This window comes from Lolium rigidum, chromosome 7 (assembly GCF_022539505.1).
Source record: "Lolium rigidum isolate FL_2022 chromosome 7, APGP_CSIRO_Lrig_0.1, whole genome shotgun sequence".
NCBI classification, from domain to species: domain Eukaryota; kingdom Viridiplantae; phylum Streptophyta; class Magnoliopsida; order Poales; family Poaceae; genus Lolium; species Lolium rigidum.
The window spans coordinates 318,198,402-318,270,490 of NC_061514.1; the positions used below are offsets into that span (position 1 = coordinate 318,198,402).

Consider the following 72,089-nt stretch of genomic DNA (forward strand, 5'->3'; position numbering starts at 1 on the left):
CAAAGTAAGAGGATGATGATAGATCTTGAGGCTTTCTGGAGATGGGGGGCAGCTCTCATGATAACAGATTCGAACCAAGAGTCGAATTCCTCATCAGGCCCTGGGATACATGCTTGGAGGCCAAGCTTGGAGAGGGTATCAAACCAGATTTGTTTGGCAAAGGGGCATTGCAGCAGAAGATGGGTGATGCTCTCACTGCCTTGGTCACAAACATCACAAGGGTCGTCATCAGCAAGACCATGTCGCATGCGTCGATCAGCAGTCCAACAGCGATCAGCAGCTGCTAGCGATGCAAAAACCTTGCATTTGAGAGGAGCCCAGCAGTCCCAGATAGCCTTGCAATGCGTAGAAAAAGTCATACCCTCAAACAAGGCACTATATGCAGATTTACTTGAGTAGGAACCCGAGCTGGTGAGGTTCCAGGAAAGCTCATCCGCATTGTCAGGGGAAAGTTCTTGGGCGTCAATAATTTCGACCAGGTGCAAAAACTGCATCATGCCATCGACCGAAAGGGGGCCAGAGATATCTTTATTCCAAGAATTTTCATGAACACCAGCAGCGACAGTGCGGCATTGGCGAAACGTGCACTGACCGCGGCGAACACAGCCGGCGCAAGGCTAGAAATACTCTGACCAGCAAGCCACCTATCAGTCCAGAAGTAAATCCTGGAGCCATCTCCTAGCTTGACACTAGTGGTTGCATGGATCAGGGCGTTGATGTGGCGGTTAACCTTAATGGGGAACATTGCCCAAGGTTTTCCAGGATCGATACGTTGAAGCCAGGACCAACGCGCACGGAGAGCCCAGCTCATGCGTTTGAGATCAAGCACACCCAGGCTACCCATCTCAATGGGACGACAGACATCACGCCAGGCAATGGCACAACTTCCACCTCCATCATGACGACCAGATGACCAGAAGAAACTTTGTTAGCATTTAATTATTGCCTCGCTGATAGGCTTGGGGATTTCAGTTGCAAGCTTGGAGACCATTACATTATACTTGTAGACAAGTATCTGGAGTACACTAGGATATTAAGTGAAAGAGTACAGGATGTTAGCTTTTTTTTTTTTTTTTTTGAACAATACAGGATGTTAGCTGAAGCTAAACCTTTTGGACAGCATGCATGCAGGGAGAAGAAGGGCATACAGCATCTGATACACGAGGGGCGCTCGATCTCAACTAAACTTATATTGATAGAAGCAACTTGTCCCGGGTTTAAGGACACGCTGAAGAACATGTCCCTTAAAGCAGAAACAACATGCCTGATATGTTTAGCACTGATGAACTACGTGGCCGGGGCGTTACCTAGTTCATACATTCTCATCACGCTCGTGTGTGGAATAACAGATAAACTAAAGTTGCTTTCCTCCTTTTCCCTCCATACCCTCCCTTTCTTATCCTGTCTCGTTCTCGATCGATCATGACTTGTTTGAGTGAAAGTAAAGAAGACCTTTAATTAACAGTGATATATCTATATTTGTTTATGATGATGCCCCCATCGATCGCTGAAGTGAAAGGAACGAGCAAAAAACATGACACTTGTAGGGCGCTCACAAGAGCACCTAGTGTTTGGAACCGAAGAGAATAAGAATTTGGTGCTTGGCCTTTCCTGCATGTCCTTAAATAATTAACTCAGCTAGCTCATGATGGTAGCTTTAGTTACAAAGCTGAAGTTAAGCTTTGCAAGCAACTTCTCTGTTCCTCCTTTTCAACACAAGTGTTCACTTCTAGTTCCCATGCTAAAGCAAAGTTTTACAACATGTGACTGAAATGTTGATCCATATATACAAAGTTCCTGTAAAATAATGGTATTCATTTATATATACTTTGGATCAAAGCATCCCACTGGTAACTCTTGTTGCAAGGAATGAAGGGACGCACATGATTGAGGTTCTGCAGTAATCTGATTAAACCAAAAGTAAGCTAATCTTCTTTTCTCAGGGAGCTAGTTAGTTTTTAGCATTCCTTGGCAGACATCAACCTGGGCGGCCAATTGTTAATTCCAGTGTCTGAAAAGGGCCATTCTAATTGCGGCGCAACTTAATTAACGGATACTATAGCCGGCTTGGCCAGTTGTGTAATCCTGCTCACCGAAAAACCATTAAAGAAAGCTAACACATGTACTGGTGCTGTTAAGTTTTATTGGCATAATACATTCCTAACCCACTCACAAATCATTGGATTTTAGTGGCTGCCACGGCATCCATGGTAATTACAGATAGTGACTCCCTACAGAACTGTCCGTCTTCTTCTGCCCAGATTGGCCACGGAGCAAAATGACAGTGTCACTGAAGTTGCATACTTGCATCCATAAACGCAACATGAAAAATGATGGGTGCCCTAAGTAGGTTTTTTCTTGCCTAAGCTAAGTCCAAGCTTTTGTCTTGCCTAAGATAAGTAAGTCCAAGTTTTTTCCTAAGTTAAGTGAGTCAACCATCTTAATTTGACTATAACGGCTATAAAATCTTTAGACCCTTGACTGTTCAAAAGCATATAGATAAAACCATAACAACAGTATATATATCTATTAAATTAAACGAGCACTAATCCGGTGCGTCGCTGGTGAGAAGTGACCAGGCTGACGACTAGCTATTACTAGCTTTTGACATCTGATTTCAGAAAGGAAACAACAGGCAATTCAGGGAAAGGTCTTGACTTACGTGGAGTGCTGAGTCGTTACTCGTTAGTGCGAGCCGTGGTATAAAAATAGAATAAAAACGACACCGAGTTGTTCAGGATTTGATTATTTTTATGTGGATAAATGAGCTGTTTGTTCGTCAAAAGGAGATATAAAAGAGTCATTGCTGGTGTGCAAGTTTCAATGCAAGGTCCTTGAAGAAAACGACGTGCTTGCTGGGATAAATTAGCATCATCTTCTTCTAGAAGGAAACACATGGAGTTTGACTGTTATGTTTGTAGATTTTTGATTATTGATCAGCATAAGTAATCAGTGGCGTAGCAGTTTGTAGTGGCAATGAGAGTGTGCGACCATATGCATTGAGCAAGTCTTAGTTCAGGAGGAAATTTACACTGTGAACAATTCTTCAGCTACCCCATTTACAGCCACAAGTAAATAAAATAACTCATGTTACTGCAAGACAAGACATCATTACGTCGTAAAACATTTGACAAATCCAGTCGTACTTTAAGTGGGTTGGAGAGGAACAAATTACAGTAGGGAGCACAACAATTTCCGAGCAGGGAGCATCGAGATGCTCTGACCAAACCCAAACGGGTCTCATGTCTTGATCAGAGATTCAGAGTTCAGTTTGTTGTGGTCAAGTCCGACAGGGTGTTGCGCACACGCAGTAACGAATTCCAAGGGCTGACACCAACGAAGGAATAGACCACTAACCATTTACATGAAGTTAATAAACATTCCGAGCGTAGTTAAGCAGGACTTTTTACGACAGAGAAGATTGTTCTTGGTTGCGCTTCGCGGACTCCCTGACAGCGCAAGGAAGCACTGTTTGGTAGTGGAGTTGCAAAGCAGAATGGGCAGTTCAATAGTGCTGCTGATTGATCTAGCACCTAGAAGAAGAAACTGCCCTAGAGTGCTAGAAACCTAGCTAGAGGAAGTCGGCAATGGGATCGGATTAGACAGGCATCTGCTAGCTCCTTGTGCTTGCTGCTGTCTCTGCTTCCGGCAGCAGCAAACAGCGAATCCTGGATGTTTACTGTTGCACCTTTTCTCCCTTTTTATTGTTCCTTTGCAATAATGTGAATATTCAACTATTTCTTTGCCTCTGAACGAATTTCTAACGTTTTGACGTGTTCTTCGTGTTAGAGTTCATGACCATATTGTACATATATATAGATGAGTTATGCTTCGGTGTTTCCACCTCCACCAAATTAAGTAGAAGAAGTATGTTAATCTAGGAAGGGTATCATGAAATCTAATCGTCAAAGAGGCCAAAATTTAGAGAGGAGAACAGTCAAATATATATATGATCTTCTATATGTGTCTACGATTTGTACCAAAAGAACGTACACTTGTAATAACCCTCATATATAGATCATTACCTATATAGTTCAGTACAAGTTACCACAACTTGTGGTTTTCCAAATCTTTCGGTTCGTTTTTCTTTTAAATCTATTGCCTTGGTATATCTATCTTCTAACATTAGAAGGCCTCAGAAACAACATTAGGCCTCCTTCGATTCACCTAAATTTTGTGTACAAAAAGTGTAGGAATCATGTTTCTATAGAAGTTTGCACTATTTTATTTTTAAAAGAAATACGGTAGGAGAAGCCCCTATTGTATTTTTTTCATAATAAGAATCTAAATATGCGTCCCTAAGACTTGAACCTGAGTTATGTTGTACATCCACTCTCAAAACTAAGTGAACTAGGCTCACTTCTTAAAAGTTTGCACTGTAGAGAAATACCCGGAAATAAATTAAAAAAACTTTTCTTTTGCAACCATATTCCTATGAAAAACATCCGAAAGAATTTTTTTTGCATGACCTCATTTTTTTGTTCATTTACACGAAGTTTTCCTTGTAGTTTTCCACTTGCATTCCTGCCTAATTTCTATTCTACATTTTGAGATCCTACACATCATAGAAGGCCTTAATCTTTAGCAGCGGGATTATATTTTACAAAGAGGACACCAAAGAAAGGGGAAATTACAACACAATACTCTGACATTGCATACAATACCTTGAAACAGAAAAGTAAAACTCGGCCAGGTCATTCCTCACTGGGTACTGCTCCCGGCCATGAACTGAAGCTTCGGATCAGGAGCATCGATGCCACCGCCGGGGACACAACCACTTGGGGTGGTGCAGTCGGATCTCACCGCGATGAAGCTGAAGAAGGGGCTCTCATAAGGCTCGCCGATAGATAGGTTGAGAGGGAGATGGGCAGGCAACATACAACACCAGAGCTCGTAGCAGCTGTCAATGAAAGTCAATGGCGGGCTGGCTCTTGGCCGACGAGGGGCCACTGAGGATGTGCTCCAGAAGACGGCCACAATCTCCACTTATTCCCGCTTCGTAGATCGGCAAATGGCACTCGTGCGTCATTGCTCCTCATCTTCTTCAACAATTCAATGACTTAGACAAGGAAGAACATCGGGCACGTCTCCTTAATCTATGGAGCCCACATAGAGCTTTATTAATGGGATTGTGGCAGCAGCGGTGTCGCCCACTTCTGGTGTTTGCCTCTGAAGCACAACGAGTAGCCCCACCACCATCACCCACCGCCGGAAGAAGCTCACATACTCCAACGATGAGATCCTGAACGACATGGCGCTAGTCTTCACTAGGGCCAACACTAGAACCTACTCTACGAACCCTAGCTACTGTTGTATAGAGGACGGTCCCTCATCCAATCTCAACGCCGACCGACACCGGAGAAGAGGGGGAGAGGTGCCTGTTGGCCCAGATCTAAGGAAACCAGATGAGGGAAGTGGGGAGGGCGAGAGCGAAGCGTTGTAGGAGGTTACACCGACGTTCAATACTCCCCCTATTTTTATATATAAGGCTGCGTCCACATGGACCAACCTCATCTCCTCCTTAGCGGCCCGGACCGGCTGCTTCCCACCTCCCGCGTAGTCCGGCCTCGTCCCATGCGCGCCTAGGCCGGTGCTGCCTCCCTAGGCCGTCCTTGCCTCCATCTCCCCTAGCCGGCTTGACCTCCGTCTCCCCTAGGCCGGCGTGCCACTCCCAGCTGGTCGTCGGCCAACATCCTCCAAGCATCATGGACAGCCGCCCCTAGCTCGATGGAAGCACTGATTGCTCCTCTCCAGGTCGGCTGCCACCTGCATGGTGGCTGGCTCCCCTCTTCTCCACGTGCCAATCACCAAAAGACAAGGATAAACTCAAGGACAAGCCACCATGCTACAAAAGTACAATGCACTATAGATGAATAGTGGCATTGTTGAGGAATAGTAGGACAGTACTGATAAGCATCATTTATATAGCCTTTTCCTACTACTTCTGCGGCATTTACTTGTATTTTGATAAAAAAATCTTGTCAATTCTTGATGCTATGATGATTAATATGCCCAATTGTGCAATTTTACATGCTCTCGAAATATTGTGCAGATCGGTGCGAAAAGGCACTTATTCTTCTCATTTTGGACGAATTGCACATGTACCGATCAAATGCACCGAAGGACTTGAACATGAAGAAGTGGAGAAAACCAGGGATACTATGAAAAAGAAAAGGAACATCTTGTGAAGAAAGAAAAGAAGATGAAGGGGCGAGCCGCAAATTGCCGGATCGGATCGAGAGAAAAGGGAGCCACGGGCTCCATCTCCGGCAGGCACTGGTTTCTATCCCTAATCCCCAAAGCTCCCTGCTCCACCTCCGGCCGCCGCCGCGGCCGGGCCGGTGTGGCGGTGCGCCATCGATCCGCCACCACACGCCGCACGAGCTCCGGTCCGCTATCTGCTGCTCATCACCGACGCCGGCATCGGCCGACGAAGACTTGGGCGACGTGAAGCTCTTATCCTCCCTCAAGACCCCCAAGCTGCTGCTCCGACCCGTCTCCCCTTTGCTATTGCTCCTCCGCAAGAACCGAGAATGACTCGAAGCTGATCTCCATCCTCTACGTCCTCTGCTGCTCGCTGCTATTTCTTGGTGACGAATTTCACTCTATCCCTGTCTTCATCTCTCGCTTATCTTCTCTCGCCAAGTGAGTTGTCTAGTTGTATTTCGGATTGTGTGGTCTCGTACCTTTCAAACCGTGTGTGAAATTGATACACATGCAACTTCGTTTGGTGATATGCCCCTGTGATGTACTCGTTACGTATACTACTGATTGTTCATCTCATGAGATTGTGCAATTGTTAGTCACTTTCAGTACTACTGTTTGTAAACGTGATTAATATATGTGAACTGCGTTTGGTGTGTACCTTGTGAAATATTCTATCCTTGTCCCTTAAAATTGCTTCTATCCCAGTCTTAATTGTTTGCTAGTGAAAACAACTTCATTTACCACTGTTGTGTATGTGTGTTGTGTATGTGTCGTGAGAACTATCTCCCTAACTCAATCTTGCTTCTATCCCTTTCCTTGGTGTATGCTAGTTATCTTGTCCATTTAAATATGAGTGGTTCATTTCGGTGTTAATTCCTAAAACGAAAATCATAAAAAGATAACTTAGTCTCGGTCTTGTCTCTTGTTCTTTCGAGTACGTTCAGTTAGTGTAAACGAAAATCAACCTGTTCATGTGACCTAGCTTTAGCCGAGTACCTTAGTCGTCGCCTAGTCCATGTGGAAAGAACGACATCCACTGTCTGTGGGCGAATAATTACCCTGTATATACAGTTGATCAAATTGGCGCCGTTGCCGGGGACTAGCGTCGAGCTATCATGTGAGGTTAGAGACTAGGTTTAGTGTAGTTTCTTGTTTAATTTGTTGTCAAATTTGTTTTTGTGTTTTTCTATCTTTTTCTGATTTTCTTGCTTCTGCTTATTAGGATACTAACCATCTCACCAGTGTTTGTTGTTTGTGAGCTTTTGTAGGATATTTTAACCGTTTGCAGGTTCACACAGTTGACATATGGCTTTAGTTCGTGATCTTTGGATGCCATGTAGTTTAGGCACTATGACGGGGCCAATTTGGCCATCTATTGAAGCGAGAAAACTTTGAGTTGAGACCTGGACTTATTGCTCTTGTCCAGCAGAATCAGTTTAGAGGATTACCCGTCGAAGACCCTCATGAGCATATCCGCAATGTCCTCGAGTATGCCAACACGAGTCCGATACCATGAAGTTTCTCAGGATGCAATCAAGCGTATGTTGTTCACATTCTCTCTCAGAGATGGTGCTAAGGATTGGTACTATTCCCTGCCATCTAGGTCATACACTTGGGGTGAGATTTCACAAGCTTTCCTAGAAAGATATTTTCCGTTGCACAAGCAATCTGCAATTCGTGACCAGATCCTCGGGTTTGCACAAGATGGCAGTGAGAGCTTGTACGCAGCTTGGGAGAGATATAAGGATCTGCTTAGAAAATGTCCTAACCATGGGCAAAAGGATTGGCTAGTGCTACAAATATTCTATAGAGGGCTGACCTGTGCTTCGAGAGATCTTGTTGATATGTCGACTTGGTGGAACAATCTTGAACAAGACCGTAGAAGGTGCATTTATGCTCATTGAGAACTTAGCCTTCCACCAATTTCAGTGGTATGGTGAGAATCCTTGTTCGGACTTGTTGGCTTGCTACCATCAGACTTCCACACCTCAACAACCTACTCCCAATCAAAAGCTTGAATCAGATTCTTCATGTGACAAAATCAATCTTGCATGGGTCTTATTTGATGATGATCATGCCATCACAAGTGATACACACATGGACGCCATTGTGCAAGATTCAGTTATTCTAGTGGATGATTCTTTCATTAATGAGCCTGAGCTTCAGTCAGTTGGTTTTGATGTTGAGGAGCCACCTTTAGTAGATACTGATGATGTTCTTCTGAGAACGGAAATGGAGAAGTTCACCTTCCAAGATGCTAGCAGCATTGATTCTTCATTCTTTGATCCTGAGATGGAGATCTTCATGATTGATGATGAACAGGCTGCCTCAGATGTCAAGGAGGCGAGCTCTGCTACTTCCATTAGTGACATTGTGCCTCAGGAAATTTCTACTACCATACATCCCATGACATCTCCCATTAAGGCAAGTACTAAAACTCCTCAGCCATCTCGAGTATGATTTCAACTTCCTTAACAAAGCATGTAGAACCATTGATAATGCCTATGTAACATGCAATTCCTTGTTGACATTCCTTCATGCTATCTTTTATTGCTATGCTTATGTAATTGGTTACTCAATTGATGATTTAGTGGGTGTGAGCCCTATCACTTGTGCCGGTTGTTCTTTGTGTGAGTGTACTTTCAGGATTTTACTTGTGCACCACTCATCAAGGCCAAGCATGGTTCGAGTCGATATCCCATGGGATCCTGGTGGATGTATGGCATGGTGATGAGGAGCAAAGTTGAAGAGGCATGAGGAGTAGAGTGGAGCGAGCATGAGGAGAAGAAGTGGCTTGTAGAAGGATGTGAGCTGTTGCACATATGAGCCCGGTGAGCTGTGCTAATTCCTTTCATTGATATTCCTTGCACATTTTCTACATCTCTTATGTCCACCGTAGTTACTTATAAAACATTCTTATTTGGCCAAAAATTCATATCTTGTGAACTGAGTCTGAAATTTGAATTGTAACCTATATTCTCCATGACATTACAACACTTATATGCCTGTCAAGCAAGTTTTGTTGTTTACTGCTAATTGGATTCCTACCATTACTTTACGGTAAATTTGAATGTTCCGGAATGAAACTTGTTGAGAGGATTTTGACATTTTCTTCTTTGCTTGAGAGCCAACCAACACTGAACCCAGCTGAATATGTTATCCCTGGATATTATATCTGGACTGTGGGAATGGGTTGGTAGTTGTCATTCTGCTAGAAACTCACTAACTAATCCTGAACCAAATTGGGCCCATGTGATCTCTGGATTGGATGTCTGACTTTGGCTAAGGATTCTAACATGTTTTCTTCTAACTAATATTGTTTGCGCTAACTCAATTCCTGTGTTTAGCTGGGTGTTGTGTCCCTGGACAGAGCACTTGGACTGAGAGGTGGAGATTAACTTTCTAACACCTCTGAACTTAGCTGGGTCCATGTGATCCCTGGATTGGATGCCTGGACTATAGGAATGAGGGCTAATCCATGCTTGTGACCCTGTAAATACCTGTTGATACCTATTTGTTTCGTTTGGTGCTGGTTAAATAAAGGAAAATGGTTGTTACTCGATAAAAGCAAAGAGAAAAAAGCGAGTGCCAAATTTGAGTGTGTTCAATCATAAAAGGAGGAATGGAAATTGTTTTTGAGTGATCATTTCATTTTGCCGATTTGACTCATTTTCATTCTTTAACCTCTAACTAAAAGTTTTTGCATGTTGATTGTCTGGGTTTTCGAGTAAAGTGGTAATTTCAGTTCTGCCCGACAATAAATTCTGCCTTATTCATATCTTACATTCGGTAATGTTTTGAATCCCATTTTCGATATAACGAAAGCTTGGTTGGTAGTCATATCGGTTTCGTTAGTGTCATTCTGAATCTAGGTTGCTCTCTCAAGTTTGCATACTCAGTTTTCATTTACCTTTTAACCTTTACTTGAGGACAAGCAAAGATTTAAGTGTGGGGGTATGATAAGCATCATTTATATAGCCTTTTCCTACTACTTCTGCGGCATTTACTTGTATTTTGATAAAAAAATCTTGTCAATTCTTGATGCTATGATGATTAATATGCCCAATTGTGCAATTTTACATGCTCTCGAAATATTGTGCAGATCGGTGCGAAAAGGCACTTATTCTTCTCATTTTGGACGAATTGCACATGTACCGATCAAATGCACCGAAGGACTTGAACATGAAGAAGTGGAGAAAACCAGGGATACTATGAAAAAGAAAAGGAACATCTTGTGAAGAAAGAAAAGAAGATGAAGGGGCGAGCTGCAAATTGCCAGATCAGATCGAGAGAAAAGGGGAGCCACGGGCTCCATCTCCGGCAGGCCTGGTTTCTATCCCTAATCCCCAAAGCTCCTGCTCCACCTCCGGCCGCCGCCGCGGCCAGGCCGGTGTGGCGGTGCGCCATCGATCCGCCACCACACGCCGCACGAGCTCCGGTCCGCTATCCGCTGCTCATCACCGACGCCGGCATCGGCCGACGAAGACTTGGGCGACGTGAAGCTCTTATCCTCCCTCAAGACCCCCAAGCTGCTGCTCCGACCCGTCTCCCCTTTGCTATTGCTCCTCCGCAAGAACCAGAATGACCCGAAGCTGATCTCCATCCTCTACGTCCTCTCTGCTGCTGCTGCTATTTCTTGGTGACGAATTTCACTCTATCCCTGTCTTCATCTCTCGCTTATCTTCTCTCCGCCAAGTGAGTTGTCTAGTTGTATTTCAGATTGTGTGGTCCGTACCTTTCAAACCGTGTGTGAAATTGATACACATGCAACTCTGTTTGGTGATATGCCCCTGTGATGTACTCGTTACGTATACTACTGATTGTTCATCTCATGAGATTGTGCAATTGTTAGTCACTTTCAGTACTACTGTTTGTAAACGTGATTAATATATGTGAACTGCGTTTGGTGTGTACCTTGTGAAATATTCTATCCTTGTCCCTTAAAATTGCTTCTATCCCAGTCTTAATTGTTTGCTAGTGAAAACAACTTCATTTACCACTGTTGTGTATGTGTGTTGTGTATGTGTCGTGAGAACTATCTCCCTAACTCAATCTTGCTTCTATCCCTTTCCTTGGTGTATGCTAGTTATCTTGTCCATTTAAATATGAGTGGTTCATTTCAGTGTTAATTCCTAAAACGAAAATCATAAAAAGATAACTTAGTCTCAGTCTTGTCTCTTGTTCTTTCAGTACGTTCAGTTAGTGTAAACGAAAATCAACCTGTTCATGTGACCTAGCTTTAGCCGAGTACCTTAGTCGTCGCCTAGTCCCTGTGGAAAGAACGACATCCACTGTCTGTGGGCGAATAATTACCCTGTATATACAGTTGATCAAGTACCCTAGTGATCATGTCAACAGTACGTGTAGGCCGTGTGTGGGTCCCCTATATCCGTTGGGTACCAGCCTTTATAAAGCACACATGAGAACCCACACCAGGCGGCCTCCCTAGAGGCTCATATGAGCCACTCTCTCTCCCCCCTCTCCCTCTCCCTCTGCCTCTCCCTCCCCTTCCCCTCCCCCTCCCCCTCCCCCTCCCCCTCTCTCTCTCTCTCAGCTCAACTCTCTCTCTCTCTCTCTCAGCTCAACTCTCTCACTCTCTCACATAGAGATAGCCAAATAATGTTGGAGATATGCCCAAGAGGCAATAATAAAAGTGGTTATTATATATATATCTTTATGTTTATGATAAATGTTTATATACCATGCTATAATTGTATTAACCGAAACATTAGTACATGTGTGATATGTAAACAACAAAGAGTCCCTAGTATGCCTCTTAACTAGCTTGTTGATTAATGGATGATTAGTTTCATAATCATGAACATTGGATGTTATTAATAACAAGGTTATATCATTGTATGAATGATGTAATGGATACACCCATATTAAGCGTAGCATAAGATCTCGTCATTAAGTTATTTGCTATAAGCTTTCGATACATAGTTACCTAGTCCTTATGACCATGAGATCATATAAATCACTTATACCGGAAAGGTACTTTGATTACATCAAACACCACCGCGTAAATGGGTGGTTATAAAGGTGGGATTAAGTATCCGGAAAGTATGAGTTGAGGCATATGGATCAACAGTGGGATTTGTCCATCCCGATGACGGATAGATATACTCCGGGCCCTCTCGGTGGAATGTCGTCTAATGTCTTGCAAGCATATGAATAAGTTCATAAGAGACCACATACCACGGTACGAGTAAAGAGTACTTGTCGGGAGACGAGGTTGAACAAGGTATGGAGTGATACCGAAGATCAAACCTCGGACAAGTAAAATATCGCGTGACAAAGGGAATTGGTATTGTATGTGAATGGTTCATTCGATCACTAAAGTCATCGTTGAATATGTGGGAGCCATTATGGATCTCCAGATCCCGCTATTGGTTATTTGTCGGAGTGAGTACTCAACCATGTCCGCATAGTTCACGAACCGTAGGGTGACACACTTAAAGTTGGATGTTGAAATGGTAGTACTTGAATATGGAATGGAGTTCGAATATTTGTTCGGAGTCCCGGATGAGATCCCGGACATCACGAGGAGTTCCGGAATGGTCCGGAGAATAAGATTCATATATAGGAAGTCATTTTATGTGAATTAAAATGTCGCGGAAGGTTCTATGGAAGGTTATAGAAGGTTCTAGAAAAGTCCGGAAGAAACCACCTAGGAAGGTGGAGTCCACATGGGACTCCACCTCCATGGCCGGCCAACCCTAGTGGGGGAGGAGTCCCAAGTGGACTCCCCTTAGGGGGCCGGCCACCCCCCATATGGGAGGTGGAACTCCCACCTTTGGTGGGAGTCCTAGCTTGGCTAGGTTTCCCCTCCTTATGGAAGGTTTTTGGTTCGGGTCTTATTCGAAGACTTGGAGACCAACTCTTGGGGATCCACCTATATAATGAGGGGCCAAGGGAGGGGGCCGGCCAACCCTAAGACCACAAGCTGGCCGCCCCCCCTTGAAGTGGCCGGCCACCCCCTCCCAAACCCTAGCCGCCCCCTCTCCTCCATATCTTCCGCGTAGCTTTAGCGAAGCTCCGCCGGAGTTCTCCACCGCCACCGACACCACGCCGTCGTGTCTGTCGGATTCAAGAGGAGCTACTACTTCCGCTGCCCGCTGGAACGGGGAGGTGGACGTCGTCTTCATCAACAACCGAACGTGTGACCGAGTACGGAGGTGCTCGCCCGTTCGTGGCGCCGGAACCGATCGTGATCAAGATCTTCTACGCGCTTTTGCAAGCGGCAAGTGAACGTCTACCGCAACAACAAGAGCCTCATCTTGTAGGCTTTGGAATCTCTTCAAGGGTGAGACTCGATACCCCCTCGTTGCTACCGTCTTCTAGATTGCATCTTGGCTTGGATTGCGTGTTCGCGGTAGGAAAATTTTTGTTTTCTATGCAACGTTATCCTACAGTGGTATCCGAGCCGTGTCTATGCATAGATGGTTGCACGAGTAGAACACAATGGTTTTGTGGGCGTTGATGCTCTTGTTATCTTTAGTTGAGTACTTTGCATCTTTATGGCATAGTGGGATGAAGCGGCTCGGACTAACTTTACATGACCGCGTTCATGAGACTTGTTCCTCGTTCGACATGCAACTTGTATTGCATAAGAGGCTTTGCGGGTGTCCGTCTCTCCTACTATAGTAAAGATTCAATTTACTCTTCTATTGACAACATTAGTATCAACGTTGTGGTTCATGTTCGTAGGTAGATTAGATCTATATCGAAAACCCTAAACCACGTAAAATATGCAAACCAAATTAGAGAGTGTCTAACTTGTTTTTGCAGGGTTTGGTGATGTGATATGGCCATAATGTGATGATGAATATGTATGAGATGATCATTATTGTATTGTGGCAACCGGCAGGAGCCTTATGGTTGTCTTTAAATTTCATGTTGAGTAGTATTTCAAGGTAGTTGTAATAGTTGCTACATGGAGGACAATCATGAAGACGGCGCCATTGACCTTGACGCTACGCCGACGATGATGGAGATCATGCCCGAAGATGATGGAGATCATGTCCGTGCTTTGGAGATGAAGATCAAAGGCGCAAAGACAAAAGGGTCATATCATATCACATATGAACTCGCATGTGATGTTAATCCTTTTATGCATCTTATTTTGCTTAGATCGCGACGGTAGCATTATAAGATGATCCCTCACTAAAATCTCAAGATAATAAAGTGTTCATCCTTAGTAGCACCGTTGCCAAGACTTGTCGTTTCGAAGCATCTCGTGATGATCGGGTGTGATAGAATCAACAAGTGCATACAACGGGTGCAAGCCGGCTTTGCACATGCGGATACTAAGGTGGCCTTGACGAGCCTAGCATGTACATACATGGTCTCGGAACACGTGATACCGAAAGGTAGAGCATGAATCATATAATTGATATGATGAACACTTTGAGTGTTCGCCATTGAAATTACACCTTGTCTCGTGATGATCGGACTATGGTGTGGTGGATTTGGTTCGTGTGATCACTAAGACAATGCGAGGGATATTGTTTTGAGTGGGAGTTCACCTAGATTTTTAATTATGTTGAATTAAAATTTGAACTCAATTTGTCATAAACTTAGTCTAAACTATTGCAAATATATGTTGTAGAGATGGCATCCCCAATCAATTTTAACCAGCTTCTAGAGAAAGAAAATCTTAAGAGCAACGGTAGCAACTTCACCGACCGGTTCCGTCATGTGAGGATCTTCCTCTCCGGCGGAAATCTGCAATATGTGCTTGATGCACCGCTAGGTGACCCTCCTGCGAAACCGAAACCGATGAAGTAAAAGTTGTTTACGAGACTCGGAAAACTCGGTACTCTCAAGTTCAGTGTGCCATCCTGTGCGATCCGGAATCCGATCTTCAAAAACGTTTTGAGCACCACGATCCTCATGAGTTGATGAATGAGCTGAAAGCTATTTTTGAGACTCATGCGGCCGTGGAATGCTATGAAGCATCGAAACATTTCTTCAGCTGTATGATGGAAGAAGGCAGCTCCATTAGTGAGCACATGCTCGCCATGACCGGGCATGCGAAGAAACTCGGTGACTTGGGAATAGTGATTCCTAACAGATCGGGGATTAATCGTGTCCTTCAATCACCGCCACCAAGTTACAAGAACTTTGTGATGAACTACAATATGCGGAACATGAACAAGGAGTTACTCGAACTCTTTGGCATGCTAAAAGCTGCCGAGATTGAGATCAAGAAAGAGCACCAAGTGTTGATGGTCAACAAGACCACCAGCTTCAAGAAACAGGGCAAGTCTAAGGGAAAATTCAAGAAGGGTGGCAAGAAAGCTGCCACGCCTCCTATGAAACCTAAGAACGGCCCTAAGCCTGATGCTGAGTGCTATTACTGCAAGGAGAAGGGACACCTGGAAGCGTAATTGCTCCAAGTATTTGGCGGATCCGAAGAGCGGCCTTGTCAAGAAGAAGAAAGAAGGTATATCCGATATACATGTTATAGATGTTTATCTCATCGGTTCTCGTTCTAGTACTGGGTATTTGATACTCGGTTCGGTTGCTCATATTTGTAACTCGAAACAGAACTAAAGAATAAACGAAGATTACTGAAAGATGAAGTGACGATGCGCGTTGGAAATGGATCCAAAGTCGATGTGATCGCTGTCGGCACACTTCCTCTACATCTACCTTCGGGATTAGTTTTAAGCCTAAATAATTGTTATTTTGTACCCGCGTTGAGCATGAACATTATATCTGGATCTTGTTTAATGCAAGACGGTTATTCATTCAAGTTTGAGAATAATGGTTGTTCTATTTTTATGAATAATATCTTTTATCGTCGAGCACCGAAAAGAATGGCTTATTTCCGTTAGATCTCGATAGTAGTGATACGCATATACATAACATTGATGCTAAGCGAATTAAATTGAATGATAATTCTACTTATATGTGGCATCGTCGTCTTGGTCATATTGGAGTGAAGCGCATGAAGAAACTCCATACCGATGGATTACTTGAATCACTTGACTTTGAGTCACTTGATAGATGCGAAGCATGTCTAATGGGAAAAATGACTAAGACTCCATTTTCTCGGTATGATGGAGCGAGCTACTGACTTATTGGAAATCATACATACCGATGTATGCGGACCAATGAGTGTAGCATCGCGCGGTGGTTATCGTTATGTCCTAACCTTCACAGATGATCTGAGTAGATATGGGTATATCTATTTCATGAAACATAAATCCGAAACTTTTGAGAAGTTTAAGGAATTCCAAAGTGAAGTAGAAAATCAACGTAACAAGAAGATTAAATTTCTACGATCTGATCGCGGAGGTGAATATCCGAGTTATGAGTTTGGCATGCATTTAAAGAAATGCGGAATACTTTCACAATTGACACCGCCGGGAACACCACAACGAAACGGTGTGTCCGAACGTCGTAATCGAACTCTCTTAGATATGGTTCGTTCTATGATGTCTCTTACTCGATTTGCCGTTATCATTTTGGAGTTATGCATTAGAGACAGACCGCATTCACTTTAAATAGAGCACCATCAAAGTCCGTAGAAACGACACCGTATGAATTATGGTTTAATAAGAAACCTAAGCTCGTCGTTCCTTAAAGTTTGGGGTTGCGAAGCCTATGTAAAAAAGTTACAACCGGACAAGCTAGAACCCAAAGCGGAGAAATGCATCTTCATAGGATACCCTAAGGAAACTATAGGGTACACTTTCTATCACAGATCCGAAGGCAAAATCTTTGTTGCTAAGAACGGAACCTTTCTTGAGAAATAATTTCTCACTAAAGAAGTGACTGGAAGAAAAGTAGAACTCGATGAGATTAATGAATCTATACTCGTTGATCGCAGTAGCGCAAGATCGGAAGTTGTACTCGTACCGCCTACACCGGCAACAGAGGAAGCTAATGATAATGATCATGAAACTTCGAACGAGGAAACTACTGAACCTCGCAGATCGACAAGGGAACGTGCCACTCCTGATTGGTATGATCCTTGTCTAAATGTCATGATTGTGGATAACAATGATGAGGACCCTGCGACGTATGAAGAAGCGATGATGAGTCCAGATTCCAACAAATGGCAAGAAGCCATGAAATCCGAAATGGGATCCATGTATGATAACAAAGTATGGACTTTGGTAGACTTACCTGATAGCCGAAAGGCTGTCGAGAATAAATGGATCTTCAAGAGAAAAACAGATGCTCGATGGTAATATTACTGTCTATAAAGCTCGACTTGTCGCAAAGGGTTTCCGACAAATTCAAGGAGTTGACTACGATGAGACTTTCTCACCCGTAGCAAAGCTAAAATCTATGAGGATTTTGTTAGCAATAGCTGCATTTTTCGATTATGAGATTTGGCATATGGATGTCAAAACGGCGTTCCTTAATGGAGACATTGAGGAAGAGTTGTATATGGTACAACCCAAAGGTTTTGTCGATCCTAAAAATGCTGACAAAGTATGCAAACTTCAGCGTTCAATCTATGGACTCGAAGCAAGCATCAAGAAGTTGGAACCGACGCTTTGATAAGGTGATCAAAGACTTCGGGTTTATACAAGTGTCATGGAGAGGCCTCGTATTTACAAGAAAGTGAGTGGGAGCTCCGTAGCATTCCCGATATTATATGTAGATGACATATTATTGATTGGGAATGATATAGAACTATTAAGCAAAGTGTAAAAGGTTATTTGAATAACAGTTTTTCAATGAAAGACCTTGGTGAAGCATCGTATATATTAGGCATCAAGATTTATAGAGATAGATCAAGACGCCTAATAGGGCTATCACAGAGTACATACTCGGACAAGATTCTAAAGAAGTTTAGAATGGACGAAAGTAAGAAAGGGTTTTTACCTATGTTACCAGTGCAAGGTCTTGAGTAAGACTCAAGGACCGGCTACGTAGAAGAAAGAGAAAGGATGAGTCGATTCCCTATGCTTCGGCGAGTAGGCTCTATTATGTATGCCATGCTATGTACAAGACCGGATATAGCGCATGTCGTTAGTTTGACTAGCGAGATATCAAAGTGATCCAGGAATGGAGCACCGGACAGCGGTCAAGAATATCCCGAAATACTTGAAAAGAACTAAGGATATGTTTCTTTGTTATGGAGGTGACCAAGAGCTCGTTGTAACAAGTTACACCGATGCAAGTTGGAACACCGATCCCGATGACTCTAAGTCACGATCCGGGTACGTGTTTATATTGAATGGTGCTGCGATAGAGCCGGGCAAGCTCGAAGCGATGGCACGGTGGTGAAGTCTTCAACGGAATCGGAGTACATAGCGGCTTCGCAGGCTTCATCGAAGCGGTATGGATGAAGAGGTTCATTGTAGAGCTCGGTGTGGTTCCTAGTGCATTGGACCCACTAGTCATATACTCGTGACAACATGGGTGCCATCGCCAATGCACAAGAACCAAGGTCACACAAGAGGCTGAAGCATATCAAGCTCGCGTTACCACTCGATTCGCGAGTACATCGAAGATGGAGAAGTAAAGATTTGCAAAGTACACACCGATCCGAATGTAGCAGATCCGTTGACTAAAGCTCTCCCTAGGGCAAAGCATGACCAACACCGTAATGCCATGGGTGTTAGGTTCCTTACAATGTAATCTAGATTATTGACTCTAGTGCAAGTGGGAGACTGTTGGAGATATGCCCAAGAGGCAATAATAAAAGTGGTTATTATATATATCTTTATGTTTATGATAAATTTTTATATACCATGCTATAATTGTATTAACCGAAACATTAGTACATGTGTGATATGTAAACAACAAAGAGTCCCTAGTATGCCTCTTAACTAGCTTGTTGATTAATGGATGATTAGTTTCATAATCATGAACATTGGATGTTATTAATAACAAGGTTATATCATTGTATGAATGATGTAATGGATACACCCATATTAAGCGTAGCATAAGATCTCGTCATTAAGTTATTTGCTATAAGCTTTCGATACATAGTTACCTAGTCCTTATGACCATGAGATCATATAAATCACTTATACCGGAAAGGTACTTTGATTACATCAAACACCACTCGCGTAAATGGGTGGTTATAAAGGTGGGATTAAGTATCCGGAAAGTATGAGTTGAGGCATATGGATCAACAATGGGATTTGTCCATCCCGATGACGGATAGATATACTCCGGGCCCTCTCGGTGGAATGTCGTCTAATGTCTTGCAAGCATATGAATAAGTTCATAAGAGACCACATACCACGGTACGTAGTAAAGAGTACTTGTCAGGAGACGAGGTTGAACAAGGTATGGAGTGATACCGAAGATCAAACCTCGGACAAGTAAAATATCGCGTGACAAAGGGAATTGGTATTGTATGTGAATGGTTCATTCGATCACTAAAGTCATCGTTGAATATGTGGGAGCCATTATGGATCTCCAGTATCCCGCTATTGGTTATTGGTCGGAGTGAGTACTCAACCATGTCCGCATAGTTCACGAACCGTAGGGTGACACACTTAAAGTTGGATGTTGAAATGGTAGTACTTGAATATGGAATGGAGTTCGAATATTTGTTCGGAGTCCCGGATGAGATCCCGGACATCATGAGGAGTTCCGAATGGTCCGGAGAATAAGATTCATATATAGGATGTCATTTTATGTGAATTAAAATGTCGCGGAAGGTTCTATGGAAGGTTCTAGAAGGTTCTAGAAAAGTCCGGAAGAAACCACCTAGGAAGGTGGAGTCCACATGGGACTCCACCTCCATGGCCGGCCAACCCTAGTGGGGGAGGAGTCCCAAGTGGACTCCCCCTTAGGGGGCCGGCCACCCCCCCCATATGGGAGGTGGAACTCCCACCTTTGGTGGGAGTCCTAGCTTGGCTAGGTTTCCCCTCCTTATGGAAGGTTTTTGGTTCGGGTCTTATTCGAAGACTTGGAGACCAACTCTTGGGGATCCACCTATATAATGAGGGGCCAAGGGAGGGGGCCGGCCAACCCTAAGACCACAAGCTGGCCGCCCCCCTGAAGTGGCCGGCCACCCCTCCCAAACCCTAGCCGCCCCCTCTCCTCCATATCTTCCGCGTAGCTTTAGCGAAGCTCCGCCGGAGTTCTCCACCGCCACCGACACCACGCCGTCGTGCTGTCGGATTCAAGAGGAGCTACTACTTCCGCTGCCCGCTGGAACGGGGAGGTGGACGTCGTCTTCATCAACAACCGAACGTGTGACCGAGTACGGAGGTGCTGCCCGTTCGTGGCGCCGAACCGATCGTGATCAAGATCTTCTACGCGCTTTTGCAAGCGGCAAGTGAACGTCTACCGCAACAACAAGAGCCTCATCTTGTAGGCTTTGGAATCTCTTCAAGGGTGAGACTCGATACCCCCTCGTTGCTACCGTCTTCTAGATTGCATCTTGGCTTGGATTGCGTGTTCGCGGTAGGAAAATTTTTGTTTTCTATGCAACGTTATCCTACAGTGGTATCGCAGCCGTGTCTATGCATAGATGGTTGCACGAGTAGAACACAATGGTTTTGTGGGCGTTGATGCTCTTGTTATCTTTAGTTGAGTACTTTGCATCTTTATGGCATAGTGGGATGAAGCGGCTCGGACTAACTTTACATGACCGCGTTCATGAGACTTGTTCCTCGTTCGACATGCAACTTGTATTGCATAAGAGGCTTTGCGGGTGTCTGTCTCTCCTACTATAGTAAAGATTCAATTTACTCTTCTATTGACAACATTAGTATCAACGTTGTGGTTCATGTTCGTAGGTAGATTAGATCTATATCGAAAACCCTAAACCACGTAAAATATGCAAACCAAATTAGAGAGTGTCTAACTTGTTTTTGCAGGGTTTGGTGATGTGATATGGCCATAATGTGATGATGAATATGTATGAGATGATCATTATTGTATTGTGGCAACCGGCAGGAGCCTTATGGTTGTCTTTAAATTTCATGTTGAGTAGTATTTCAAGGTAGTTGTAATAGTTGCTACATGGAGGACAATCATGAAGACGGCGCCATTGACCTTGACGCTACGCCGACGATGATGGAGATCATGCCCGAAGATGATGGAGATCATGTCCGTGCTTTGGAGATGAAGATCAAAGGCGCAAAGACAAAAGGGTCATATCATATCACATATGAACTCGCATGTGATGTTAATCCTTTTATGCATCTTATTTTGCTTAGATCGCGACGGTAGCATTATAAGATGATCCCTCACTAAAATCTCAAGATAATAAAGTGTTCATCCTTAGTAGCACCGTTGCCAAGACTTGTCGTTTCGAAGCATCTCGTGATGATCGGGTGTGATAGAATCAACAAGTGCATACAACGGGTGCAAGCCGCTTTGCACATGCGGATACTAAGGTGGCCTTGACGAGCCTAGCATGTACGTGACATGGTCTCGGAACACGTGATACCGAAAGGTAGAGCATGAATCATATAATTGATATGATGAACACTTTGAGTGTTCGCTATTGAAATTACACCTTGTCTCGTGATGATCGGACTATGGTGTGGTGGATTTGGTTCGTGTGATCACTAAGACAATGCGAGGGATATTGTTTTGAGTGGGAGTTCACCTAGATTTTTAATTATGTTGAATTAAAATTTGAACTCAATTTGTCATAAACTTAGTCTAAACTATTGCAAATATATGTTGTAGAGATGGCGTCGTGCTGTCGGATTCAAGAGGAGCTACTACTTCCGCTGCCCGCTGGAACGGGGAGGTGGACGTCGTCTTCATCAACAACCGAACGTGTGACCGAGTACGGAGGTGCTGCCCGTTCATGGCGCCGGAACCGATCGTGATCAAGATCTTCTACGCGCTTTTGCAAGCGGCAAGTGAACGTCTACCGCAGCAACAAGAGCCTCATCTTGTAGGCTTTGGAATCTCTTCAAGGGTGAGACTCGATACCCCCTCGTTGCTACCGTCTTCTAGATTGCATCTTGGCTTGGATTGCGTGTTCGCGGTAGGAAAATTTTTGTTTTCTATGCAACGTTATCCTACAAATAACATCCACACATAGGCTCACCATATACAGCTCAGGGAGCACCCATGTAACCTCCCAATACATCATATACACCAGACATACAAGAGTAAGGGTTTTACCTCCACAGACAGAGCCCTGAATCTGGGTACATCACCATGTGATTTGTGCCCAATCCCAAATAAGCCACCCTAGGCATCTGTCGTGATCAAAACCACGACATTCCACTCTGCAGAAACTCGAGCGCACTGAACTAGTCTTTGGTACAATAAATACAAATCGAACATGCAGAATCAAGTATCCACTCATCATTACCAGAAACACATCACAAAAACACAACTAAGCAATCACCATCAGAATTATCAGTCGAAATAACAGTAGCCTTGCCATCTCCTTCAAATTTGTTTTTTTGGCTAGTAATTAACCATTTCTTTTATCCGAATTCTGCAGCTTGCAACAATCATCAATATTGTGATTAGTTTTATTACAGTACCTGATGAACTTATCTCGTCCATTGGACTTGCTCTCGTCTATGTTGTTATTGTAGTTGTTGATGTTTCTTTGCTCGGTCCTGCCTCCAACTTCCAGTGCTTCTGCCTTTAGTGATGAACCCTTTGCATGCAAAGTACTTTTCAGCTTTTCCCTCTGCTTGAGGGCCTCATGAACTTTGGCAATAGTTAGTGTATCACAACTTAATATTATGGTGTCTCGATTTATTTAAAGGAACTAGGCAGTAAGACTAACATTAGAAGAGTGAGATCTTCATCATCATATTTTACCTCCATGGACAACAAGATAGATACGATCTCCCTAAAGATTGATAAGTGATTCATCACCAACACACCTTCTTGCAACTTGTGCAAGAACAACTTCATATTCACATGCATCTTACTAGTTAGATTCTTTTTCATGTAGATCGTATTAGTTTCTTCCACATGTTTGTTGCAGATTTCTCCAGCAATACTTCCTACAAAATATTATTTGATAGATGAAGCTAAATCAAAGACAAGGCCTTACGGTCCTTTCGAGTTTCCTCATCGATCCATGTCAGCGGATCTTTCTTGCCAAATCCATCGAGCGCTTCATCTAGATCAAAAGTTTGGGCAAGAATCGCTCTCATCTTCACTTGCCACAAGGAGAACCTTGTGGTGTAGTCCAGTGATACGTCTCCAACGTATCTATAATTTCTTATGTTCCATGCTAGTTTTATGACAATACCTACATGTTTTGCTCATACTTTATATCATTTTTATGCATTTTCCGGGACTAACCTATTAACAAGATGCCGAAGAGCCAGTTCCTGTTTTCTGCTGTTTTTGGTTTCAGAAATTCTACACAGGAAATATTCTCGGAATTTGACGAAACAAAAGCCAAACCTCCTATTTTTCCGAGGGACACACGGAGCCAGAAGGGCAAGCCAGGGGGAGGCCCACGGCCTCCACACCATAGGCCGGCGCTGTTGGAGATATGCCCAAGAGGCAATAATAAAATGGTTATTATAATATATCTTTATGTTTATGATAATGTTTACATACCATGCTATAATTGTATTAACCGAAACATTGATACATGTGTGTTATGTGAACAACAAGGAGTCCCTAGTAAACCTCTTGTATAACTAGCTTGTTGATTAATAGATGATCATGGTTTCGTGATCATGAACATTGGATGTTATTAATAACAAGGTTATGTCATTAATGAATGATGTAATGGACACACCCAATTAAGCGTAGCATAAGATCACATCATTAAGTTCATTTGCTATAAGCTTTCGATACATAGTTACCTAGTCCTTCTACCATGAGATCATGTAAATCACTTATGCTGGAAGGGTACTTTGATTACATCAAACGCCACTGCATAAAATGGGTGGTTATAAAGGTGGGATTAGGTATTCGGAAAGTATGAGTTGAGGCATATGGATCAACAGTGGGATTTGTCCATCCCGATGACGGATAGATATACTCTGGCCCTCTCGGTGGAATGTCGTCTAATTAGCTTGCAAGCATATGAATAAGTTCATAAGAGACCACATACCACGGTACGAGTAAAGAGTACTTGTCATAAGACGAGGTTGAACAAGGTATAGAGATACCGATGATCAAACCTCGGACAAGTAGAATATCGCGTGACAAAGGGAATCGGTATCGTATGTGAATGGTTCATTCGATCACTAAGTCATCGTTGAATATGTGGGAGCCATTATGGATCTCCAGATCCCGCTATTGGTTATTGGTCGGAGAGAGGTCTCAACCATGTCTACATAGTTCGCGAACCGTAGGGTGACACACTTAAGGTTTGATGTCGTTTAAGTAGATATGGAATATGGAATGGAGTTCGAACTTTTGTTCGGAGTCTTGGATAGGATCCAGGACATCACGAGGAGTTCCGGAATGGTCCGGAGAATAAGATTCATATATAGGAAGTCATTTTACAAGTTTGAAAATGATCCGGTGCATTTATGGAAGGTTCTAGAAGGTTCTAGAAAAGTCCGGAAGAAATCACTATGGAAGGTGGAGTCCCGGAGGGACTCCACTAACTAGGCCGGCCAACCCTAAGGGGGAGGAGTCCCAGGTGGGCTCCACCTAAGGTGGCCGGCCACCCCACCTAAAGGAAAGGTGGGAGTCCCACCTTGGGTAGGACTCCTTCCTTGAGTAGGTTTCCCACCTATGGGAGGTTTTATTGTTGGGGTCTTATTCGAAGACTTGGACTACAACTCTTGGGGATTTCCACCTATATAATGAGGAGGAGAGGGAGGGGGCAGCCCACTCTTGGCCGCACCACCTAGGGCCCCCATGGCCGGCGCCCTACCCCTCTCTCTCTCCCCAAACCCTAGCGCCCCTCCTCCACATACTACTCCCGCAGCGCATAGGCGAAGCCCTGCCGGAGTTCTCCACCACCACCGCCACCACGCCGTCGTGCTGCTGGGATTCCGAGGAGGATCTACTACTTCCGCTGCCCGCTGGAACGGGGAGAAGGACGTCTTCATCAACACCGAACGTGTGACCGAGTACGGAGGTGCTGCCCGATTGTGGCACCGTCAAGATCTTCTACGCGCTTTTGAAAGTGGCAAGTGATCATCTTCTGCAACAACGAGATATAATCTCGTAGGCTTTGGAAATCTTCAAGGGTTAGTCTCGTTCATCCCCTCGTTGCTACCGTCCTCTAGATTGCATCTTGGCTTGGATTGCGTTCTCGCGGTTGGAATTTTTTTGTTTTCTATGCTACGAATCCCATCAGTTGTATCAAAGCCAGGTCTATGCATAGATTGGTTGCACGAGTAGAACACAATTGTTTTTGGCGTTGATGCTTTGTTGTCTTTAGTTCGAGTACTTTGCATCTTTGTGGCATGGTGGGATGAAGCGGCTCGGGCTAACTTTACATGACCGCGTTCATGAGACTTGCTCCACGTTCGACATGCAACTTGTATTGCATAAGTGGCTTTGCGGGTGTCTGTCTCTCCCACCATAGTGAAGATTCAATTTACTCTTTCTATTGACAACACTAGTATCACCGTTGTGGTTCATGTTCGTACGTAGATTGGATCTTACTCGAAAACCCTAAACCATGTAAAATATGCAAACCAAATTAGAGACGTCTAACTTGTTTTTGCAGGGTTTGGTGATGTGATATGGCCATGATGTGATGATGAATATGTATGAGATGATCATTATTGTATTGTGGCAACCGGCAGGAGCCTTATGGTTGTCTTTAAATTTCATGTTGAGTAGTTTTTCAAAGTAGTTGTAATAGTTGCTACATGAGGTGAACAACCATGAAGACGGCGCCATGGACCTTGACGCTACGCCGACGATGATGGAGATCATGCCCGTTGATGATGGAGATCATGTCCGTGCTTTGGAGATGAAGATCGAAGGCGCAAAGACTAAAGGGCCATATCATATCACATATGAATTGCATGTGATGTTAATCCTTTATGCATCTTATTTTGCTTAGAGCACGACGGTAGCATTATAAGATGATCCCTCACATTAATATCAAGATAATAAAGTGTTCTCCCCTCGTATGCACCGTTGATATAGTTCGTTGTTTTCAAAGCATCTCGTGATGATCGGATGTGATAGACTCAACGATTACATACAACGGGTGTAAGCCATGTTTGCACACGCGGAATACTTGGGTTTGCTTGACGAGCTTAGCATGTACAGACATGGCCTCGGGACACAGGAAACCGAAAGGTTGAACACGAGTCATATGGATGATATGATCAATATGTTGATGTTCACTATTGAAGCTAAATCGTCTCACGTGATGATCGGTTTTGGTGTAGTGGATTTGGATCGTGTACCACTTAACAACTATGAGGGATGTTGTATTAAGTGGGAGTTCATTAGTAATTAGATTAAAACATGAACTAATTATCATAAACATAGTATGAGTAGTATTTTGAATTAATTTGTAGTATTGGCATCCGTTTTCTACCAAGCGCTAGTCTTGTTATTGAGATAGAAATACTGTTAAAATCCGAAAATAAACTTTATGGACTGGTACCGTATTGTTAAAGAATCAAGAAATGATTAAGTCCTATTGCAAACTTTTAGTAAACCTCACATTGTTGATTCAAAGAAGTATGGTTTCAATTAGTACCTAAAGTTATCTTGTCTCCGTGAAACTTGAAGTTCAAATCTGTTTGAAAAGTAAGGAGCTGAAAATTTAGTTTTCAGAAATAATCAAGGTATGAGATATATGTGATATCTAAGACCTTATTGCAAGATGATAGAATATAATTTGGTGAGGCTACATAAACTCATAAGTTTTATGGGAATGTACGAAGGTTGAATGTAACATCCCAAGTGAGCTACCCTTTTAGTTTTGCAAGTTTGTGCATCATATTGCATTCATGCATCTCATCATGTCATTTTTGGGTCTTATAAAAACTGCATTTGGTTTTATTTTACCTTTCATCTTTTGTGTGTTGTTTTCTATCTCTCTTGTTTTACCTCTTATCTCACTTGAGATGTTCCAACCTTCAAGCCTACCTATCCTATTCCTAATACTTGACCACTTTCAGAAAAGGTCATGCCAAAACTTCCATTCTTATGGGTTACTATTATACCCCTTTCATATATCTTCTATTTTATAATTAATCAATATAATAAATATTTTTGCAATGGAAAATGGTTTTGTTTTGGTTACATATAAAACAACATTGCATACAGATTATTTTACCAATCTCTCTCTTCTCTTTTTCCACATTCAGTTTTGCTAAAAAATATGGTTCGGTCAAAAATCTGAGAAGTTTTGGAAGTAAAGGGAAAAAGAAAACAAAGCTAACCTATCTACTCTAACCAGCCCAGCCATTACCTGTTGACCGAGCGAGGAGTCCTCTGTTTTCCTCCAGCACGTGAACAAGGATGAGGAAAGCGTGAGCATCTCCTTCCCTTTCCTTTTCCCTTTCTCCTCAATTGAACCAGAGCAAAACCCTAGGCTCCCTCTTCCCCTTGTGCCGCCGCTGCCTCCTCTGCTCCTCCAAGCGCCCAGCCAGAACCACATCCGAGAGCCACCAAAAGTTTCGCCGGAGAAGACCAAGACCGCGCCGTCGAACCAAACCGCTGCGTCGCCGTCCGAGCACGGGGATGGAGCCGCCGTGGCGCCCTCTCCCTCCTCGCTGAACCGGAGCTGGAGCTGCTCGAGAACGTCGCCGCCGCCAAGACGTACCTGGAGCGCCGCCGTGCACGCCGACGACCTCCGCTTCGCCCCGCTGTCGTCTCCATCCTCCCCAACCTTCTCCCTTGACGTGGTGAGCCTCCTCCTGAGTTCCATGTTGTTCCCCGTTCTTCTCTTTCACTTTCTCGGACTGACGCCGTCGTCCGTGTTCGATTCCGCTGTTCGCCGCTGCAGCTCGCCGTGTGTGCTGCCAGAGCCTCAACAGCGTCATCTTGGTCGGGCTTCGTCTGGTTTCTTTCAAAGGGCTGAGCCCCTCTTCAGTCATCAGTTAATCTAGCAGTTCGCCTGTTCCATCTGCACCTAAGGTGAGGCTTAAGTTCGTTCGTTGTACCAGCACGCAAGGCATCCTTTTTCTGTACGTACTGAATCAGGTTCAGTTAGCTGCTGTCGTTTATTCAGTTAGCCTTTAGTTAGTTTTACCCTGCTGTTACCCTGTAGTACCTAATCGTGCTGCAGCTCCACTTTGCTGGTGTCGCTGTTTTGGTTATCTCAGTATTACAGATGTTCAGTCTTTTCTACTTCCAAGCAGCCAAACTTCAGATCCCACGAACGCTGTCCAGTTTCGTTGACACTTCTTTTACCTGTAAACTGTAGCTATGGCTGTAGTTTTTCCTCCAAGTTATCTGTAGCTTTCAACCCAAACACCAGACCAATTGGTCTGTGCTTGGTCGATCCAGCTACTCCTGGGATTGCTTCCCATCTCTCTGTTTCAAGTATAAAAACATCACTTCGTTTTACTCTTTTGTTCTCTGTTTTGGTCAACCGTGTGTAGTTTCAGTTAAGACTGTTAATAAGTTCAGTTAACATGGCTGTAACAATTCCTGATATCTTTCCTGTAGCTTTTCAAAACCATCGAGCCACCACACTGACTAGTGCCTTGCACCAACCTGGAGACCCATCTTCTGATACGTTTGCTCTGTTTTGAAAGAATCAAATTGGTGCTAAATATAAATGCTTTTCTTAAGTATTAAAACTTGCAAATAGCATATCTCCACTTCTATAACTCTGTTTGCAACAAACTTTATATTAGTTTGTATTGGAAAAATGCAAGGTATCCAAATATTAACTTGTCATGCATCATTGGCATCATCCATGCATCGTCCTAATTAAAAATGCAATTAGAACTAAATGTTATGTGAGGGTTACTTTCTTATTTTCTTGTTGTTTGCAAGTGCCCCACTTAAAATTGCTATGCATGAAACCTATTGCACATCATGCATCATATTGTGCATTGCATTTCCTTTATTGATTGTGTACTCTCTCTCTGTATGTGTTCTTGGTTTTTCTCGTTAGACGCCGGTATCGAGGAGTACGGCGAGAGTACGACTACTACCACGAGGAGGATCGTGCCGGGTTCTCTTCTTCGACTTGACGAGCGAGCACTTTTCCCTGCTACCTATTTTCTGCTTTTGCCTCTTTACCTTACTGCTATCCTGGTGTGCCGTTCTTGTTACGTATCCTATCGCATGTCACCTATTGCAAGCCATAGACCCATACATATGTCCTACAGATATTGTTTGGTTACAGGGTCAGCCATGCGAGTCGTAGGCTTGCTTAGTACCGTTGTTATATGTTGTTACTATTATCGTTATCGCCACTGTTATCTAGTTGGGTTATATCTGTTGGGGGGTTCCGAGATACATGGTTATGGTTATATCTGTTCGATAAGATCACACCTTACTTATTCATGCTAATAATAAAATTGTTAAGTAGAGGCATCGGTGGGTCAGCTGATTTTTCGTTTTGAACACGGCTCACTTGTGTCCACTAATATCTTAGGATCCGGAGTTCTTGTTATCTGATCCAAGACTGAGCGCACTAACCATACGTGGGGTTCGAGTGGGGCCTCCTCGACCAATTCCTGAACTGTTTCCATTGTCCAAGTGCCACAATTAGTTTTGGTGTGTTTACTCTTTTATCGCGTGCATGCCAGCATGTTACTTCTTTACTTTGGGAAGCCCTTGGGTGCCTTGTATCCCTTGTTTCTGGTATGCACGTATAGGTTGCGGCTGCGCGTTTATCGCATGCTTGAAGCGGGTCATTCGCCCCGGTGTGTGTTTTGACCCTCGGAAGCCGTTCTCGCAAACTGACTAGGTCCAGTCTCGGAGACTCGGCCGAACTCAGTAACGGGTTTAACTTAGTTAGGTGGCTCTTGGACTTGGTATGTGGTGAAGGGAGAGGTAGTGTCGTGACACTCGCTTTGATCCGGTAGGGTTGATCGAGCGTATGAGACCGGTGAGTGCACCCTGCGAGGGTTACAATCTTTTCGAAAAGCCGTGTCCGCGGTTATGGACGACTTGGAGAAGTGTTACTTGATCATAGACAACTTTCACCCTTTATCCGCTAATTAACTTGCGTAGTAATTAGCGAACTGTAATAAAAGCTGGTTAAAGCCGTAAACCGTGTGAGTGCCTTTGCATCTTCTTCCTATAGCATGTAGAAGGGGGAATGCATCGGATGAGTTATGTATGCAGAGTTTTAGAACTGCTAGATGCACGCTCTCTTATCTATATCTTGTACACGGAAAGTTGAGAGTGTCTCTATATGTTATAGTGCAAGCTTTGCTGCCGCTAAACCCACCATATAGCCGGCGAGCGCAGCCAATATTCTAAGTCTCGCTGGGTACGCGCCTTGGTACTCACCCTCGCTTTTCCTCTCTTTTCAGCAACCAGTTGGCCCGATGTTTGCAGGTACGGCGGGTTTTGAGTATCCACCTGGACACTACTTTGTGGACTACGGCGGGGACGACTACGTCGAGTAGAGAGGACGCTCCTAAGGCGGCGACTCGGGGCTTGCTGGATATGGATCCGCTCGCTTTATTTATGGACTCTTAGTCCCATTTGCATCTTGTACGTACTCGGACGTATATTCGCTTCCGCATGATGTATTGATGTATTGTTGGGACATGTGTCCTACGAGTGTTATTTGCTATCTTGCTCTATGAGCGTTGCTATATACTTATTTAACTCTTTTGTGTCGTAGAGTTAATGTTGTGATATCATACGTGATGCTATGCCCTTGTAACACTGTGCACCGTGCGTGTTTCATATCGAGTGCACGGGAAGGCGAGACACCTAGGCCTGGATGCGTGTACGCGAGGGGCACTAGTTCCGCGTCCGTATTCCTACTCCTAGGGTCAACAGCTTGGTACTCCGACACGGATACGTATTCACGAGGGGTACTAGTTCCGTGATGCGTATCTAACTTCGGGGGCCGACAGACTTGGTATCAGAGCATGGACTGCCTTTTAGGAGCCCTTGCAGCGGACGTAGTCGTGTCTAGAACTAATACTTTAGTAGCTATATAGGAAAACTTTATGCGCGAGAGTAGGAATTCTTTTTTTTACTTCTTACCCCACCCACCCACCCTCTGGTAAGGAAGTGTAACGAATTTTACTCTCCTCTTACCTAAATTTCATCTAGGATTTCACGTCTTCGGGCTTCCGTAGTACCATAGATTGTTGTGTGGTTTTGTGTTGAGAAAAATGTTGCTTCGATCCAATTCCTTTGTTACTTCATCAGTCATGTTTCCGTTGAAACTCTTTTCTAGCTTGTTGGCATAATCATGTTAACTGGTTGTTGTTTCCGGTGCTAATATCGAGTTCTTTTCTTCTACGGAGTTGTTCCTATCAAGTTCATGTTTGTGTTGTTCACCTTCCAATAAACATAACTTGGGTCGTGTTGACACTTGCCAATGTTAAAATTTCAGCATAGCTACATACCACTGTCTTGCGAGATTTGTGAAGTATTGTTTTGCTATCGTTCTAATCTTCAATATGTTATGGCTAGCTCTTGTGTACTTGAATTCTTGTACCTTGATGATATCTATGTCATATTCATGTTTCTATATTCCAAGTCGCCATTCTTCTAATGTACTTATGTTGGATTTTTATCCTACTTGTACTAATTTGCAATCTTGATGTTTGTCATCAGGATGCCTCCAAGGCGCGCACCTCCGCCTCCTCCACCTCCACCTCTGGAAATTGGGCAAGCTCTGCTGAATGTGACTCAGATTCTAGCGCAGTTGGCCCAGAACCAGGCGCAAAACAATGAAGGGAATGGCCGGGTCACTATCAGAGAGTTCCTTAATCTCAACCCGCGCACCTTCGACACTCCTCTGAAGCCACTAGATGCAGATGATTGGCTGCGTGAGATGAACCGCACCCTCAACACTGCGCGTGTAGCCCCAGCAGACAGAGTTTCCTTTGTGACCTTCCTCTTGAGAGGTGAGTCTGCTGCGTGGTGGGACAGCTACCTGGAGAGGAGAGATCCAGATGTTGAGACTGGTTGGGATGAGTTCCAGGCGCTTTTCAGGCGTCATCACATTCGTGATGGTGCCATGGACAAGATGCGCGAGGAGTTTCGTAGGCTCACACAGGCTGATATGGATGTGGAAACCTACAGCAGAGCCTTCACCAACCTTGCTCGCTATGCAGGTGATGAGATCTCCACCGATGAGAGGAAGCAAGACAAGTTTCGCAGAGGCCTCAACCCTACAGTCAAGTTCGCTATCAACTCCGATCAAGTGCGAAACTTCGATGAGCTTGTTGATACGGACTATCAAGGTCGAGGCTCGGTAGACAAGAGTTTGAGCGATCAAGGAAGCACTCTCGTGACAATGGCTCTTCTTCGACACCGGCTATGCCACCTCGGAAGCGCGAGTTTGGTTTCCGACACCTTGCTCCACCGGCTCCACGGTCTTTCCACTCGAGACCGCTCGGGTTTGCTCCCCGCCCACCCACCCCTCGGTTGCTCACAGGCCAGCACAGTTTCAGCACAGGCCAGCTTTCGCTCCTCAGCAGCACGGAGGTTTTGTTCAGCAGCAGAGGCTAGCTTTTGGTCCTCCTCAGAGACAGTTTGCTCCCCGTCTTTCTTCCGTGACTTGCTACTCTTGTGGTCAGCCTGGACACACTTCCCGTACTTGTTCTCAGAGGCAGCAACTTCCACCACCACCACCTCGTCCTTCCTCGACCCAGACAATGGTGCGTGCTCCTTCTACAGGCAAGGCTTTCAACTATAACAATAAGCCTAGATCTGCCACTGTCAACAACATCACCGCAGAGGAAGCTGAGAAGGCATCAGACGTTGTGCTTGGTACCTTACTTGTGAACTCTTTTCCTGCTAAAGTTTTGTTTGATACTGGTGCATCACATTCTTTCATGTCAGAAAAGTTTGCTCAAATGCAAAGTTTGCCTCTTGAACCTTTGGAAAACGGTCTCACAGTTAAATCCCCTGGAGCGCACATGAAAGCTTCGGAGATAAGCGTTGGCAACCAAATTCTTATCGGAGGCTATGTCTTTCATGCTTCACTCATAATTCTTTGCAGTTCTGGCATTGATGTGATCCTTGGCATGAATTGGTTGAAAGCTAACAAGGCAAAGATTGATTGTGCCACAAAGTCTGTCACTCTTGTTCATCCTTCCGCCGAGATAGTCTATTCTCCAACTTCTTCAACAGTGCAAGTGTTCTCTATTGAAGCAAATCCTCTACCTTCAATTGAAGATGTTCCGGTGGTTTGTGACTTCCCCGATGTCTTTCCAAATGAGCTTCCAGGAATGCCACCTGACAGAGCTGTTGAGTTTGTCATTGAGCTAGAACTCGGTACGACTCCTATCTCCAAGAGGCCTTACAAGATGGGTCCAAATGAGTTAGCTGAACTCAAGAAACAACTTGATGAGTTGGAAAAGCTTGGTTTCATTCAACCTAGCACTTCCCCGTGGGGTTGCCCCACCATCTTTGTCAAGAAGAAGGATAAAACTGATCGCTTGGTGGTTGACTACCGCCCTCTGAATGAGAAGACGATCAAGAATAAATATCCTCTTCCTCGCATCATTGATCTCTTCGACCAACTTGCGGGTGCCGTTGTGTTCTCTAAGATGGACTTGAGAAGCGGCTATCACCAAATAAAAATCCGCAAGGAGGATATTCCAAAAACAGCTTTCACCACTCGCTATGGCTTGTATGAGTACACAGTCATGTCCTTTGGCCTCACTAATGCTCCAGCAACGTTCTCTCGCCTCATGAACTCGGTCTTCATGGAGTATCTTGACAAGTTTGTGGTGGTCTACCTTGATGATATTCTTGTCTATTCCAAGTCTAATGAAGAACATGAAGAGCATCTTCGCCTCGTCCTCACCAAGCTCCGCGAGCATCGCCTTTATGCCAAGTTCTCCAAGTGCGAGTTTTGGCTTCCAGAAGTCGTCTATCTTGGGCATGTCATTTCCGCAAAAGGCATAGCCGTCAATCTGAAAGCTTGATCAAGGCAATTGTTGAATGGCTTCCTCCAAAGAATGTCAAGCAAGTGAGAAGCTTCCTCGGCTTGGCTAGTTATTGCCGCCGCTTTGTTGAGAACTTCTCCAAAATTGCCAAGCCTCTCACGGATCTTCTGAAGAAAGACAAGAAGTTCCTTTGGACTCCGATGTGTCAAGAAAGCTTTGAACTCCTGAAACAGAAACTCACTTCAACTCCAGTTCTTGTTGCTCCAGATACTTCCAAGCCTTTCCAGATATTCTGTGATGCCTCTCTTCAAGGATTGGGTGCAGTTCTCATGCAAGAACGTCAAGTTGTGGCGTATGCTTCTCGTCAGTTGCGCAAGCATGAGTTGAACTATCCCACTCATGATCTTGAGCTTGCAGCGGTTATACATGCTTTGACAACTTGGCGTCCCTATTTGTTGGGCAACCGTTGTGAAATCTTCACTGACCACAAAAGTCTCAAATACATCTTCACTCAACCAAACTTGAATATGCGTCAAACGAGATGGATGGAGACCATCAAAGACTTTGACTTGTCTATCTCCTACACTCCTGGCAAAGCAAATGTGATGGCTGATGCGCTGAGTCGCAAGGAGTATTGCAATAATCTCATGGTTAAAGAAGCACAACCTCTTCTTCATGAAGAATTCCAGAAGTTGAATCTTCAAATCGTTCCCCAAGGTTTTGTTGCAACCTTGGTAGTTGAGCCTACACTTGAAGAAAAGATAAGAAAGGCACAGTTGGGTGATGCCTTAATCGAGAAAATCAAGGAGAATATGCATCAATCAAAGTACAAGGCTTTCTCTCTTGATGATCAAGGCACTCGTGTTCTTTGAAGGGCGCATGGTCGTTCCTAAAGTCGAAAGCTTGCGAGCGTTGATAATGAAAGAAGCTCATGATACTCCCTTGTCTATCCATCCTGGAAGCACCAAAATGTATCACGATCTAAGGTCAACATTCTGGTGGACAAGAATGAAGCGCGAGATAGCAAAGTATGTCTCCGAATGTGATGTTTGCCGCCGAGTCAAAGCTGAATGTAAAAGACCGGCCGGTGTTCTCCAACCCTTGAAAGTTCCGGAGTGGAAATGGGATAAAGTCGAGATGGACTTCGTCACTGGCCTTCCAAAGTCCCGCAAGGGCAATGATGCAATCTTCGTTGTGATTGACCGCCTCTCTAAGGTTGCTCACTTCCTTCCTGTCAAAGAGACAATCTCTGCTAGTCAGTTGGCTGAGCTCTACACCACTAGAATTGTCTCTCTTCATGGTGTTCCCTTGGAAATAAGCTCTGATCGTGGAAGCATCTTCACTTCTAGATTTTGGGCAAGCTTTCAGAAAGCTATGGGAACAACTCTTCTGTTCAGCACGGCTTATCACCCTCAAACTAGTGGACAAGTTGAAAGGGTAAATCAAATCCTTGAAGATATGCTTCGTGCTTGTGTGATCTCCTTTGGCATGAAATGGGAAGAATGTCTTCCATATGCTTGAGTTCTCCTACAACAACGGCTATCAATCCGAGTCTTGGCATGGCACCATTTGAAGTTCGAGTATGGTCGCAAGTGCGAACGCCTCTAAACCGGTCGGGTCCTGGTGAAAGGAAACTCTTTGGTCCCGACATTGTCAAAGAAGTCGAAGAACAAGTCGAATCATTCGTGACAATCCGAAGATAGCTCGGCCTCGTGAGAAAAGCTATTATGATAGCAAGCACCGTGATATGGTATATAAGCCTGATGATCTGGCTTACCTCCGTGTGACTCCCATGAGGGGTACACATCGCTTCGGTATCAAGGGCAAGTTGGCTCCAAGATACATTGGTCCTTTCAAGGTTCTTGCAAGGCGTGGTCAAGTTTCCTACTTGTTAGAGCTTCCACCAAATCTCTCCAAAGTGCACGATGTGTTCCACGTGTCACAGCTCAAACAATGTTTCAAAGATCCAGGCCGTGCAGTTGACCACGAGTCTATTGACCTTCAAGAGGATCTTTCCTATCGTGAGCATCCAGTGCGCATTCTTGATGAAGCTGAAAGGAAGACGAGGAACAATTCTGTCAAGTTTCTCAAGGTCCTTTGGTCTAATCATTCCGAGAAAGAAGCAACTTGGGAACGCGAAGATCTTCTCAGATCCGAGTATCCCGCTCTCTTCACATCTCCTTAGGAATCTCGGGCGCGATTCCTTCAAGGGGGGGCGAGTTGTAACATCCCAAGTGAGCTACCCTTTTAGTTTTGCAAGTTTGTGCATCATATTGCATTCATGCATCTCATCATGTCATTTTTGGGTCTTATAAAAACTGCATTTGGTTTTATTTTACCTTTCATCTTTTGTGTGTTGTTTTCTATCTCTCTTGTTTTACCTCTTATCTCACTTGAGATGTTCCAACCTTCAAGCCTACCTATCCTATTCCTAATACTTGACCACTTTCAGAAAAGGTCATGCCAAAACTTCCATTCTTATGGGTTACTATTATACCCCTTTCATATATCTTCTATTTTATAATTAATCAATATAATAAATATTTTTGCAATGGAAAATGGTTTTGTTTTGGTTACATATAAAACAACATTGCATACAGATTATTTTACCAATCTCTCTCTTCTCTTTTTCCACATTCAGTTTTGCTAAAAAATATGGTTCGGTCAAAAATCTGAGAAGTTTTGGAAGTAAAGGGGAAAAAGAAAACAAAGCTAACCTATCTACTCTAACCAGCCCAGCCATTACCTGTTGACCGAGCGAGGAGTCCTCTGTTTTCCTCCAGCACGTGAACAAGGATGAGGAAAGCGTGAGCATCTCCTTCCCTTTCCTTTTCCCTTTCTCCTCAATTGAACCAGAGCAAAACCCTAGGCTCCCTCTTCCCCTTGTGCCGCCGCTGCCTCCTCTCGCTCCTCCAAGCGCCCAGCCAGAACCACATCCGAGAGCCACCAAAAGTTTCGCCGGAGAAGACCAAGACCGCGCCGTCGAACCAAACCGCTGCGTCGCCGTCCGAGCACGGGGATGGAGCCGCCGTGGCGCCCTCTCCCTCCTCGCTGAACCGGAGCTGGAGCTGCTCGAGAACGTCGCCGCCGCCAAGACGTACCTGGAGCGCCGCCGTGCACGCCGACGACCTCCGCTTCGCCCCGCTGTCGTCTCCATCCTCCCCAACCTTCTCCCTTGACGTGGTGAGCCTCCTCCTGAGTTCCATGTTGTTCCCCGTTCTTCTCTTTCACTTTCTCGGACTGACGCCGTCGTCCGTGTTCGATTCCGCTGTTCGCCGCTGCAGCTCGCCGTGTGTGCTGCCAGAGCCTCAACAGCGTCATCTTGGTCGGGCTTCGTCTGGTTTCTTTCAAAGGGCTGAGCCCCTCTTCAGTCATCAGTTAATCTAGCAGTTCGCCTGTTCCATCTGCACCTAAGGTGAGGCTTAAGTTCGTTCGTTGTACCAGCACGCAAGGCATCCTTTTTCTGTACGTACTGAATCAGGTTCAGTTAGCTGCTGTCGTTTATTCAGTTAGCCTTTAGTTAGTTTTACCCTGCTGTTACCCTGTAGTACCTAATCGTGCTGCAGCTCCACTTTGCTGGTGTCGCTGTTTTGGTTATCTCAGTATTACAGATGTTCAGTCTTTTCTACTTCCAAGCAGCCAAACTTCAGATCCCACGAACGCTGTCCAGTTTCGTTGACACTTCTTTTACCTGTAAACTGTAGCTATGGCTGTAGTTTTTCCTCCAAGTTATCTGTAGCTTTCAACCCAAACACCAGACCAATTGGTCTGTGCTTGGTCGATCCAGCTACTCCTGGGATTGCTTCCCATCTCTCTGTTTCAAGTATAAAAACATCACTTCGTTTTACTCTTTTGTTCTCTGTTTTGGTCAACCGTGTGTAGTTTCAGTTAAGACTGTTAATAAGTTCAGTTAACATGGCTGTAACAATTCCTGATATCTTTCCTGTAGCTTTTCAAAACCATCGAGCCACCACACTGACTAGTGCCTTGCACCAACCTGGAGACCCATCTTCTGATACGTTTGCTCTGTTTTGAAAGAATCAAATTGGTGCTAAATATAAATGCTTTTCTTAAGTATTAAAACTTGCAAATAGCATATCTCCACTTCTATAACTCTGTTTGCAACAAACTTTATATTAGTTTGTATTGGAAAAATGCAAGGTATCCAAATATTAACTTGTCATGCATCATTGGCATCATCCATGCATCGTCCTAATTAAAAATGCAATTAGAACTAAATGTTATGTGAGGGTTACTTTCTTATTTTCTTGTTGTTTGCAAGTGCCCCACTTAAAATTGCTATGCATGAAACCTATTGCACATCATGCATCATATTGTGCATTGCATTTCCTTTATTGATTGTGTACTCTCTCTTGTATGTGTTCTTGGTTTTTCTCGTTAGACGCCGGTATCGAGGAGTACGGCGAGGAGTACGACTACTACCCTGAGGAGGATCGTGCCGGGTTCTCTTCTTCTGACTTGACAGGCGAGCACTTTTCCCTGCTACCTATTTTCTGCTTTTGCCTCTTTACCTTACTGCTATCCTGGTGTGCCGTTCTTGTTACGTATCCTATCGCATGTCACCTATTGCAAGCCATAGACCCATACATATGTCCTACGGATATTGTTTGGTTACGGGGTCGACCATGCGAGTCGTAGGCTTGCTTAGTACCGTTGTTATATGTTGTTACTATTATCGTTATCGCCATCGTTATCTAGTTGGGTTATATCTCGTTGGGGGTTCCGAGATACATGGTTATGGTTATATCTCGTTCGATAAGATCACACCTTACTTATTCATGCTAATAATAAAATTGTTAAGTAGAGGCATCGGTGGGTCAGCTGATTTTTCGTTTTGAACACGGCTCACTTGTGTCCACTAATATCTTAGGATCCGGAGTTCTTGTTATCTGATCCAAGACTGAGCGCACTAACCATACGTGGGGTTCAGTGGGGCCTCCTCGACCAATTCCTGAACTGTTTCCATTGTCCAAGTGCCACAATTAGTTTTGGTGTGTTTACTCTTTTATCGCGTGCATGCCAGCATGTTACTTCTTTACTTTGGGAAGCCCTTGGGTGCCTTGTATCCCTTGTTTCTGGTATGCACGTATAGGTTGCGGCCTGCGCGTTTATCGCATGCTGAAGCGGGTCATTCGCCCCAGTGTGTGTTTTGACCCTCGGAAGCCGTTCTCGCAAACAGCTAGGTCCGTCTCGGAGACTCGGCCGAACTCCGTAACGGGTTTAACTTAGTTAGGTGGCTCTTGGACTTGGTATGTGGTGAAGGGAGAGGTAGTGTCGTGACACTCTGCTTTGATCCAGTAGGGTTGATCGAGCGTATGAGACCGATGAGTGCACCCCTGCAGGTTACAATCTTTTCGAAAAGCCGTGTCCGCGGTTATGGACGACTTGGAGAAGTGTTACTTGATCATAGACAACTTTCACCCTTTATCTGCTAATTAACTTGCGTAGTAATTAGCAGAACTGTAATAAAAACTGGTTAAAACTGTAAACCGTGTGAGTGCCTTTGCATCTTCTTCCTATAGCATGTAGAAGGGGGAATGCATCGGATGAGTTATGTATGCAGAGTTTTAGAACTGCTAGATGCACGCTCTCTTATCTATATCTTGTACACGGAAAGTTGAGAGTGTCTCTATATGTTATAGTGCAAGCTTTGCTGCCGCTAAACCCACCATATAGCCGGCGAGCGCAGCCAATATTCTAAGTCTCGCTGGGTACGCGCCTTGGTACTCACCCTCGCTTTTCCTCTCTTTTCCGGCAACCGTTGGCCCGATGTTTGCAGGTACGGCAGGTTTTGAGTATCCACCTGGACACTACTTTGTGGACTACGCTGAGGACGACTACGTCGAGTAGAGAGGACGCTCCTAAGGCGACAGCACGGGGCTTGCTGGATATGGATCCGCCTGCTTTATTTATGGACTCTTAGTCCCATTTGCATCTTGTCTGTACTCAGACGTATATTCGCTTCCGCATGATGTATTGATGTATTGTTGGGACATGTGTCCTCTGAGTGTTATTTGCTATCTTGCTCTATGAGCGTTGCTATATACTTATTTAACTCTTTTGTGTCGTAGAGTTAATGTTGTGATATCATCTGTGATGCTATGCCCTTGTAACCTGTGCACCGTGCGTGTTTCATATCGAGTGCACAGGAAGGCGAGACACCTAGGCCTGGATGCGTGTACGCGAGGGGCACTAGTTCCGCGTCTGTATTCCTACTCCTAGGGTCAACAGCTTGGTACTCCGACACGGATACGTATTCACGAGGGGTACTAGTTCCGTGATGCGTATCTAACTTCGGGGGCCGACATTGAAGACGCAAGGCGTCCCAATCCTCCAACTATTGGGGCACTAACGATATTCGCATATCCATGAAGTGATCGTCCTTAGTATGCACCGTTGCTAAAGACTCGTCGTTTCGAATACTAAGGTATAGATTCTACGTGTGCATACAACGGGTGCAAGCCAGGTTTGCACATGCGAATACTGAGGTTAAACTTTACGAGCCTAGCATGTACAGACATGGTCTCGGAAAAGTCGTCATGATATGATGGATAAAGTTATGAGTGAAATTTTTCATCATATTACAAAGTTACTAATAGTGAAATCTGAAACACTTGTCATATGATGATCAACTTCAAAGTAAGAACCTCAAGGTTATTGGTATTTGACCAAAAAAACTAGAAGTTATTGAAGGTGAAGTGTTTTCTGAGAATGAGGAAAGCTAAAAGAGAAACTACAAAAGATATTTTGGCAGAAAGAAAGAAAATACTAGAAGGTCTAGCTCAGATGTATATAAATGATATACATGTTATGGATATATTCTTTGTTTTGGTCACATAATAAAATTCTTGGGTATTCGTACCACATTGGTTGGTATGAGATGTCATACAATACAACGCAATACAAGAATATGATGGCCTAAGTGACTAATAAATAATATGGTAATAATGCACGTCTGGAACATAATAAAGTGCTATCATGTTTGTCGTTGGTATTATTCTACCTAGCCCTTAGAATTTATAATGAAGAACTTAATAATTGTTATTTTGCTCTGGTCAAATGAAAACAATGAGTTGTTCAAATTATGACATTACTCCATGTACGATGAATAAGTTATTATAAATCTTAATGGTGAAACACACACACATAATACTGACGCTAAAATGCCATAAGGCAAATGATTTGAATTCCACTTATTTGTGGAACCGCCATTTAGGTCATGTTAGAAAGGAACGCATGAAGGAACTCCATGCAAATGGATTTTTGGAGTCATTTGATTTTTGAATCGTTTGGCGCTTGCAAATCTTTTTTAAAGAGAATGACTAAAATACCGTTCATAGGCCAAGAGTTGAACGGGCAACTAACTTAGTGAAAACATACATGATGATATATGTGGTTCACTGGGCATAGTTGTGTGCGGGAGATTCTTCTACTTTATGAAAACTTCCAACATTGAATTGAGTATATATATGTGGATATATTCGATAAGGAAGAAGTTTGAAACATTTGAATGGATTCAAATAGATTTTAGCATGAAGTGGAAATCATCGTAATAGAAAAGTCAAATATCTATGATTTGATCATTGGGAAAATATTTGAATTACGAGTTTTAGCAAACATCTAAGAGAATTATGAAATTGTTCTACAACTCACATTTCTAAGAGTATCATAGTGATGATATAGTATCCGAGAGATGTATACAAACCTTGTTGGGTTAATGATGAGATAAAAATAAAATGATGCCATTATATTTTTGTGGATTATGCTTAAGTGACTACCGCTTTTACACTAAATAGAGCATCATCATGATCCGTTGAAATGACACCATACAAGTTATGGCATGGGTATAAACCCTAATAGTCTTCTCTTTAAATTTTGGTCTAAGAGTTTACAACCAAAATCGGATGAATGTCTTTGTTGGTTATCCCAAAGTATTGATTGGGAATTCTTTCCACTATGGATACAAAGACAAAAGTGTTTGTCAATGTTTCTTATTTATTTCCAAGAAATTGTTTCTAGCGAAGTATTTGAGTGGGAGGACAATAGAACTTGATAAAGGTTTATGAACCTGAGCATAATGATCAGAGTAGCGCAGCATCGGAATTGGTTCCGGAAGCGGCCACGACAATCATGGCTCTCATGACTACAAAGTGCATGGAGATCAAAGTACACATTGAACCTTGTAGGTATGGTTTACTTTGTGATCAAATAAATGATTTGTGGACAAAGGATTGATTTTAAACAATGATAAACCAACTACAAACAAAGAAGTTATGATGGGCCCTGACTCCATTAAAATGGCTATACGCCATGAAATCCAAGATAGATGAATACTTTTTGAAAGTAAGTGGATCTATAAAATTGATGGACTTGGAAGAAATATCCTTGAAGAAGCTCAACTTGTCGAAAAGTTAATTTACGACAAAGTTCAAAGAGTTGACTACGATAAGATTAGATCTTCTGTAGCAATGCTTATAGTCTATGTGGATTATTCTAGTAATCACTACATATTTCTTTTATGAGATATGCTAGTAGGATGGCAAAATACATTACTTATCGAAGTGTGTATTAAAGGTGTATACAAGATATAACCAAGAGTTTTGCTGGTCCGTGGAATACTAGATAGGTATATAAACTTCAATTGGATAAAGTGAGTATCGCGGAGTTGGAATCTTCACCGGATGAAATAGTCAAAAAGTTTTTGATTTCATTAGAAACGATGAAGAGGCTTGCATTTGCAAGAAATTAAGTGGGAGCGCTGAGACATATTTATAATACTTTATGTAGATGACATATAGTTGGTTATAAATAATGTAATTGTATACTTGATTATAAAAGGTTTCATTGAGAATTAACTTCAATGAAAGGATATGGACTGAAACATATTTAGTGTCAAGATCTATGAAGATAGATTGAAACACATAATAAGTTTAAGTCAAAGTACATAGAATGGATATTGAAGTAGTTCAATATAGAAATATTAAGAAAATTTTCTTGTCATGTGAAGGTTTAACAAGACTTGAGTGTATCTGACACTCGATGAGTAAAAACACATGAGTGATTTTAGATCACGAATAATATGTACAAAATCAGATATCCTGTGCTCTAAAAAGTTAGGAGCATATACTAGAATGATTCATGTGATGATTATTGGACAACAGTAAAAATATCCTTGAGTACTTTAGAAGAACCAATGATATATATATTTTTTTTATATGGGGTAATGACAAACAAATCGCTGTAAGGTGTTACACCGATATTAGTTTGGTCACATATAAAAATAAAATTCAATCTCTAATTAGGCTAAAGTGTTGTTTAAAAGGTAGCACAATGAGCTAGAAATTGTCTTTGCTAGATTTAGAAGAATTCTAAATATTGTGACGGATTCTACAAACGAAGGCATAGTATGTCATTGTTTTGACAATGACTGAGGATGTTTAAGTCGAAGAGTTCTTTGAGAACTTGGTGTAGTTCCGATAGTGTCAGAACTTTGAAGCTATATTGTGTATGACAATATTAGTGACATATTTCAGACCGCGGAATTAAGGTTCCACCAGAAGACCAAACATATTTAATGCCGACTCATTTGGAAAATGAGTAAAGCATGAAGACGCAAATGAATTGCAAAATACATACGTTTCTGAGCGTGTCAGATCCGTTGACTAAAACCTCTCCCGTGAGCAAAACATGATAAAGCACCGGAAGGCCAAGGTGTTATATCTTTACAAATGTAAACTAGATTATTGACTCTAGTGCAAGTGGGAGACTCTTGGAGATATGCCCAAGAGACAATAATAAAATGGTTATTATAATATATCTTTGTGTTTATGATAATGTTTACATACCATGCTATAATTGTATTAACCGAAACATTGATACATGTGTGTTATGTGAACAACAAGGAGTCCCTAGTAAACCTCTTGTATAACTAGCTTGTTGATTAATAGATGATCATGGTTTCGTGATCATGAACATTGGATGTTATTAATAACAAGGTTATGTCATTAATGAATGATGTAATGGACACACCCAATTAAGCGTAGCATAAGATCACGTCATTAAGTTCATTTGCTATAAGCTTTCGATACATAGTTACCTAGTCCTTCTACCATGAGATCATGTAAATCACTTATGCTGGAAGGGTACTTTGATTACATCAAACGCCACTGCATAAATGGGTGGTTATAAAGGTGGGATTAGGTATTCGGAAAGTATGAGTTGAGGCATATGGATCAACAGTGGGATTTGTCCATCCCGATGACGGATAGATATACTCTGGCCCTCTCGGTGGAATGTCGTCTAATTAGCTTGCAAGCATATGAAAGGTTCATAAGAGACCACATACCACGGTACGAGTAAAGAGTACTTGTCATAAGACGAGGTTGAACAAGGTATAGAGATACCGATGATCAAACCTCGGACAAGTAGAATATCGCGTGACAAAGGGAATCGGTATCGTATGTGAATGGTTCATTCAATCACTAAGTCATCGTTGAATATGTGGGAGCCATTATGGATCTCCAGATCCCGCTATTGGTTATTGGTCGGAGAGAGGTCTCAACCATGTCTACATAGTTCGCGAGCCGTAGGGTGACACACTTAAGGTTTGATGTCGTTTAAGTAGATATGGAATATGGAATGGAGTTCGAAGTTTTGTTCGGAGTCTCGGATAGGATCCAGGACATCACGAGGAGTTCCGGAATGGTCCGGAGAATAAGATTCATATATAGGAAGTCATTTTACAAGTTTGAAAATGATCCGGTGCATTTATGGAAGGTTCTAGAAGGTTCTAGAAAAGTCCGGAAGAAATCACTATGGAAGGTGGAGTCCCGGAGGGACTCCACTAACTAGGCCGGCCAACCCTAAGGGGAGGAGTCCCAGGTGGGCTCCACCTAAGGTGGCCGGCCACCCCACCTAAAGGAAAGGTGGGAGTCCCACCTTGGGTAGGACTCCCTCCTTGAGTAGGTTTCCCACCTATGAGAGGTTTTGTTGTTGGGGTCTTATTCGAAGACTTGGACTACAACTCTTGGGGATTTCCACCTATATAATGAGGAGGAGAGGGAGGGGCAGCCCACTCTTGGCCGCACCACCTAGGGCCCCCATGGCCGGCGCCCTACCCCCTCTCTCTCCCCAAACCCTAGCGCCCCTCCTCCACATACTACTCCCGCAGCGCATAGGCGAAGCCCTGCCGGAGTTCTCCACCACCACCGCCACCACGCCGTCGTGCTGCCGGGATTCCGAGGAGGATCTACTACTTCCACTGCCCGCTGGAACGGGGAGAAGGACGTCTTCATCAACACCGAACGTGTGACCGAGTACGGAGGTGCTGCCCGATTGTGGCACCGTCAAGATCTTCTACGCGCTTTTGAAAGCGGCAAGTGATCATCTTCCGCAACAACGAGATCTAATCTCGTAGGCTTTGGAAATCTTCAAGGGTTAGTCTCGTTCATCCCCTCGTTGCTACCGTCTTCTAGATTGCATCTTGGCTTGGATTGCGTTCTCGCGGTAGGAATTTTTTTGTTTTCTATGCTACGAATCCCATCAGGCACGGCCAAGAGGGGGGGCCGCGCCGCCATATGGGGTGGGCCCCTCGGGCACCCCCTCGCGCCGCCCTTTCGCCTATATATTCCTTCCGTCGCGAAAATGCTAAAATAACAAGTCATATTCCACGAAGAGTTCCGTAGCCGCCGTCATCGCGAAGACAAGTTTCGGGGGACAGAATCTCTATTCCGGCATGCCGCCGGGACGGGGAATTGCCCCCGGAGTCATCTCCATCGACACCACCGCCATCTTCATCGCCGTTGTTGTCTCCCATGATGAGGAGGGAGTAGTTCTCCCCCGAGGCTGAGGGCTCTACCGGTAGCTATGTGGTTCATCTCTCTCTCCCATGGTGTGATCTTTTTGTGATCATGAGCTTTGTAATCTAGTTGAATATGTAGATGTTACTCTTGTCTATTATGCACTCTAGAGGTTACTTTAATATGAATTCCGGAGTTACTCTCCACGGTGTGATGGTGACAGTGTGTGCATCGTGTGTGATTCCTTTATGACGTTGTGGAGCTTGTTTACTCCGGCTTGAGGTGTGATTTTGTAGCCCTACACAATGAATGATGTTTGTTATCCAACAAGAGAGTGTTTGAGAGTAGCATTTATTTATTCAATTATGTGATCATTGTTGAGAGTGTCCACTAGTGAAAGTATGATCCCTAGGCCTTATTTCTAAGCATTGAAACACTGTTTCCAACAAGTTCTGCTACATGTTCGCTTGCTACCATTTTTATTTCAGATTCTACTTACTACTTATAATCATCCATATTACTTGTATTTCACTATCTCTTCGCGGAACTAGTGCACCTATACATCTGACAAGTGTATTAGGTGTGTTGGGGACACAAGAGACTTCTTGTATCTTAATTGCAGTGGTTGCTTGAGAGGGATATCTTTTACCTCTACCTCCCCGACTTCGATAAACCTTGGGTGATTCACTTAAGGGAAACTTGTTGCCGTTCTACAAACCTCTCGCTCTTGGAGGCCCAACACCTGTCTACAGGAATAGAAGCGCGAGTAGACATCAAGCTATTTTCCGGCGCCGTTGCCGGGGAGGTAAGGTAAAAGGTATTCACATCCTCCGACTACTAAGCTATTTCCTAGCACTGTTGCCGGTGTGTGAGTGCTCGAAGTTATTTCCTTTAGATCCTGCAATTATATCTTTTTGTTTCTTGTTTTTATTTCACTAGTTAGGCTTAACGGAAAACAACAAAAATATTAGAGATCTTTATAGTATTTATCTTGAGTTAGGACATGAGGTGTTTGAAGAGAAAATTAAAAAACCTATGGAACTTTATATGCATGCTAATGGCAATGTTATTAGTATGAATGCTTTGAACACCATTGTTGCTAATGCTATGGAAAAGTCTAAGCTTGGGGAAGCTGGTTTTGATGAGCATGATATTTTTAGTTCCCCAAGCATGGAGGAGAAAATTTACTTTGATGATACTTTACCTCCTATATATGATGATTACAATGATGACTATCATATTTTCAGTCCACCTACTATTGAGGAGAAAATTAATTATGATTACAATATGCCTTCTATATATGATGATTATGGTGATGAGAATAATAATGATAGCTATTTTATTGAATTTGCTCCCACTACAATTAATAGTAATTACTATGCTTATGTGGAGAGTAATAATTTTATGCATGTAGCTCATGATAAGAATGTTTCATGTGATAGTTATATTGTTGAGTTTGTTCATGATGCTACTGAAAATCTTTATGAGAGAGGACAATATGGTTGTAGGGATTTTCATGTTACTAAAACACCTCTCTTTTTGCTGAAAATCTTGAAGTTGCGCTTGTCTTGTTTTCCTATGCTTATTGCATTATGCTTACATGACTTGTTTATTTACAAGATTCCTTTTTATAGGAAGTGAGTTAGACTTAAAAGTGTTTCTTATTTGCTTTTGATGCTCTCTTTTGCTTCAACTCTTATTTCTTGCGAGAGCATCATTAAAATTACCGAGCCCATCTTAATGGCTATAAAGAAAGCACTTCTTGGGAGATAACCCATGTTTTTATTTTGCTACTATTTTGTTGTGTCTTGGAAGTTGTTACTACTATAGCAACCTCTCCTTATCATGTTTATTTCGTTTTTGTGCCAAGTAAAGTCTTTGATAGAAAGTTGATACTAGAATTGGATCTCTGCGCAGAAACAAATTTTTAGCTGTCACGAATTTGAGCTTTTCTCTCTGTAGGAGAATCTAAAAATTATGCAAAAATTCGTGAGTAATCCTCAGATATGTACGCAACTTTCATTCAATTTGAGCTTCTTCATCTAAGCATGTTAAGTGTCTCCAAAAAATTCGTCTTTACGGACTGTTCTGTTTTGACAGATTCTGCCTTTTATTTCGCATTGCCTCTTTTTCTGTGTTTGAGTGGATTTCTTTGCTCCATTAAATTTAAGTAGACTTGGGTAATGTCCAGAAGTGTTGGGAGTGATTGTGTCCTTGCTGAACATGTGAATTTTTGATTATGCACTAACCCTCTAATGAGATTGCTTTGAGTTTGGTGTGAAGGAAGTTTTCAAGGATCAAGAGAGGAGGATGATATAATATGATCAAGAAGAGTGAAAAGTCTAAGCTTGGGGATGTGATACGTCTCCGACGTATCGATAATTTCTTATGTTCCATGCCACATTATTGATGATATCTACATGTTTTATGCATACTTTATGTCATATTTATGCATTTTCCGGCACTAACCTATTAACGAGATGCCGAAGAGCCGCTGTCGTTTTCGCTGTTTTTGGTTTCAGAAATCCTAGTAAGGAAATATTCTCGGAATTGGACGAAATCAACGGCCAGGGGCCTATTTTTCCACGAAGCTTCCAGAAGACCGGAGAGGAAACGAAGTGGGGCCACGAGGTGGCGCCACACTAGGGCGGCGCGGCCCAGGTGCTGGCCGCGCGGCCCTGTTGTGTGGGCCCCTCGTGACCCTTCCGAGGCTGCCCTTCCGCCTACATATAGTCTTCGTCGCGAAACCCCCAGTACCGAGAGCCACGATACGGAAAACCTTCCAGAGACGCCGCCGCCGCCAATCCCATCTCGGGGGATTCAGGAGATCGCCTCCCGGCACCTCGTCGGGAGAGGGGAATCATCTCCCGGAGGACTCTTCACCGCCATGGTCGCCTCCGGAGTGATGAGTGAGTAGTTCACCCCTGGACTATGGGTCCATAGCAGTAGCTAGATGGTCGTCTTCTCCTCATGTGCTTCATTGTCGGATCTTGTGAGCTGCCTAACATGATCAAGATCATCTATCTCGTAATGCTATATGTTGTGTTTGTTGGGATCCGATGGATAGAGAATACTATGTTATGTTGATTATCAATCTATTACCTATGTGTTGTTTATGATCTTGCATGCTCTCCGTTATTAGTAGAGGCTCGGCCAAGTTTTTACTCTTAACTCCAAGAGGGAGTATTTATGCTCGATAGTGGGTTCATGCCTCCATTAAATCTGGGACGAAGTGACGTGAAAGTTCTAAGGTTGTGGATGTGTCGTTGCCACTAGGGATAAAATATTGATGCTATGTCCGAGGATGTAGTTATTGATTACATTACGCACCATACTTAATGCAATTGTCTCGTTGTTTGCAACTTAATACTGGAAGGGGTTCGGATGATAACCTCGAAGGTGGACTTTTTAGGCATAGATGCATGCCGGATAGCGGTCTATGTACTTTGTCGTAATGCCCAATTAAATCTCACTATACTCATCATATCATGTATGTGCATGGTCATGCCCTCTCTATTTGTCAATTGCCCAACTGTAATTTGTTCACCCAACATGCTATTTATCTTATGGGAGAGACACCTCTAGTGAACTGTGGACTCCGGTCCATTCTTTTACATCGAATACAATCTACTGCAATACTTGTTCTACTCGTTCTCTCGCAAACAATCATCATCCACACTATACATCTAATCCTTTGTTACAACAAGCCGGTGAGATTGACAACCTCACCTGTTTCGTTGGGGCAAAGTACTTTGGTTGTGTTGTGCGGGTTCCACGTTGGCGCCGGAATCCCCGGTGTTGTGCCGCACTACATCCCGCCGCCATCAACCTTCAACGTGCTTCTTGACTCCTACTGGTTCGATTAAACCTTGGTTTCTTATCGAGGGAAAACTTGTCGCTGTGCGCATCACACCTTCCTCTTGGGGTTCCCAACGGACGTGTCATCTACGCGCATCAAGACTGTTTTCTGGCGCCGTTGCCGGGGACCTGAAGAAAAGTTACACTACAGAGATCTCTAACTCCCACGTCAACTTCACGCCGGCAACTGTTTTATGGCGCCGTTGCCGGGGAGATCAAGACACGCTGCAAGGGGAGTCTCCACAATCCAATCTCTTTACTTTGTTTTTGTCTTGCTTTATTTTATTTACTTTCTTGTTTGCTGCATTATATCAAAACACAAAAAAATTAGTTGCTAGCTTTACTTTACTTACTGTCTTGCACTCTATATCAAAAACACAAAAAAAAATAGTTACTTGCATTTATTTTATCTAGTTTGCTTTATTTACTACTGCTAAAATGGGTACTCCTGAAAATACTAAGTTGTGTGACTTCACAACCACAAATAATAATGATTTCTTATGCACACCTATTGCTCCACCCTGCTACTACAGCAGAATTCTTTGAAATTAAACCTCGCTTTCTTGAATCTTGTTATGCGAGAGCAATTTTCTAGTGTTAGTTCCGATGATGCTGCTGCCCATCTCAATAATTTTGTTGAATTGTGTGAAATGCAAAAGTATAAAGATGTAGATGGTGACATTATAAAATTAAAATTGTTTCCTTTCTCTTTAAGAGCAAGAGCTAAAGATTGGTTGCTATCTCTCCCTAAGAATAGTATTGATTCATGGACTAAATGCAAGGATGCTTTTATTGGTAGATATTATCCCCCTGCTAAAATTATATCTTTGAGGAGTAGCATAATGAATTTTAAACAATTGGATAATGAGCATGTTGCACAAGCTTGGGAAAGAATGAAATCTTTGGTTAAAAATTGCCCAACCCATGGATCGACTACTTGGATGATTATCCAAACCTTTTATGCAGGATCGAACTTTTCTTCGCGGAACCTATTGGATTCAGCTGCTGGAGGTACCTTTATGTCCATCACTCTTGGTGAAGCAACAAAGCTTCTTGATAATATGATGATTAATTATTCTGAATGGCACACGGAAAGAGCTCCACAAGGTAAGAAGGTAAATTCTATCGAAGAAACCTCTTCCCTGAGTGATAAGATTGATGCTATTATGTCTATGCTTGTGAATGATAGGACTAATGTTGATCCTAATAATGTTCCGTTAGCTTCATTGGTTGCCCAAGAAGAACATGTTGATGTAAACTTCATTAAAAATAATAATTTCAACAACAATGCTTATCGGAACAATTCTAGTAACAACTATAGGCCATATCCTTATAATAATGGTAACGGTTATGGTAATTCTTATGGGAATTCTTACAACAATAATAGGAACACACCCCCTGGACTTGAAGCTATGCTTAAAGAATTTATTAGTACACAAACTGCTTTTACAAATCTGTTGAAGAAAAGCTTGAGAAAATTGATATACTTGCTTCTAAAGTCGATAGTCTCGTTGCTGATGTTGATCTTTTGAAATCGAAAGTTATGCCTAATAAGGATATTGAAAATAAAATTGTTACTACAGCAAATGCCATCCAAGTTAGAATTAATGAGAATATAAGATTGATGGCCGAATTGCATGCTAGGTGGGAAAGAGAAGAAAATGAAAAACTAGCTAAAGAGAATAATGTAGCTAAAGTTTGGACTATTACCACCACTAGTAATGTTAATGCTCCACATGTTGTTGCACCTCCTACTATCAATGGTAAAATAATTGGTGTTGGCAATGTTTCCACTTCTAATGCAAAGCCTGCAAAATTGCCAGAAACTGCTAAAACTGCCGAAACTGCCTGTGATAAAACTGCTGAAATTTTTTCCAACATTGGGGATGATGATCCCATTGCTTTAGATTATAATGGTTTGGATTTTGATGATTGCCACATCTCTGAAGTTATAAAGTTCTTACAAAAACTTTCTAAGAGTCCTAATGCTAGTGCTATAAACTTGGCTTTCACAAAACATATTACAAATGCTCTCATAAAAGCTAGAGAAGAGAAACTAGAACGTGAAGTTTCTATTCCTAGGAAGCTAGAGGATGGTTGGGAGCCCATCATTAAGATGAAGGTCAATGACTTTGATTGTAATGCTTTATGTGATCTTGGTGCAAGTATTTCCGTTATGCCTAAGAAGATTTATAATATGCTTGACTTGCCACCATTGAAAAATTGTTATTTGGATGTTAATCTTGTTGATAATGCTATACAGAAACCTTTGGGGAGAGTTGATAATGTTCGCATTACCGTTAACAATAACCTTGTCCCCGTTGATTTTGTTGTCTTGGATATTGAATGCAATGCATCTTATCCCATTATATTGGGAAGACCTTTTCTTCGAACTGTTGGAGCTATCATTGATATGAAGGAAGGTAATATTAAATATCAATTTCCTCTCAAGAAAGGTATGGAACACTTCCCTAGAAAGAGAATGAAGTTACCTTTTGATTCTATTATTAGAACAAGTTATGATGTTGATACTTCGTCTCTTGATAATACTTGATACACACTTTCTGCGCCTAGCTGAAAGGCGTTAAAGAAAAGCGCTTATGGGAGACAAATCATATTTTTACTACAGTACTTTTATTTTATATTTGAGTCTTGGAAGTTGTTTAATACTGTAGCAACCTCTCCTTATCTTAGTTTTGTGTATTGTTGTGCCAAGTAAAGTCTTTGATAGTAAGGTTCATACTAGATTTGGATTACTCGCGCGAAACTGCATTTCTTTGTCTGTCACGAATTTCGACCTGCCTCTCCGTAGGTAGCTCAGAAAAATATGCCAATTTATGTGCGTGATCCTCGGATATGTACGCAACTTTCATTCAATTTGAGAATTTTCATTTGAGCAAGTATGGTGCCTCAATAAAATCCATCTTTACGGACTCGTTCTGTTTTGACAGTATTCTGCCTTTTATTTCGCATTGCCTCTTTTGCTATGATGGATGAATTTCTTTGTTCCATTAATGTCCAAGAGCTTTGGGCAATGTCCGAAGTGTTAATAATGATTATGTCACCTCTGAACATGTGAATTTTTATTATGCACTAACCCTCTAATGAGTTGTTTCGAGTTTGGTGTGGAGGAAGTTTTCAAGGATCAAGAGAGGGAGATGATACAATATGATCAAGGAGAGTGAAAGCTCTAAGCTTGGGGATGCCCCGGTGGTTCACCCCTGCATATTTTAAGAAGACTCAAGCGTCTAAGCTTGGGGATGCCCAAGGCATCCCCTTCTTCATCGACAACATTATCGAGTTCCTCCCCGAAACTATATTTTTATTCCATCACATCTTATGTGCTTTGCTTGGAGCGTCTCGTTTGTTTTTGTTTTTGTTTGAATAAAATGGATCCTAGCATTCATTGTGTGGGAGAGAGACACGCTCCGTCGTTGCATATGGACAAATATGTCCTTAGGCTTTACTCATAGTATTCATGGCGAAGGTTGAATCTTCTTCGTTAAATTGTTATATGGTTGGAATCGGGAAATGCTACATGTAGTAATTCTAAAATGTCTTGAATAATTTGATACTTGGCAATTGTTGTGCTCATGTTTAAGCTCTTGCATCATATACTTTGCACCCATTAATGAAGAAATACAAAGAGCTTGCTAAAATTTGGTTTGCATATTTGGTCTCTCTAAAGTCTAGATAATTTCTAGTATTGAGTTTTGAACAACAAGGAAGACGGTGTAGAGTCTTATAATGTTTATAATATGTCTTTTATGTGAGTTTTGCTGCACCGGTTCATCCTTGTGTTTGTTTCAAATAACTTTGCTAGCCTACCGTGTATCGAGAGGGAATACTTCTCATGCATCCAAAATCCTTGAGCCAACCACTATGCCATTTGTGTCCACCATATCTACCTACTACATGGTATTTCTCCGCCATTCCAAAGTAAATTGCTTGAGTGCTACCTTTAAAATTTCTATCCTTTACCTTTGCAATATATAGCTCATGGGACAAATAGCTTAAAAACTATTGTGGTATTGAATATGTACTTATGCACTTTATCTCTTATTAAGTTGCTTGTTGTGCGATAACCATGTTCCCGGGGACGCCATCAACTACTCTTTGTTGAATATCATGTGAGTTGCTATGCATGTTCGTCTTGTCTGAAGTAAGGTAGATTTACCACTCATTTAATGGTTAGAGCATGCATAATGTTAGAGAAGAACATTGAGCCGCTAACTAAAGCCATGAATCATGGTGGAAGTTTCAGTTTTGGACATATATCCTCAATCTCATATGAGAACATTAATTGTTGTTACATGCTTATGCATTAAAGAGGAGTCCATTATCTGTTGTCTATGTTGTCCCGGTATGGATGTCTAAGTTGAGAATAATCAAAAGCGAGAAATCCAATGCGAACTTTCTCCTTAGACCTTTGTACATGCGGCATAGAGGTACCCCTTTGTGACACTTGGTTAAAACATGTGTATTGCGATGATAATCCCGGTAATCCAAGCTAATTAGGACAAGGTGCGGGCACTATTAGTATACTATGCATGAGGCTTGCAACTTGTAAGATATAATTTACATGACACATATGCTTTATTACTACCATTGACAAAATTGTTTCTTGTTTTCAAAACCAAAGCTCTAGCACAAATATAGCAATCAATGCTTCCTCTCGCGAAGGGCCTTTCTTTTACTTTTATGTTGAGTCAGCTCACCTATCTCTCTCCACCTCAAGAAGCAAACACTTGTGTGAACTGTGCATTGATTCCTACATACTTGCATATTGCACTTGTTATATTACTTTACATTGACAATATCCATGAGATATACATGTTATAAGTTGAAAGCAACCGCTGAAACTTAATCTTCCTTTGTGTTGCTTCAATGCCTTTACTTTGATTTATTGCTTTATGAGTTAACTTTTATGCAAGACTTATTGATGCTTGTCTTGAAAGTACTATTCATGAAAAGTCTTTGCTTTATGATTCATTTGTTTACTCATGTCATTACCATTGTTTTGATCGCTGCATTCATTACATATGCTTACAATAGTATGATCAAGGTTATGATGTTGACGTCAGAAACCCACTGGCGGGCAGAGACGGGCAACACCGTAGAGCCGGGAACAACTAGGGCTGCGGCTGGCCCTAGTCCCTCTGAGCGACGGCCCGCAAAGCCTCCCGGTCGCACGCACCGATGTTTATCACAAGGCGTGCCACCCGACCTATACCTGGTCGGGAAGGTGTGGATGATGCCTCGCTTAGTTTCCTGCAGGGCACACACGTAAACGTTAAATACGAGCCTCGATCGGCTCTCGTGTTATCCCGTGAATCGGCTCAAAGAGCCGATCCACCCATGATTCGGACGGGGTGTCCGAATATATGGTGGTCCCGCTTGATTAAGGTAAAGCTGATTAGATCTACGACGATCTGGGGTTTTCACCGCATAACCGGATCATCCTACTCAGGTTCGGGCCTCGCGCTCGCGCACGGTGACCGTAAGCCGATCCTAGATAGGGCCTAAAAACCAACACGAGGTTGATCCCCGGAACATCCGTTCTAGGACTAGCAAACGCCACCCTACACGCCGCTGGATCCTCCGACCCCTTGTAAGGCCTAACTATTGCGGATATTAAACTAATCCTTGTAGAACAAGGAGCAATCGTAACGGATCGGATCTACTAAACTATGATCAAGCGGGGTGCCGCCCCTACGCCTAAGATAGGCGTAAGGGCGGCTAGACATGCAAGGGTTGCACTACGAAAGCATGCAGCATGAAGAACAATGCTAACCCTAACATGTCTAAGATAACTACGTTGCTCGCCATCAAAAAGGCTTCAAGCACGAGCAACGCATGAACAACGTAGGCAGGCTTAGTGCCGCCTAGATCGCGAGATGCGATCTAGGCAGCATGATGCTTACCGGTAGAAACCCTCGAGACGAAGGAGTTGGCGATGCGCCGAGATTTGTTTGTGGTTGAACGTTGGTTGTTGTTTATTCCATAAACCCTAGGTACATATTTATAGTCCAGACGGACTTTCTAATGTGGGCGTGCACTAAACCGTGCACGAGTAAGATTCTATCTCTAAACTAAGATGCGATCTAATATGTTACAGATACACGGGCAATTAAGCCCAACTTGGTATAAAAGGCCGATCCACGTATTCCTTCTATATATATATTCTTCAAATCCATCTTGATCGCGGCCCACCTCTGACTTGGTCAAATTCTGGTGATAACACATGCCCCCCTGGTTTTGGAAATGTCATTTCCAAAATCATTACGCTTTCTTTCGTCGGGTCATGTCATGGCGAGAGCGAACCGCCGCAGAATCTTCCATCATTACGCCTCGCCTCCCGGGCTTCTCTCGTATGAACCGTCAATCCCGGCCTCACGTCCTCGAGAACCGTCATGGCATTAAATCTCCACTACACTCTCTTCATTTATCCGTGCCAGCAGTCCACCACTCCATCGCCTTGCTCGCTCCGTTCACCAAACCAAAAAACCCTTCTCTCCCCGCGACCATGTCTTCCTCTTCCTCCTCTCGCTTCGTGCACCTCCCTTCAACCGTTGCCGAAGAACAAAGAAGAGGACGATCTCCGCTCCGGGCGCACCCCATCTCCTCCGACAAGGAGAAGAAGGGAGGAGAAGCGGAGAAGACCAAGGCCTCCCCTCCACCAAGCTCCCGCCGAAGAAGCGCTCACGCATGTGGGCGGACAGCGAGGACGACGGTGATGACGAGGAAGAAGAAGATGAGGAGGAGGAAGATGATTCCTCCGCCTCCATTGGGTATCCTCCAACGAAGCGCTTCCGTGGCTGGGCGGACAGCGAGGACGATGATGATGACGAGGAGGAGGAAGAGGCTCCAGCCGACGGCTGGGGCAGCAGCGGCGAGGAGCTTCCCGGGAGCAGCGCCGACGACCTCGACGACGGCGACGATGAGGACAGCGACGACTAGTAGAATAGGACTAGCAGCAGCAGTGCACTAGGCACTAGATCCCTCTTTTGAGAGCCATCGGCTCTTTTTGTAAAGCTGCTCCTTTGAATTAATGAGAATTGGTCTTCTAATTTCTCCTTTCATTAATCCAATTTCCATCCTTCCGCCTGCCAGACCAAGACCGATAGTGACGAATCGGGTTATCATTGTTTTTCTCGACCGTGGCGTTTTGCAGTCCCGCAGCCGATGACTATTCATCGGCTAATTTGAAGAACCAATCTCTTCTTTTCTTGCGAAGACCAAGTACGGTCCAAACCTCGTACTCGTACGACGGCTTTTCCTTCCCAGTTCCTCCCTGAGACGATCATGACGCAATAACAAGCGAGGTAACTCCAATCGGCTCTTAAACACAGGGCACCTATAGGCCTGTTGCCCCCCGAGTCTCAGCCAAAACAAAACAAAGGCGAAGATACGCGAATTAGCTGTATGGACCTAGGCTTGATCATGTCTGAGGGAGCTTCTTATGCAGAGCCAGCCGATTTGAACATAAATCGGTTTCTCAAGGCAGAGAGCCTTCAAGGTGAGCTGCCCCCCGAGTTTCTTCAGTTCTTCCTGCGCCTTGCCAGTTAGATCGGCTCCTTTCATTTGGTAGATCTGATGCGATCCATCCTTGACCTGATCCGTACGTCCAGGCTGCTCCTGGCATTGCTCTTGAAGAGAAGATCCGAGCTCTTATTCTTCTTGAGTCGATGGCCACGCATCGGCTTTCATATCCTTAAGTCGATGTCTGCTGCATCGGCTGTGCTCGAAAAATTTCGAATTTTCAGATTTTTTTGGCCGACTGGTGCATCGGCCCCCATACTCCAATACCCATCACCAAAAGATGAGATACTTCCGTTGCATATCCTCGTATTTCATCCCCCTGGGTGCCCCCCCGAGCCGATTCTGTCAAGAGAATTGATGGTATCGGCTCTGTTGGATAACATGTTGAACCCAAGCAGAACGGTGGGTGAGGATAATTTTGGCCGATTGCTGGAATCGGCCTCCACGTTGATTGCTCGGTGAAGGTTTTGTGATGTTCCTTCATGAATTTTTTGGGGCCGATCACAAGGATCAGCCTCGCCATGTTTGCTCATTGACATGTTCTTGCTACTCGTTCAGGCCGGTAGACAGAACCAGCCCAATCTCTGACTTTATCATGTTGGTGCTCTTGCTGTCGCCCACCTTGGATATATCGTGTAACCGTGGAGCACTGAGCTTCGCCGGAAGAACGAGTACCATGTTTGTACCAGCCGATGCTTCATCATCGGCTTTTCTTTGCTTGGGGCGCCACTCCATTTTCTGTGGACGACCCTCTTCATCCAGGGTTCGCTGAACCTTTGCAGCCAGATCAGGCCTTGCTTTCCTCAATGTATGCAAGTATAACCTCTCGGCTTCTTCCAGGCCGCGCAATCGTTGAACCCTGCGTTTCGGGAACGGCTGAGTCCGTCGGGGCACCACCTTGGCCGGTGGTACTCGTCTTCTTCTTCTCCTTCGTCTTCTGAATCTTCGAGATCTTCCAACCGAGGGGACTCAGCTCGTTTGCTCTGTGGCGGGAGAGGTCCTAAGCGCTCGAACACGGACACGTTGGCTGCCTCCTTCTTCTTCCGGTTGCATTCGGGCAATTGCCGATTGTTGGCAATCGGCTCATTCCCGAATCCCAGCGAGTGCTCGAAGAAAGGACAATCCCAGGCTCTGTCCTCGTCGTCTTGCTCCCTTGCCTTTCCCTTGGCACAACGCTCGTGCTCCCCCTCATCGCGATTCTGCCGACGATGTCTTCTGGCTTCTCTGGCCCGACGAACTCTTTCATCATCGTCGCTGAACCGTCGGTGTTGGTCGTACTGACTCACATACTTGTTGAGGAGGTGATCAGAGAGGGGTCGCTGATATCTTATGTTCTTCACTTCTCCCTCTGTGACGTAGCGCTTGCCGTCTTGGCGGAGCCGATCGCGTGGAGCGGCTTCCTCTGAATCTTTGCTATGAGAGCAGCTGCCCTCATCTCCATCCTTGCCAGCGTGGTGTCCAAGATCTACCATGTTGATATTGCACAGGAAACCCGGCTGGCACCCGGCATGGCAAGCATACTCCACCATGTTCACGGCGGGGAAGGGCTGGGTATCGACCTTCATGGCGTACCGGTTGAAAACTAGACGCCCGTTCTCTATCGCCGCTTGGATGTGCTGCCGCCATACCCTGCAAGTCGTTGGTGGTGTGGGAGAACGTGTTATGCCATTTGCAGTATGGCCTTCCGTTCAGCTCTTGCACCGTGGGGAACTTGTGGCCTTCGGGTACCTTTATATGCTTCTCCGTGAGTAAGAGATCAAAGATCTGCTCCGTTTTGGTCACGTCGAAGTCAAACCCTTTCGGAGGGCCTTGTGGCTTCACCCATTTGCAGGACACGGGGGTTCCTCCCCGAGTCCACTCAGCCACTGCTATTTCTTGGTCTCCCGCAGGAACTTCGTCCTCCTCTGCATCGACCAGGGCTACTGCACGCTTGAACTTGTCTTGGTACAGGTCTGAGTGGCGCTGTTCATATGCTGAAAGTTTCGAACCACGTGCGCCGCCGAGGGATAATCTCGCTTGGGAGGCCATGTCCTTGAGCTGTGTTGCAAGGCCCGCTACCGCCAACTCGATCGCTTCCTTTTCAGTTATACGAACCGAATAACATCGGTTCCTAAGATTCCTGAAGCGCCGGATGTATTCTCGTCACCGTTTCTCCGCGCTTCGACGTAGCTGTGCTAGATCGGCAATGCCGGACTCGGAAGCTTCGAATGATACCGCTCATGGAACTGCTCTTCCAACTGCTTCCAAGTTTGGATGGAGTTCGGTGGTAGCGATGTGTACCACCCGAAAGCCGATCCTGTGAGGGACTGTGAGAAGAACCTCACGCGTAACTCATCTGACGCTGAGATTGTGCCCAGCTGTGCCAAATATCGGCTCACATGCTCGATGGAGCTGGACCCATCTGATCCACTAAACTTTGTGAAGTCCGGGAGCCGATATTTGGGTGGCAGCGGGATCAGTTCGTAGCTGTTGGGGTACGGCTTGGTGTAGCCGAACGCTTTCCTTTTCGGCATCATACCGAACTGATCTTTCGGAATTGTACAAATCTGATCCGCCGTGATGGCTGAAGGTGTCGAACCCCGAAGGTTCGCCGGGGTGGCATACTTCACCAGCCCATGCTTGCTTTTCCGGTTCTAGGCCAACCTGCAGGAGCTGGGCCTTGGAGGTTCGTCGGGGTGGCGTACTTAGCCAGCCACGATTGCTTGTCGAGATCGGCTCCCGACGTTCCTCCCGCCGTCCCGGAGGCCGCCGATATTGCAGCCTGGTTCGAGAGTGCCCAGGCGTTGCAGCCCGGTATGTATGCGCACGTGTATCCGTGCGGGATCTCCTTAGGCGGCTCGGGTAGGAATTGGTAGTCCCTAGGATCACCACCATCCTTGTAGACGACATATGCCGATGAGTTCGGCGGCTCCGGTGCTACCCATGCGAACGGCCGGGGCCGGAGCGGCATCTCTCCTTTGAAAGTCCCCGCAGCCGGTCCCGACGGGGAGTACCGGTGACTCATGATTTCCTCGGACGACGCGCGGAGCGACACGCTCCAAGGTGTTCACCGAGGCTCTCAGAGTGGCGGTGCAGCGAATGAGCCACCATGTAGTTGATCTCCTGCCGCAGCGACCTGGTGCGTTCTTCTGACGGAGCGGATAGGTCCACTCCATCGAGCGCGCCTTCGGGTGTGAAACCCTTCCACCTGACGCCATGGGTGCGGGTTCGGTGGAAGGAGCCGATGAGTTCGGCTTCGAGGGTTGCCTTGATCTCGTCATGTTTCTTCTTGAGCTCATCAGGCAGATCCGCGTACGTGACCGGAGTGTCTTCCGCCATCTCGGATGTAGATGGCGATGTCGTGGATGTCGTCGACCGTCCCACCGGGCGTGCCGAATGTGTTGACGTCGAAACCCACCGGCGGGCAGAGACGGGCAACACCGTAGAGCCGGGAACAACTAGGGCTGCGGCTGGCCCTAGTCCCTCCGAGCGACGGCCCGCAAAGCCTCCCGGTCGCACGCACCGATGTTTATCACAAGGGCGTGCCACCCGACCTATACCGGTCGTGAAGGTGTGGATGATGCCTCGCTTAGTTTCCTCGCAGGGCACACACGTAAACGTTAAATACGAGCCTCGATCGGCTCTCAGGTTATCCTGTGAATCGGCTCAAAGAGCCGATCCACCCATGATTCAGACGGGGCGTCCGAATATATGGTGGTCCTGCTTGATTAAGGTAAAGCTGATTAGATCTACGACGATCTGGGGTTTTCACCGCATAACCGGATCATCCTACTCAGGTTCGGGCCTCGCGCTCGCGCACGGTGACCGTAAGCCGATCCTAGATAGGGCCTAAAAACCAACACGAGGTTGATCCCCGGAACATCCGTTCTAGGACTAGCAAACGCCACCCTACACGCCGCTGGATCCTCCGACCCCTTGTAAGGCCTAACTATTGCAGATATTAAACTAATCCTTGTAGAACAAGGAGCAATCGTAACGGATCAGATCTACTAAACTATGATCAAGCGGGTGCCGCCCCTACGCCTAAGATAGGCGTAAGGGCGGCTAGACATGCAAGGGTTGCACTACGAAAGCATGCAGCATGAAGAACAATGCTAACCCTAACATGTCTAAGATAACTACGTTGCTCGCCATCAAAAAGGCTTCAAGCACGAGCAACGCATGAACAACGTAGGCAGGCTTGTGCTGCCTAGATCGCGAGATGCGATCTAGGCAGCATGATGCTTACCGGTAGAAACCCTCGAGACGAAGGAGTTGGCGATGCGCCGAGATTTGTTTGTGGTTGAACGCTGGTTGTTGTTTATTCCATAAACCCTAGGTACATATTTATAGTCCAGCGGACTTTCTAATGTGGGCGTGCACTAAACCGTGCACGAGTAAGATTCTATCTCTAAACTAAGATGCGATCTAATATGTTACAGATACACGGGCAATTAAGCCCAACTTGGTATAAAAGGCCGATCCACGTATTCCTTATATATATATATTCTTCAAATCCATCTTGATCGCGGCCCACCTCTGACTTGGTCAAATTCTGGTGATAACAGACATGTCACTCCAGAAATTATCTTTGTTATCGTTCACCTGCTCGGGACGAGCAGGAACTAAGCTTGGGGATGCTGATACGTCTCCGACGTATCGATAATTTCTTATGTTCCATGCCACATTATTGATGATATCTACATGTTTTATGCATACTTTATGTCATATTTATGCATTTTCCAGCACTAACCTATTAACGAGATGCCGAAGAGCCGATTCTCGTTTTCTGCTGTTTTTGGTTTCAGAAATCCTAGTAAGGAAATATTCTCGGAATTGGACGAAATCAACGGCCAGGGACCTATTTTTCCACGAAGCTTCTAGAAGACCGGAGAGGAAACGAAGTGGGGCCACGAGGTGGCGCCACACTAGGGCGGCGCGGCCCAGGTGCTGGCCGCGCGGCCCTGTTGTGTGGGCCCTCGTGACCCTTCCGAGGCTGCCCTTCCGCCTACATATAGTCTTCGTCGCGAAACCCCCGGCACCGAGAGCCACGATACGGAAAACCTTCCGGAGACGCCGCCGCCGCCAATCCCATCTCGGGGGATTCGGGAGATCGCCTCCGGCACCTCGCCGGAGAGGGGAATCATCTCCCGGAGGACTCTTCACCGCCATGGTCGCCTCCGGAGTGATGAGTGAGTAGTTCACCCCTGGACTATGGGTCCATAGCAGTAGCTAGATGGTCGTCTTCTCCTCATGTGCTTCATTGTCGGATCTTGTGAGCTGCCTAACATGATCAAGATCATCTATCCGTAATGCTATATGTTGTGTTTGTTGGGATCCGATGGATAGAGAATACTATGTTATGTTGATTATCAATCTATTACCTATGTGTTGTTTATGATCTTGCATGCTCTCCGTTATTAGTAGAGGATCCGGCCAAGTTTTTACTCTTAACTCCAAGAGGGAGTATTTATGCTCGATAGTGGGTTCATGCCTCCATTAAATCCGGGACGATGACGATGAAAGTTCTAAGGTTGTGGATGTGCTGTTGCCACTAGGGATAAAACATTGATGCTATGTCCGAGGATGTAGTTATTGATTACATTACGCACCATACTTAATGCAATTGTCCGTTGTTTGCAACTTAATACTTGGAAGGGGTTCGGATGATAACTCCGAAGGTGGACTTTTTAGGCATAGATGCATGCTGGATAGCGGTCTATGTACTTTGTCGTAATGCCCAATTAAATCTCACTATACTCATCATATCATGTATGTGCATGGTCATGCCCTCTCTATTTGTCAATTGCCCAACTCGTAATTTGTTCACCCAACATGCTATTTATCTTATGGGAGAGACACCTCTAGTGAGCTGTGGACCCCGGTCCATTCTTTTACATCGAATACAATCTCACTGCAATACTTGTTCTACTGTTCTCTGCAAACAATCATCATCCACACTATACATCTAATCCTTTGTTACAGAGCAAGCCGGTGAGATTGACAACCTCACTGTTTCGTTGGGGCAAAGTACTTTGGTTGTGTTGTGCAGGTTCCACGTTGGCGCCGGAATCCCTGGTGTTACGCCGCACTACATCCCGCCGCCATCAACCTTCAACGTGCTTCTTGACTCCTACTGGTTCGATTAACCCTTGGTTTCTTACTGAGGGAAAACTTGCTGCTGTGCGCATCACACCTTCCTCTTGGGGTTCCCAACGGACGTGTCATCTACGCGCATCAAGACTGTTTTCTGGCGCCGTTGCCGGGGACCTGAAGAAAAGTTACACTACAGAGATCTCTAACTCCCACGTCAACTTCACGCCAGCAGGATGCCCCCGTGGTTCATCCCTGCATATTTCAAGAAGACTCAAGCGTCTAAGCTTGGGGATGCCCAAGGCATCCCCTTCTTCATCAACAACTTATCAGGTCACCTCTAGTGAAACTATATTTTTATTCCGTCACATCTTATGTGCTTTACTTGGAGCGTCTGTGTGCTTTTATTTTCATTTTGTTATTTTCATTCTCTTAATAAAATCGGATCCTAAACATCCTTGTGTGGGAGAGAGACACGCTCCACTTTTTCATATTGAACACTGGTGTTCTTAATTTTACTTTTAATGTTCATGGCGAAAGCTGAAAGCCGCTTCATTTATTGCTATTTGGTTGGAAACAGAAAATGCTTCATGTGGTAATTGGTATCTTGTCTTGAATAATTTGATACTTGGCAATTGTTTTGAGCTCTCAAGTAGACCATGTTTAAGCTCTTGCATCATGTGGTTTAAACCTATTAGTGGAGAACTACCGTAGAGCTTGTTGAAATTTGGTTTGCATGATTGGTCTCTCTAAGGTCTAGATATTTTCTGGTAAAAGTGTTTGAGCAACAAGGAAGACAAGTGTAGAGTCTTATAATGCTTGCAATATGTTCTTATGTAAGTTTTGTCTGTACAGGTTCATACTTGTGTTTGCTTCAAACAACCTTGCTAGCCAAAGCCTTGTACCGAGAGGGAATGCTTCTCGTGCATCCAAAACCTTGAGCCAAAACTTATGCCATTTGTGCCCACCATAACTACCTACTATGTGGTATTTTTCTGCCATTCCAAAGTAAATTGCTTGCGTGCTACCTTTAAAAAAAATTCATTCTTTGTCTTTGCAATACATAGTTCATGGGAAAGTAGCCTAAAAACTATTGTGGTAAAGAATATATCGCTTATGTATCTTAGTTCTTATAAGTTGCTTGTTGAGCGGTAACCATGTTATCTGGGGACGCCATCAACCTGTTACACCTTTGTTGAATATCATGTGAGTTTCTATGCATGTTCGTCTTGTCTGAAGTAAGGGAGATTTGCCATGAGTTAAATGGTTTGAGTATGCATATTGTTAGAGAAGAACATTGGGCCGCCAACGAAAGCCATGTATCATGGTGGAAGTTTCAGCTTGGACATTAATCCTCAAATCTCCTATAAGAATATTATCTTTTGTTGAATGCTTAAAGCATTAAAGAGGAGTCCATTATCTGTTTTCTATGTTGTCCCGGTATGGATGTCCTCAAGTTGAGATCTATCAAAATCGAGAAATCAAATGCGATTTATCTCCTTGGACCTTTGTACAGGTGGCATAGAGGTACCCCTTTGTGACACTTGGTTGAAACATATGTAATGCAATGATAATCCATGGAAGTCCGAGCTAATTAGGATAAGGTGCGGGCACTATTAGTATTCGATGCATGAGGCTTGCAACTTCTAGGAGGTTTTATGCATAACACATATGAATTATTATTACCGTTGACACAATTGTTTCCATGTTTTCAAAATAAAAAGCTCTAGCACATGAGTAATCCCTCGCTTCCTCTCGCGAAGGGCCTTTCTTTTACTTTATGTTGAGTCAGTTTACCTACTTCTTTTCATCTTAGAAGCAAAACTTGTGTCAACTGTGTGCATTGATTCTTATATGCTTACTTATTGCACTTATTATATTACTTTGTGTTGACAATTATCCATGAGATATACATGTTGAAAGTAAAAAGCAACTGCTGAAACTTAAATCTTCCTTTGTGTTGCTTCAAAGCCTCTTATTAAGAATCTATTGCTTTATGAGTTAACTCTTATGCGAGACTTTTTGATACTTGTCTTGAAAGTACTATTCATGAAAAGTTTTTGCTATATGATTCAGTTGTTTAGTCATTATCTTTCTGTTAGCAAACTATAGACCATTGCTTTGGGTCACTTCATTCATCTCATATGCTTTACAATAGTATTGATCAAGATTATGTTGGTAGCATGTCACTTCAGAAATTATTCTTTTTATCGTTTACCTACTCGAGGGCGAGTAGGAACTAAGCTTGGGGATGCTTGATACGTCTCCAACGTATCTATAATTTCTTATGTTCCATGCTAGTTTTATGACAATACCTACATGTTTTGCTCATACTTTATATCATTTTTATGCATTTTCCGGGACTAACCTATTAACAAGATGCCGAAGCGCCGCTTCCTGTTTTCTGCTGTTTTTGGTTTCAGAAATTCTACACAGGAAATATTCTCGGAATTCGACGAAACAAAATCCAAACCTCCTATTTTTCCGAGGGACACACGGAGCCAGAAGGGCAAGTCAGGGGGAGGCCCACGGCCTCCACACCATAGGCCGGCGCGGCCAAGAGGGGGGGCGCGCCGCCATATGGGGTGGGCCCCTCGGGCACCCCCTCGCGCCGCCCTTTCGCCTATATATTCCTTCCGTCGCGAAAACCCTAAAATAACAAGTCATATTCCACGAAGAGTTCCGTAGCCGCCGTCATCGCGAAGACAAGTTTCGGGGGACAGAATCTCTGTTCTGGCACGCCGCCGGGACGGGGAATTGCCCCCGGAGTCATCTCCATCGACACCACCGCCATCTTCATCGTTGTTGTTGTCTCCCATGATGAGGAGGGAGTAGTTCTCCCCGAGGGCCGAGGGCTCTACCGGTAGCTATGTGGTTCATCTCTCTCTCCCATGGTGTGATCTTTATGTGATCATGAGCTTTGTAATCTAGTTGAATATGTAGATGTTACTCTTGTCTATTATGCACTCTAGAGGTTACTTTAATATGAACTCCGGAGTTACTCTCCATGGTGTGATGGTGATAGTGTGTGCATCGTGTGTGATTCCTTTATGACGTTGTGGAGCTTGTTTACTCCGGCTTGAGGTGTGCGTTTGTAGCCTTACACAACGAATGGTGTTTGTTATCCAACAAGAGAGTGTTTGAGAGTAGCATTTATTTATTCAATTATGTGATCATTGTTGAGAGTGTCCACTAGTGAAAGTATGATCCCTAGGCCTTATTTCTAAGCATTGAAACACCGTTTCCAACAAGTTCTGCTACATGTTCGCTTGCTGCCATTTTTATTTCAGATTGCAATTACTACTTATAATCATCCATATTACTTGTATTTCACTATCTCTTCGCCGAACTAGTGCACCTATACATCCGACAAGTGTATTAGGTGTGTTGGGGACACAAGAGACTTCTTGTATCTTAATTGCGGGGTTGCTTGAGAGGGATATCTTTGACCTCTACCTCCTTGAGTTCGATAAACCTTGGGTGATTCACTTAAGGGAAACTTGTTGCTGTTCTACAAACCTCTGCTCTTGGAGGCCCAACACTGTCTACATGAATAGAAGCGTGCGTAGACATCATCCAGCCGATCAAACACAGGCTCTGATACCACTTTTTATAAATGTGGTAGGCAATAATAAAGAACGAAAGGAAATCTCAGCGGAAAATATAAGATTTTTACGTGGAAAACCCTCTCGAACAAAGATAGGTAACAGACCACGGGCGCCAACCAGCTAAACTTCACTATATCGGGTAGTTTTTACAAACGTTGTGGGTTATCTTATGAAGCGATAAACCCTAGCCGGCGGCTTGCAAGAAATATAAATAGGTGGTGATAACGATCCGTATGGGGGATGGGGGCAGCCCCCCACCTCGCTTCTTCCCAATCCTTATTATGGATTTTGTCACAATGTAACACCAACGACAACGACGGAGACATCCTTCTCAGCAACGCTGTTGACACCCATGCCAACCACAAAGATGTCCTTCACAGCAACACTGTCGTTGCCCGCGACGACGGCAGGCTCGACCACAAGCCTGCCCTCGCCGACACAATTGCGCCCCATATGGCACCTACCACAACCTCAGGGACGAAGACAAGGGGTGACGGGGGGGGGGGGGGCTGCGCCCCCTATGCTCATGATTTTCCTTTGAACACAAGCCATGGCAACTCCTTATTTCTGTGATTTTAGCTAGTTCTGCCCCCTCATATAAGATTGCCCCCCTTATACTTCATTCCTAGCTCCATCCCTGCACAACCTGGTGGTCGGTGATCGTGGCGACTATTGTCGTGGCCTGTAGGCGCTCGTTTCGTCGTCGTATGGCTCTGCTGGTGAGTCATGTGAGTTTTCTGCCATAGCCCATCACTCTCCGCCATGTATCCCCCATGTCTTTTAGTTTTCGCCAATTCAGTGTGTGTACCCTGTCAGTCCCTAAGTTTGTTTGCAGTCTACCTTAAGTTTATATTCACATAGACCTGTAATCAGAATCACTAATCAATGGAATTGCCTTTGCAGTATCTAATTGTTTCTTTGCTCATGCTTACAACAAGATAACCATCCTTGACTACTTCGGTGAAGCTACCGGCCGGTTACATACTAACTTTCAAAAAAGTTCGGTCATCCCTATCCATTGCCGCGGCATTGACCTTGATGATGTGCTTGGGGGGCTTCCGGTCATTCGTGATTCATTCCCTATCAAATACTTGGGGCTCCCACTTTCGGTTTGGCAACTTAAAAGAGTGGATTTCCAACCGCTTGAAGACAAGATGGCAAGCAAACTTGTCACTTGGGATGGCAAAAACATCAATGCGGCCGGTAGAGGTGCCCTTGTAAAATCCGTCCTCACTTCGCAAGCTATCTTCCATCTTACGCCATTAAGGGTACCGCCGGGGTGCCTCGCCTCCATGAATAAAATCGAGCGCGCTTTCCTTTGGGCCGGTACCAAAGAGGTCACCGGAGGCAAATGCAAGCTAAATTGGGAGGTGGTTTGTAGGCCTAAGAAGCTTGGTGGCTTAGGCATTCTTCACATAGACAAATTTGCGAGAGCTCTCCGGTTGAGGTGGCCTTGGTTCGAGTGGAGACATCCAACCAAGCTTTGTGTTGGCTTGGGCAACCCATGTGATGAGATTGACATGGACCTCTTCTACGCCTCCACTACCATTACCATTGGGAATGGGAAGATCGCAAACTTTTGGGACTCCCCTTGGCTCAATGGATTGAAGCCCAAGGACATTGCCCCGCTCATTTATGAGGCATCCACAAGGAAGAAATGGAAGGTCAATCAAGCTTTACTTGCCAACGCTTGAGTGGCAAAAATTAGGATGGACACAAACCTCACCGTCCAACACATACATGAGTACATCCACCTTTGGATGCTTCTCCAACGAATCCAACTCGTTGAGCATATTGACGATAGCATAATTTGGAACACCACTTCGAACGGAGAATACTCCTCTACCACGTTCTACAATGCACAATTCTTTGGCGCCATGACTACTAACATGAACAAGATTGTTTGGAAGGCTTGGGCCCCTCCCAAAATTAAGTTCTTTGCTTGGTTGGATCTCCAAAATAGGATTTGGACGGCGGACTGTCTCGAGAAGAGGGGTAGAACAAATTGCGGTTTGTGCCCACTATGTAAGCAAACTCAAGAAACGACGGCTCACCTCTTCTCCCATTGCCACTACTCCAAACGCCTTTGGGGTTTAGTGAAGTGTTGGATTGACATCCCCTCTATTTGCACCCATGAATGGACGGACGATCTCACCCTTTTGGATTGGTGGGAGAAGATGTTAAAGGATGTAATGGAAAACCGGAAGGCTATGGCCTCCCTTACCATGCTCGTCACTTGGACCATTTGGAAGGAGCGAAATGCTAGAGTTTTCAATCACAAGTCCGCCCCCTACCATCCTCCTTGAGATCATTAAAGTTGGGGCTAAACTGTGGGTAGCCGCGGGAGCAAAGTGCTTGAGTTTTGTAATAACGGGAGAGTAATCCTTTTGTGTTTATTTGGTCCGAAACCTTGTCTTGTCAAGACACATTCTCCTTAATTAATGAATGGTGGCAAATCTTTTGCCCCCACTTTCAAAAAATAACCATAAATTTGCTTAATGAATAAGACAACTCTGTCTTTCTGTTAATGGAACCTGCGTGGCCTTGGCCAGGACCTCAAGTGCAACGATTAATCTATCTAAAACCAAACATTATTTTTCTGCAAGAAACTAAATTATCTGCATCATCTCAGCCAAACTCGCTCATTCCTCCCTAAGCAAATCAATGTGTTTGACTTCAAGCCAGCCGTTGGTTCCACTGGTTACATCTTTAATATGTTTAGCTCCTCCTTTACATGGGCGGACCAAGAGTAAAATCAACCCGGTGTCATTATATGAAGAACATAGATTTTTCACGTATAGCTAGGGGTGTCATACACTAAAAATCTACACAATACGCCAAAGAAAATGGAATTTACCGGGTGTCATGTGACAACGTAGGTACGCCCCTGCTCCTTTATACCCCCTCCTTTTTAGTACAGATTCATCCATTTTGGCATATGTATCTAGTCTATTTTTGATATGTGGATTCACTTATTATAGTGTGTATCTACCTCACATTCCAGACCACAAGAAAACATATAGCCAACTATAATAACAAAGTAACTTTGGTAGAGATACTCTCCTCTGTTGGGCTCTGGTGCCTTTTTTTTCTATAGTTGCATGCAACTTTGCAATAATAAACATCATCCTACAAGGTAAAAATCTAATAAATTTTATTTGGTGGCCTCACATAGTAGTGTAAAATATATTTCTGATAGTGGCCCTATCTTATATATAGAAAAACGGAGGGAGTATTTATTTTCTTGGAAATCACTTGCTTCGGTCTTGCGTTTTTTTTAAGGATCATGTCGGTCTTCGTGTGTGTGAGCTGTTGGGCCGTTGGGCGTTGCATAATTTCCTGGTGCAACCGCAGCCCAAGAATGCGAGTTCGGCCGAGTCAATGACAGCCCAATGGCCACGCTATTTTCCTCTTGCCGGACTCACTTCTTGGACTGGATCACGATGAGAAGACCAGAAGATAATCCTATTACCAACCGTCATCAACCTAGGAATTATCGGCAAGACAAAGTCATCACCGTCACCGACGCGCGCGGCGGCGCCGCAAGCAACACCATGAAAGCAACCACGGTAAGGCTTGAGCATGCGTGCTTGCATCGCTAGTGGAGGCAAAAAGCCTTGGATGGCGCCATTGCGGTCGCGCGATAGTCGGTACATGCATGCAAAGCGTGGTTGCCGCCGGCAAAACCAGATGGGCGGGAACAAATCAATGGCGCCCCTGGAATGGAGCTAGCTAGCCAGAGCTAGGCTCCTGAATGTTGAACATCATGTTTGTGCTATCAAACCTACCAATGATATATACTCATCGATCATCTTCCTGTTGTTGGTCAAGCCTATATATGTACAGGTACAGCTAGGTTTAGTTTTGTTGGTCTCGCGTCACAATAATGAACTAACGAAGAATCTGTATACAGTCCATTTCTCCTTGACACATGCATGCATCTGCATACCGGTGGATATGTAAAATCAATCATATGCAATGTGCAGTTGCGAGTCAGACTGTGGAGAACCCTTAGATTTGCTAAAATTTAATGTCTAGATATACATTCACATTTTAACAAATCTAAGATGCATCCAAATTTTAACAAATCTAAGACATCTAGATATTTATGGGCAGAGGTAGTACTACCTTTTTTTAGCAATTAGTTTAGTTTGTACTGTCCCTGCTTGCATCTCTTCTAAACAAACAACATACGTACAAAGACGGTGTGAAACAAAAACTGAAGATTCAAGAAACAGACTATGACTCGCGAGGGAGAGTTGACGCCGCCGTGCCGAGGTGCTGAGAAGAGCACCTGTAGGCGTGAAGAAACAAGGAGACCGAGGTAGAGAAGCTAGCTACAGCATGCGCACTGGATCTGGACCACGTGTCCGCCGTCAAGTACATATGTTAGGTAGGTAGGTGCAAGGGTTTTGCTCGCCTCAACTCGTCGGAAAGGGACAATCACCAGTTGGTTCCGTCGATCTGTAGCTAGCTTAGCTCGCCCCTGGTCTCAAGTCTTGCAGCCACCGGGCCGGCATAGCTAACTTCCCTTGGTTGATACATACATATGTTGTTCATGATCTGCACATGCACGGCAGCCGGAGAACTGAGTGGGTTGATGCATATTGCATTTCACTTTCAGAGTGAACTTGTGCACCAGTACGTCCACTTCCATGCTCCATAGATTGTTCGGCAGTTTGGTTAGATTGGCATGTTTGAATTCAGGGGTGACGGGAACACGACCAAAGGAAATGCATGCATATGCTACAACCCCTTTCCCACTTTGCGGTGGATCCCGTATTTCATCTAGCCAAATGTCTTGGTAAGTGGAAACTAAGTTGTGGTTAAACAAGCTCCGTGAAAACCATATTTAACTGATTGAAATGCAGTCGGGTGGTGTTGTATAGATAAGTGATATTTCAAGTTCAAAATCAAGAGACATGTAACAAACAAATTTAACACGATTCTCATGTGTTTTTCATCATTTTATTAACGTAACTTAGTTTGCACCAGCGGATGCTTTCACAAAAGTTTTACACCTATTGATCTCTCTCTGGGAAAACAAAAATTTAGAGTGAAGTCTGAAAATCTATTGGTGATCAGCATTTAGAAAGATGTTCAACCGAACGAGTTTCATACGTCAC

The 72,089-nt window shown here is 44.1% G+C and overlaps 2 long non-coding RNA genes across 2 annotated transcripts; both read left to right on the top strand.

The window, feature by feature from the left end:
• Positions 1-27,505: 27,505 nt before the first annotated feature.
• On the top strand, positions 27,506-29,167 carry LOC124669281. The gene is made up of 3 exons (XR_006992102.1): positions 27,506-27,920; positions 28,022-28,152; positions 29,141-29,167. It is a non-coding gene; the product is annotated as an uncharacterized LOC124669281 (long non-coding RNA).
• Positions 29,168-36,982: 7,815 nt separating this feature from the next.
• LOC124677580 lies at positions 36,983-38,550 on the top strand. The gene is made up of 3 exons (XR_006994111.1): positions 36,983-37,247; positions 37,349-37,479; positions 38,467-38,550. It is a non-coding gene; the product is annotated as an uncharacterized LOC124677580 (long non-coding RNA).
• The last annotated feature ends 33,539 nt before the right edge of the window (positions 38,551-72,089 follow it).